Source organism: Pyrus communis, chromosome 9 (genome assembly GCF_963583255.1).
Source record: "Pyrus communis chromosome 9, drPyrComm1.1, whole genome shotgun sequence".
In the NCBI taxonomy this organism is placed as follows: domain Eukaryota; kingdom Viridiplantae; phylum Streptophyta; class Magnoliopsida; order Rosales; family Rosaceae; genus Pyrus; species Pyrus communis.
Genome location: NC_084811.1, coordinates 12,232,003 through 12,304,091, shown reverse-complemented (window position 1 = coordinate 12,304,091; position 72,089 = coordinate 12,232,003). Strand labels below are relative to the sequence as shown.

The 72,089-nt window shown below is 38.9% G+C and overlaps 4 protein-coding genes across 4 annotated transcripts; 2 read left to right on the top strand and 2 right to left on the bottom strand.

Moving 5' to 3' along the window:
• Positions 1-1,243: 1,243 nt before the first annotated feature.
• Positions 1,244-2,908, top strand: LOC137745581 (uncharacterized). Its single transcript, XM_068485554.1, has 2 exons — positions 1,244-1,571; positions 2,242-2,908. Exons 1-2 carry the CDS (start codon positions 1,312-1,314, stop codon positions 2,684-2,686), a joined length of 705 nt encoding a protein of 234 aa, XP_068341655.1. The 5' UTR covers positions 1,244-1,311; the 3' UTR covers positions 2,687-2,908.
• Positions 2,909-3,067: 159 nt separating this feature from the next.
• Positions 3,068-5,943, bottom strand: LOC137745580 (vacuolar protein-sorting-associated protein 37 homolog 1). The gene is made up of 7 exons (XM_068485553.1): positions 5,665-5,943; positions 5,144-5,371; positions 4,543-4,630; positions 3,854-3,893; positions 3,703-3,749; positions 3,492-3,612; positions 3,068-3,372 (listed from the first exon to the last, which is right to left on the bottom strand). The coding sequence occupies exons 1-7, from the start codon at positions 5,682-5,684 to the stop codon at positions 3,209-3,211; spliced, it is 708 nt and encodes a 235-aa protein (XP_068341654.1). The 5' UTR covers positions 5,685-5,943; the 3' UTR covers positions 3,068-3,208.
• A 29,362-nt stretch (positions 5,944-35,305) lies between these two features.
• On the bottom strand, positions 35,306-35,701 carry LOC137744398 (uncharacterized). The gene has a single exon (XM_068484222.1). It carries the CDS (start codon positions 35,699-35,701, stop codon positions 35,306-35,308), a length of 396 nt encoding a protein of 131 aa, XP_068340323.1.
• Positions 35,702-51,836: 16,135 nt separating this feature from the next.
• LOC137746023 (protein RGF1 INDUCIBLE TRANSCRIPTION FACTOR 1-like) lies at positions 51,837-53,757 on the top strand. The gene is made up of 4 exons (XM_068486070.1): positions 51,837-51,968; positions 52,078-52,260; positions 52,512-52,730; positions 53,172-53,757. The coding sequence occupies exons 1-4, from the start codon at positions 51,966-51,968 to the stop codon at positions 53,358-53,360; spliced, it is 594 nt and encodes a 197-aa protein (XP_068342171.1). The 5' UTR covers positions 51,837-51,965; the 3' UTR covers positions 53,361-53,757.
• The last annotated feature ends 18,332 nt before the right edge of the window (positions 53,758-72,089 follow it).

The following is a 72,089-nucleotide window of genomic DNA, read 5'->3' as shown; positions in this document are numbered from 1 at the left end:
CATCTTAAATTATTTTGATCATTTCATGAAAAATTTGTCAATATCCTCGTCAAATTATCATGAGGATATCCTTGTTAAATTATCACGAGAATAATTTGGTGGAGTTTCACCACCTTCACTTAACGAGAATATTTTGGTGGAGTTTCACCACCTTCACATTTTGACAAGTAAACACATCCAAAATGCTACTAGACCTCTAAGAATGAGTATTCAATAGTTCAAACGCTCATTGCATCTCATTTGTACACATTTTTTATATGATGAGTGTTCTAGCCACTTATTGGGTCATATTTTGTTGGAGTTTCTCCATCTTCTCCATCTTCACGGAATGACCAAAATGATTTATGGATATACTTAGAAAAGACTTTATAATTTTCATTGTTAGGGACAAAAGTGAGGTGTTATGCCAATCTCAGGGACCATTTGGCTAAAAAGTAGGGGTTGATTTGATAAAAATACCTTTAAAAATATGGTCACGTGATTGTTCACGTAATAATTTAACGATGATCTTGTAGATTTTTCTTTGAAGGACAAAAATAATTCCACTTGCATATTAATTAAGGGGTGCATAGCTTAGGGGCTACCCATTGAGTTAGGAAGGCCTCTAGGACTCAACACAAAATTCAAACGTACGGAACTTGTATGATACTCCTGGAACAACAGTGTGAAAAATAGTTGTATTTCGTCTCTTTGTTGGGCGGTAAAATCCAACTCCATATTCGACATTCGAAACAATAAAAATTTACCGTATTGTTGACGTTGGACGCGCATTCATATAAAAACAAATCTGATTTTTGTATAATATGAAACACATTATAACAAAATTCCAGAATCACACATTAAGCAACAAAGTGCTCCTAGTTTTAGGATGGAGATAACACATTACTGAATAGATATTCCTTGACCGCAAGTGATCTTTTACTAAAATGATGAAGTTGAATATTACCCTTACACCACGATATGAGTTCGAATTTTGTTGATTTCTTAATTTAATATCTAATTTAACAAACTATATTTTTACTAACGAAAAATAAATAAATAAATAAATAATTCGTTCACCGGTTGCAAGTTAAACCAAAGATTTCATCTCCTCCTTCCATTTTAATCTAACCGTGCTTATTGAAGTGTGTATTTAGTGATGTGAATAAGAGAAAACTTGGTAACACAAGGCCCACGTATTTGCGCGCCAGTTTCATCCGTTCCCACGTGGCAAACGCTGAGCCGCCCACCGCAACCGTCACTCAACAAAATCCCCGCTACCAAAACCAAGGAAGATGAGAACCTCCTCGGAGTCGAGGTTGCGCTGAAGCCATGGCGACCCGCCTTGGGCGACGAACGTTAGCTGCGTTGTCGTTTCAGATTCGGAGGTCAACGGCCCACGATTCGTCTCTGACCGCGATCAGCGTCGGCCATGGTGGGTCCCAACCGAGACTGTGGTCTTCATCGTCGTCTAGTAAATCTGATAAGGCGGAGAAGAAGAAGCCGGTAGGAGACCGCCTATCGGCGGTAATAGACGCCGTTAACGACAGTAAACTTCCTCCTGAGCTCCGTGGTCGGCGCAACAACATCAGGTTCAAATCCCCAGTTTTAATTTGACCATACTATGATTCTGTTTGCCCACTTTGATATGATTCGGTAGTTCAAGTTTAGTAGTTTACTCGGATGTTTGATAACCATTTTGTTTTCAGTTTTCAGATTTTGTTTTCACAATTTGTGTGTCCAAGAATTGAAAACTAACAATTGAGTACTACAGTATCATCTTCACTTGTACCTCTTCTAAGAGGTCTTAGGTTTGAATTTCGTGGATGATGAATTAAATATCAAATTAAGTTGCTCACACTGGGGCTTAGCCGAACTCTTCCTCTTTTTAGTGTAAAATATGTCATGTTCAAAAATAAAAACAACTGAAATGGTTATCAAACGGACACTAAACGTCTCATGACTTAATTTGTTACTGATTTAGCATTTGATAATTATGTGTATGGTGTTTCTTCAATTACAAGAACACCACTTACCCTATGTTACTTATGTGCTAATTTTATTGCCCTTAGATTACAAGCAGTTCATAAACTACATGACTTAAATTGCGACAATTGAAACTACACGTTTCAAAATTTAAAACTTGGCCGAAGCGCAGGCCTAAAACGATGATTTGGCTTTTCATTAGATTTGGGTTTTTGAATGTTGGATTATTATTGTTATTTAAATTATGATAATTTTGAATTTGGGATGCTGTGGCAGGTCAGAAACAGATATAATCAATGTGGTGGAGCAAAGAATATGGCATTCTATGGAAGAAGGGCAGTTTGAGAATTTGCCGGGAAAAGGGAAGCCCCTAAACCTAAGTTCAAATCCTCACGCGGACCCAGCTGAGGACACTTTGTACCGAATCCTCTCGAAGAATGGCTGCGCGCCACAGTGGGTTGAGCTCAACAAAGAGATAAGGAGCCAGGTTTCGGAATGGAGAATTGCTCTGAAGAAGGCTTGCGCAAGCAAAAATTGCAATGGGGGCGGGGACAGGGGTGATCAATCGAAATGGGTTGAAGCTTCAGAGGCTTTGAAATTGCAAGTGAAACAGATCAATAATAAGGTACTGCAGTACAATCTTATGGCTCCTTTCGGCCGTCAAATGTTTGGACTCAACTGGGACAAGGAGCTGGATCGTTTGAAACCGGAGGAACAATAATCCCTAATAGGGGTAGCCGAAATTGAAGATAAGATGAGGGAAATTCGGTAAGATGGTTGGACATGTGAAATGAATACCTATAGACGCTCCGGTAGTTGTATTTGTTTTGGTTCAGGTTAAGTAGCGTCATATATTGGTATTAGTAGCATTGGAAACCAGATGGTGCTGTAAAAGTTTAAATTGTGCTTAGTTTATCAAATGTTAAAATTCTAGATTTTGATTCGCGATCGCGTGTTTCTTTTGATTCAAATGTGGAATCTGATTCCGAATAATTTCAATACTCGATCTAGGTAAGTAAACATCGTACCAAGAATGGGACTCTAAAATGGTAATCTTCGATCGACGTTTAAAAGCCTTCATATCCAAATGAGAAAACAACAATGTTTATACATAAAATTACCATCAAAACTGAATATTAATGTTATACACGCATAAGCAACCAGCCAAAGTACTTTTTTCGACCATTTGAATTTTCAATTAAATTATCCACTAAAATGTATACATCACGTTATGGTAATATGTTCATCCTACTGAAGATGTTTTTGCTGCGAGATGAACAAGCGCTCGCTTGTGGTAAGTGGTACGAAGCTTCTTGTATTTCTCCACAAATGCCCCGAGATCAACCTCCTTGTCGACAAGCTGCTCGTGCAGAGCTTCTGATTCCTCCTCTGTCGTATTCATCGATTCTGCACGAACGAACAAATTTTTCATGCACCAACAAATTGATTGTGATTCATGTCATATATTGCTTGGCAAGAACGAATCCTGAGCTACTGTACAATTTCATATTATCATTACTTCATACCTTGAAGCCTTTGAAGAAGAGAAGACGGGGAACACAGCTTCAACGTTTCTTCTTTCTTTCTCTCGAGCTCATTTAGCCTCTCCTGAGCGGCAGCCAACTCTGTTGTTCTAATTATTCTGCACTGTGACCACAAAAGAAATGGGAAAGAGAGATCCACGATCACAACAATTTTGCAACAAGCGCGAGAAACAAGACAACGGTGAAAGCTTACCTGGTTTCTAAGTTCCACCATCTGTGGTTCTTTTTCCAAGTTTTCCCCTGTTTGATAAAAATAAATTTATACTTTGTCTTCCCATGTATAATAAAACAGCAGGAGACAGCTATTTAAAATAGTAGGTCAGAAAACGAAACAGAGAACTCACTGGATAACTGCAGAGTTTCCCTCCGTAGCTCCTCTCTTAGCTGATGAGGTCAGTAGAAGAAACAATAAAGAACAGAATAAAGACATGTCCTGAAACTGACAGCATTCGAACAAACTATGGAAGCCTTTAAGGAAAGGGACCCCTATTTTTTAATAAAAAAATGGAGATTAGTTGTGGGGTTCACACCACTTCGAACTTTAACAACCAAAACACCTATTTTTCAAGTTGCACCTCATAGATCATCCTTGCAAAATATTAGCCAAATCGCAAATATTTGGGGCATCTAATTGAGTTCCAAGAAATTGACGAACACTTTGTTCTAAGAAAACATTGAAATTTCATTGTCATAAGTAAATAGGCAACTGGTTTCGGATTGAATTGAAATTTTGTAAGGATGATCTATGAATCGAGACTTACAAAATAGACTGTTTGGATCGTTGACATTCGATGTGTAGTGGGTCCCACAACTAATCCCTATTTTTATTCAAAAAATGGGGATCCCTTCCTTAAAGGGCCTAATCTAAGTATGATTATCGCTTTGCCCAAATCAAGATAGCCATTACAGTTCATCAAGTGCTTTTCTAAATAAAAAGGTAAGTGTTGATTATACTGAGAACAATGGGGTGTGTGCAGAAGCATTTGAACCTTAAACAGAAAGGGTACAACACCAAAAGTTAACTAAAACTTACATTATTTTGAATTTTGACCTGATCGAGTGAAAGAAAAAATTGCTGGTATGCATTCTTGTCAGACAAAAGCTTCCGTAGGTCCTCAACACTGAACACATCAATAGGAAAACATAATAATTAGTTACTGATTACTCCACAAAGATGAGATAAGAATTAGATATGATCCGAGAGCGTTACATCCGTATTCGAGATTAAGCAAAACAAACTCACTCACTGAACAACATTTTTCATTTAACAATTATGGTCTTTCAAGGACTGATTAAAATAATGATTGTGTAAACAAATCCTATCATGATACATAAAACCTAATCTCTAAACTCCTTTTCAACATTCTTCAGTCCACCAAAACGTTCCAAGCTTTGTTTTTAAAAGAACAAGTTCAACAAAACTACCAACTACATTAGACAAACACTTAGTACAGTTAAATTTCACACAAAAACGTCTCCAGATATCAATGTACAATCTGAAACAAAAAAATTGACAAGTTGATATGCAACAACACATTAATTAGGTGAGCCAAGATCATTGTTGATCAGCTCCAAAACAGAAAAACCATAATTATTCTATAAACATCAGATTTTGGTAGCACCATGATCCATACCTCTTGTCCTTCAAAACGGAAATAACACCGGCAGCTTCGGCCGGCGAAACATGTAACGGAGATTGTGCCCTTTCTGTTGGCCTTTGGTAACTCATACTGCTAGATGAGGTGCTGCTCGGCGTCCCAGGGCGAGAAGAGGTCGGAGAGTTAACTACAGATGGAGGGTACCATGACTGTGAAGGAGTAACAACCTCCGGTCGCGGCTGAGTGGGCTCCTCCTGAGATCCCCTGTGGACGTACACACGCTTAGAAACTTAGACTTCAGCCTCTCCCGTAATTCACCCAAACTCCATAAAAATAATTTGCAGAAACAAAAATCAACCCAATTTCCACAAATGATTTCGCAAATCGATTCAATTAACAAAACCCATCAATTCGCAGAACAAATTGGACATTTTAACACCGACCCATTAAGGAAAACGACAAAAAATCAATCTCCAGAATCGGAATTCAACCCTAGGACCAACGGAGCTACGGTTCAAAATTAAAACCCTAAATTACACCCAGAAGAGAGAAATTACCAGAACTTGAACATGGACATGGCTTTGGGGGGGAGCTTGTGCAAGGAATCGAATCGACGGGAAGATTGAACTGTACGGACGACGGCGAAGTTGGGAATTTGGAAGCTTAAACTGTCCGGTTACGTACGAGAGCTAATTCAACGGTTTACGCCTCCGACGAGATTGTAGTACGCGCGTGGCTTTTGTGCAAGTGGTCGAAGACGTGTGAGAGCAAGAATCGCAGAAGATGCGAGGAAAACAACTTGGAGTCGGGATGGATGGATGGATGGATGGATGCGAATTTCATCATCGACTCTGCCGACATTGGGCCAAATTGGAGCCCAAAAGTTATGTGCTTGTTTGATAAAAAAACACTCAGAACATTTTCAAATAGGATGTCAAATTAAATTATTATGTTGGTTTTTTTAATTAGTATTTTATGTAATATTGAATAGAATTTAATATTAAATGAATAACTTGATATAAGTCTAATTTTTTTAGCCATTAGTAGGAATAGTTCAATTTATTAAAATAGGTCTAATTCCTTAAATTTAATTATTTAATTATTAATAATTATCTATTCAATGATAATATTTATTATAAAAATCAAATATCTTCATAATTATCTCTTTGATTTTTTATTTTTATTTTTATTTTTTATTATTTCTTGTTCTTCCTCATGCTTTAAACCCCATTTATAGATTTTATTTTTAATTTTTATAATTAACCTATATCACAGGTTAATTATTTTTATGTATCTATATGACAGATTCTTTTTTATAATCAACGTGTCACAAATTAATGTGTCTTGCTTATAAGTATATTATGTTTTTTTTCCTACCTTTTAGTTATGTTTCATATCTCGCTTATAGATATAAATATATATATATATATATATATATATATATATATATTTGTTACTTGAGTTAAGGTAGAATGTTTTGTAGTTAATTTATGTTAGTATATTAGTTTTTGTTGTTGTAAGATATTAATTAGATTTTTTGGAGTAGAAAAATGAATAATATTAGAAGATTTTTAATTGATTTTTAATATTTTAAAAAAATATAAAATGAGTATAAAAGAAATAAAAACTTGTAATTAGATAACTGGACTCATTCCTAAAAACCATTTATGTTTTTGGACCTAGATCTAAAAGCCCCTATATTTTAATATGCAATGACAATTTCGACCTTATAAGGTTTTTTTTAAAAAATGAAAAACTCTAAATACATCCCAAATCAGTTTGAACGTGCATATCCTAAGATTATTTATCTTCTCCAACTCTCAAAACCACTCTCACCTCCATTGTAGAACAAAACTATAACCAATGAAACTACAAACACTTTGATTGAGAAAAATTATTTATGATGAATGTAACATAAAATCGATGTTTCGAAAGTTTCACATAAGGTAAAACTTCATATTTTTCATTGTTTTAGTGATTTCAACGACATTGGCACATCTTGGAGGTCCACCAAGTAGACCTTAGTTGCGACTTCTTTCAACTATGTTGAGATTATCGCTATGCATGAAGCTACTTGTGAATGCTTTTGGTTGAGATGAGTAATGGAATATTTGAAGCATAAGGAGATGAGCATCTTCTATGTGACCAACTAGCAATCTCTGCGTATCCCTGGAAAACCTAAAGTCCCAGCTCATTTAACAAGCAACCTACGGTTTTTGGAAGATCCTTGGGAACCTAAAGTCGCTGCCAATTCAATGAGTAGCCTATGGTTTCTGGAAGACTGCGGTACACCCTTCGAGCAGTTAGTCGCATAAACCTATACAACCACACAATCTTGTGAAAGTTTAACAGGTTAACATGAACATGCACTGCCTAGCGTAGAACAACCCCTTGGGTTTACATTGATTTCTAAAGTGCTATGCTACTTGCTACGTAGCCTATGGAATTGGTTACATAAAGTGCAAAGAGTTCTTTCAAACCACTGCCCAAGAAATTCCATACAACCACGCATTTTTTATGTGAAAGTGTTTGGACCCAAATTAACATCATCGGCCCGTGCAATCAAGGTCATTGAGTGAGCAGAACTCTTAACCGTTGGATGGCAAAATGATTAAAATAATTATTATTGAAGGACATATTGTGGTTTTAATCATGATATTATCTTTTAATAATATATCAATTTATTTGGGCTGAATATGATCAATATCTTGGCGTTTGTTTAGAAATGGGTTTCTCTGCATAGGATAATATTAAATAAGAATGGTTATATAATAACCAATGGTCAAAAGAAGAAATGCAATTCTCTAGTCAACACATGCATATACGCGGAGGGTTGGGAGACTACTTCCCATGTATTATGTGCTGTAAGTTTGGTGATGATTATCTCCAAAAAAGTAACCAACCACGACAGTGCATGTGGATTGGTGGCTGTTTAGATAGACATTATTTGATCAAATCCAAGCATGCAGGCTATCTTGGGATTCGATATGATAAGGCTAAGCTCAAGGATTGAATTTGGTTGTATTTTTTACTAAGTTCAGAGTTCTGGGAGTAGTAAGACTTATCCAAGGCTTAAATCAGTGGAAGAGTTCTAATAGCATGGTAGAGCCTATATCAGCTTATCAACCAACGTACACTCGTCTTTATAAATATAAGAAACCGTGCATCATTCGGGCACCCTCTAACTCAACACACAAACTGCCATGCGCAAATTCTCACTCTACGCGAAACCTCTTAACAACCTTGAGATTTTTATTTTCTTCTTTCCGCCAACACATCTTCAGTTTGGATAAACAACACTGTGAAGGCAACCAGCAACATCTTCAGTTTTGATAAACAGCATTGGAGCTGTATAATCAGTCGATCAAGGAGCACCTTTAGTTTGGATAAACAACACTGCTTCTCGACCGATTGATTACCTATCCAAGTCTCGATCGACAAGGATTTTTGAGTCCTTGTTGGTAGAGGTCATCTCATTAGCCTTCTCGACGAAGTAAGGTGTTACTAGGTTACAACATTCGACACATTGAAAGCCGAATCTGATATTTAACTTCACAAAACTAGCAGCTTTATCTTCAGGCTCTAGAACCTGAAGGCCAAGACGTGTTCCTTCCTCGGCCGTAATTGTAAGATCAAGAAGTTAGCAGCGTGCTCAACACAACATATACACATTTCACTCCTCAACTGACGAGTTGGCACGCCCTGCACACAACCGAAGGACGTAGTTAGCTTATTAATTATTTGGCCGGTGTGCCGCATAAGCTTGATAGTTTTTAGGGTCAACATTTTGGCATGCCTGGTAGGACTTAGTGCTAAAACTACGAAGTTTATATGATATATCAAGATTTCGATCCGGCTCCACGTAGCCGATTGTATGAGCTACTAGAGCAATTGGAAAAACGCAATGATGAACGTAAAAGATCTTCGGAAGTGGAAAAAGTTCTTTGTGGATATAGAGAGATGCAAAAGTCATTCGCTTACATGTTGAGAATACAAGCTCCTGTTACCCTCAAAGACCAATGGGTAAATGACGACAGGGCTCGATTTAATGTCTGGCTAGATGGAGAACATTTTCCTTATGTTTTCGACTACAAATCAATTCCATTTGAGGAATGGTTGGTTGAAAAGACCGGAGGGGGGGGCAATTTTTCGCTTTAGCCACAATCAAAATTCAGCCTAAGAAAATTGTCAAGACTGTTGAAGAAAAACATAGGCCATCTGTTTGTTCTGTCAAGATTGAAAGTGTGGTAGGCCTAGAAGAACAAGTTCAAGTTTCTGAGCCAAAAATTGACTCAGAAAATGATTCGTCAGATGAGTGTTCAAATGACGAACAAGACCGATACACAACTTCAGACCATAAAACCACATCAATTGACATCGTAATTGGAGACATGGTCTTAGACACCGAAACTACGCCCATGGATATGATTATTGGTGATTAAGTCGATATGGAGAAATCCTATTTGGCTAAGTTATTTGAGTTAAAAGTCGAAATTAACGAAGTAATTATGCCTAGGGGGCATAATAATTGTCCAACACATTCAGCGGCCAATGGTAAAAAATCTTTCGTCAAGCCAAATATATTTGGGGATGAACTTTTATTCGGCTTTGGAAAAACTCAAGGTGAAAACTTTGATGTTAAAATATGTCGGCTCGGAATAAAACATCGTTGGCCTCCTCCTAATTAGGATATGCAATATTTTCTTAACCATTCGGCTTTCAAGCCGATACTTAAGAAAATAGGGGGGTAACGAGCGGTATACTCCAATTAATGGAATCAAAAGGAAAAAGGCCACCCTTATTAGATGGTAGGCCTTCACGTGGCTCTAATATTTCTATGGGGTGAATGGCATTTGCAGAAAGTTAAAAAAAAATTAGGCCAAAATTAGGCCATTTTTTGGTGGCCATTGGGTGCATACATACAACATCTTTCCTTGGTATAAAGGAAGCTGACCATAATGAATTAGCAAGTGAGACATATTATATCCATATTATTTTGTCTTCAATGGAGAATATGGGTTGTTTCTCGATTTTATGTGGAGTCTTCTTTCATTCCATTGATGGGAATTGCTTCCTTGTTACTCGGTGAGAGTTAACAGCAAAAAAGAGATGTGCTCAGAGTACAAACACAGTACCAAGCTGAGAGGACGACTGAGCGCTAGTCTCTGCAAATTAGATTTTGCGTCGGAAATTGACTCAAGATAGAAACAAGAAAAGAGAACATGGTTCTGCTAAGGCTAGAACGGTATGCCCACCGACAACATGATTGGATTATGAATGATACTGTCGAGCTCGACGACGATTCTTGACAATGACTTGGAGATTTCAAATGTCCTTAATGATAGCACACCTCGGTTTACAACTTGAGCTCGGTGGTATCAGTTCTTTTCTGAGTTTGGATGGGCTATGAGCCGAGTTCGGCGGTATCAACCCATTCGGCGGCATCAGTACCGATCTTAACGCTCGTCATGGATGGTGTTGATTCCAATGTATCCTTTGAGTACAATGAGAAGTGGTGGGCAAGAGACTCCAACTGGTGTCGCCAAATGTTTCCTCAGTGATGGAATTGTCGAGGGTGGCTTAGTCTTTTCATTTGGTTGAGTTACCAAGAATCAGGTTTTTCTCAGCCTTATGTGCTTTTAGGTTTTGACCGAATGAGATGAATGGTCGAAGTACTTACAGGGTTTAGCTACCAAGAATGGTTTTTCTCGGCTTGTTTTTTCTCGGCCTCTTTTTCAAGTCATTAATCTTGAGACCATATGGGTTGAATGGTTGAAGTGATTACGGTAGTTTTTTTTAAATCTAGCAATGGAGATCCAAGCTCGGTGATTTGAACAGTTTCGTCATGAAAATTGGTGATTCGAAGCTTAAGTCATTGAAAAGTTTCTAGATCCTATCTCAATATATTGTTCACTTCGTTGTGGTTTTCACATTCTGCTATATCAAGATTCATCAAGAGCTTCTTCTTCACCAAAGACTCTGTGAACTGCTGCAAGCTTCTCACTGACGTGTCCATTGTTTGTTTATATGTCGCAAATTGCTAAGCCTCTATGTTTGTGTTTCCAAGAAGAGCAGAAATCACCTAACCAAATTGAGCAGAAATCATATGTTGTCTTGAATTAAGGCCACGACATTTGGCAGGCTATGGCGAATTCTTGTGATGGTGGTCCCCCATATAATAAGCTTAACCATTTGAAAATTTTAGTCCAAGTGCGAACATGTGTTTCCGCTACAAGGACTCATTCGGTGGGGTTCTGATTACCAAGAACTATTTTCATTTTCGGCGATACGGAGAGTTATTCGACTATGCTGATTAAATAGAGACGATTTTAGAGTCGTTTTGGCTTGGTGTTTCTCGGCTTTGCTTTCTTTTTCTTTTGAATAAATAGAGTGGATAGCCAAATAACATGCCGAATGGTTGAGAGCTAGGCAAAAATGACTAATTTCCTTAACCATTCAGCTTACAAGCCAAAGCTTAAGGAAACTGAGGGGCAATGTTTCGTCCCAAATTTACACCATCGGCCCGTGCAATCAAGGCAATTGAGTGAACATATCTCTCAACCGTTGATGGCAGAATGATTAATATAATTATCATTGAAGGATATATTGTGGTTTTAAGCATGATATTATCTTTTAATAATATATCAATTTATCTGGGCTGCATATGATAAATATCCTGGCGTTTGTTTGGAAATAGGTTTCTTTGCATGGGATAATATTAAATAAGAATGGTTATATAATAACCAATGGTCAGAAGAAGAATTGCAATTCATTTGCAATTTTCTAGTCAACACATGTATATACGTGGAGGGTTAGGAGATTGCTTCCCATGTAATTATGTACCGCAAGTTTGGTGATGATTATCTCCAAAAAGTAACCAACCACTGCGGTGCATGTGGATTGGTGGCTGTTTAGATAGACATTATTTGATCAAATCCAATCATGCAGGCTATCTTAGGATTCGATGTGATAAGGCTAAGCACAAGGATTGAATTTGGTTGTATTTTTGACTAAGTTCAGAATCCTGGGAATAGTAAGACTTATCCAAGGCTTAAATCAGTGAAAGAGTTCTAATGGCATGGCAGAGCCTATATCAGCTTATCAACCGACGCACACTTATCTTTATAAATATAAGAAACCGTGCATCATTCGGGCACCCTCCAATTCAACACACAAACTGCCCTGCGTAAACTCTCGCTCTATGAGAAACCTCTCAACAACCTTGAGATTTTTACTTTCTTCTTTTCGCCGACACATCTTCAGTTTGGATAAACAGCAGTGTGAAGGCAACCAGCGACATCTTCAGTTTGGATAAATAACATTGGAGCCATAGAATCAGCCGATTAGGAGCACCTTCAATTTGGATAAACAACAGTGCTTTTCGACCGACTGATTACCTATCCAAGTCTCGATCGACAAGATTTTCGAGTCCTTGTTGGTAGAGGTCATCTCATCAGCCTTCTCGACGAAGTGAGGTGTTACTAGGTTACTACATTCGACACATTTAAAGCTGTATCTGATATTGAACTTCGCAAAACTAGCAGCCTTGTCTTCAGGCTCTAGAACCCGAAGGCCGCGAGACATGTTCTTTCCTCTGCCGAAGTCGCAAGATCAAGAAGTCAGCAGTGTGCTCAACGCAACATCATCACGTTTTACTCCCCGGCTGAGCTCAGCCAAACGAATTAGCACGCTTAGTACATAACTGAATGACGTAGTTAACTTATTAATTACTTGGCCTGCGCACAATGTAGGCTTGGTAGTTTTTAGGGTCAACAGAAAGGTTAGCAAATTTCGTGTCCTAGCAATCTTTAGTATGTTGTGATGCAGGCCACGCAACTCAAAGGATTGGAGAAATAACGACCAGCTAATCAGCCTATGGTTAAGGGGCAACAATGCGAGATAAAGCACAACGTTTCAATGCCCTAGAAGATCGAAGTTAACAACCAAACAGTCATGCAAACTCGCCTGTTTCTGTAAGTAAGGCGCTTGGCTGCTGGCTCTTTGGTTAACAGCTTTGCGGAGGTCCTAAGCTTAGATCGGCAGTCACATAGGTCATACAAGCCTATTTGCTTATTAAAAAGCATCGCACTTCGCTAACAACCTTGTGATTAAAGATCTAGTGGACTACTGATACGAAATATGCAACTACATAGGTCATTTAGCCCTGTAACTTAGAAGTTTCAAAAGATGCCTCAAGCAAGCGAAGATTCACACCCGACAACCCGAAGTTGGTGCCTAAAGCAATGAAGATGGGCTTAATGGTTTGTTCAAAGTAGCCTGCTCAATTTTTCATTCTACGGTAAAAGCTTGAAGCAAGGAAAAAAGACAAGGGTGAAGTAAAGCAAAGGAAACTAGTTTATTAATTTCTAGCAAATTAGTAAACTGGCACGAAGGCCAACAAAGTTCAAGCAAAGGAAAAAAAACAAAGCAGGAAAGAAAAAGAAAGTAAATCTTAAAGTTTATCTAAAAAGATTATCTTCAGCAGCTTGGACATCTTCAGCAGCTGTATCGCTCCCAGCAACATCAACCTCTCGTGCTTCACCTACGATTGCCCCATCTTGGGCAGCATTATCATCAGCCGCCCCTACCTGGGTGGCATTAACTTCGACCACACCTACATGGGCAGCCTGATCCTTAGTTGCTCCACCAATGACGCTTTTGAAGGAAAATTTAAGCAGATCATCTGGAAAAATAGCAAAAAGCTCTATATCTTTATCAGAAAATGCGTGGTTAAATGGCATGCCAAGGAAGTGATCTATATAGCCAAGCTTATAGAAGTTAGCTTGACCTTAAGCAAGGACAACCTCAAGACTGGACTTTTCACTTTTGAGCTGCTTATTCTCCTAAATCAGGTAAGTACGAGCACTCTGCAACTCATTTAGTTCCTTTTTCAGGTTCTTGTTGGCAGACAATGCTTCTTGCAGCTTCACCTCCTTGGACTCAGGTCTACTACCAGCCTTCTTGAGTCGAACCATGTCAAGCATGACGAGCAACTCCATATCCTTGGCATCACTAGCAAACTGAAATTCTGAAATGACAAGCTCAAGGTCGTGCACTAGCAATGCTTAGACTTTTAATCCCTTTCTCTACAACGCCATACTTTTCCTGAATTGCAGTAAGCTAAGCCGTCAAGTCACTGATCTCTTGATAAGCGGTCTTAAGTTGCTGAGCAATGGGGGTAGAGATATTAGATCCCTTCAAAAAGTTAAGTACAAACTCCAACTCTTTAATTTTACCAGCAGCCAAGTGAGTTTTTGTTACTATGGCTGCCGCTATTTCCGTAGCAACCATGGCGTCATCCTGCTCCATACACGTGTACTCAGCTACCAATATCACTGATTTCTGCATCATAGCAAGCAGGGAACCCCTTCGGGATTGAGCCTTACACTTCTCAAAGAATTTGAAGTCGACAACCTTGCTCACGCCATCAACAAACTTGGTGCATGGTTCCGTGTCTTCAAGTAGATTAGGCTTCAACAACATATGGATTTCAAAAAACTCCCCTAAGGCTGGTTTGGCAGGCCAATCACGGCTACTTATGCGGGCAAGCGTTTCCTTCTCAATAGGAGGGGCTGACTCTAGCACTGCCTTGGCAGCGGAATCACCATTCTCGATCTTCGCTGCTGCATGTACCTCCGGAATCGGATTAGACTTGGGCACGTAAGGCTATCTCGAAAAAAACCCAGGCACAAGAAGCATAACAGAACTCTTCCGTTGTATAATCCTGTTACTAATAGTTTTAGCAATCTTCGGAGTAGCAGGCTTCATAGGCTCAAATCCAGCAGCCTTTTTCTTCCTATTAGAAAAAGTCAAGTCAATCACGAGCCTCCCAGTAGTGGACGAACCCTCGTGAGCAGCAGAGGAAATCTTCAATTTTTTCTCCATTGACGACTCTCAAGTAGACGACGAAGATCTTTTTCTCTAACCTTCACTTGCAACAGGCTCTACAATGGCGATTAGATGAGCAAACGATTTACTCTTGATCCTCCTAATCTCCTCATACGGGGGCATTCCACCTTTCTCTCTACAAAAAAGATTGAGCAGCCAACGCCACTCTCGGTATTTATCAGGGATCCCCAAAGCGATGTCCACCTTCTCATGTCTAGAAAAGTCTTGGGAGTTGAACTGAATTCCAAATCTGCATAAACAGAGGAGGACAAATCAGAAGGCAGCTAAACAAAAAATGAAACAGCTTAGAGACCAAGCAGCCTACTTACCATCGATGAAAGTAATCGGAACACGTAGCCCAGGTGAGGAGCCGGATTCCCACTTTTTGCTGATCTCTAGGGTTTCTTTAGACCAATTATTATCCCCTTTACTCGAATGATTGAAGAGCCTATGACGGATCATCAGCTGCCCAATGCCATCGATGTGGCCTATGTTAAAGAAGTACCAAAACTCGTTAGCAATCAGGTTTAAGTTGAAGAACCTGCTTAAGTTGCGGAACCCTACCATCATGCAGATCGCATTCGAAGAACACTGAGTAGGAGCACACTTCATGGAGCAGATCATCTTTTAAAAGAATCGAGGCATAGGAAAGATGAACCCCAACACGAAGTAGTAAGGGTGAAACTTGATAGCTTTCCTAGACCTACAAGGCTTATGGCTGTAACCATCCTTGGCCCGCTTCTTGCGAACCCTAGACGGAATTATATGATTAAACATCTCAAAGAAGTCCCTGAACTGTTCATCTGAAAATACCTTGACGTGAGCAGCCTTGAAGTAGCCTAGCTTACTTGTAAATCTGCCATGGTGATACAATGGCGGAATAAATTCATCATTCTTGTGGCTCGAGGAAGACATGTTCTAAAATCCTACAACGGCGCAAGAAAAATTGTAAGAAGGCTGCTTGAAGAAGAAAGAAAAAAAAATAAATAAAAAGGAAAAATCTCATGGAGAAGTGCGCTAAGCTGTAGCCCAACTGGCTGCCCCACGGACCTAGTGCACCAGCCTAAGGCACTCCCCACCATGCCAGGCCCCTCATTTCTCTTGGCCTGGCTCCGTTTTCTTATCACCCTTGCGGCCCAACGACCTTGTGGCCTAATTCACTTGGAGGGGCGCTGGCATCCTCGCGCCTCCTTCTCTCTCTGGCATCTCTCAATGTTGCCCCGGTCAGAGCCTTCCAGCCCAAGACCCAAGCTAAGTAACTCATGGGCCCAAACCCAGTACAGGCCTTCCTCTTTGGCACTTAGCCCAATGCATCGAGCCGACTCAGCCGCGCTAGCCCAAGTGGAGCGCCAAGCTGACCCAGCTGCTATGGCAGCAACAGTACAGCAGGCCAAGGCTGCACTTTTTGCCATATTTTTGACCCCTGTCGAGCCAAAATTCAAGCCCCGAGGCTCCTAAAAATCAAGAAGAAAGGGAAAATTAATTTTTTTCTTACCTTGGAAAAGAAGAAAAGTAACGGAACACAATTCTCTGCGCGAGCAAGCAAAGAAGATTGCTAGGGGATGAGGAACAAATATCCTCTGACTTTCTCTTTTTCTTGTAGGGTTTTAATTGCACTCCAAATTATTTAACCCCCTGCTTGACGCAGACTTAAATAGATTTTGGTGGCAATTACATTCCCTTTCCTTGAAGAATTTAAATTCCAAGTCAAAGAAGAAATTAGATCAAATTGAGACACAAACTCCATTGCAGCTTTGGATTCCTACATCTCCTGCCCTTTCCTGTGAGCAGCCCAGCGGGTGTGGGGGCAGTTATGGAGCTAAAAATAATCCCAAAAATCATGGAGCTAACATGTGGATTATTTCCCGAGAAAGACAAGAATGCCCATATTAAATGAGCAAGGAGCAGTCTCATTTACCATGCACATCTAAGGTAGAGCAGGCAGAGATCAACGACTGCTCAAGGCACCTTTGCTCATAGGAAAAGTCAAAGGTATTTATGATAGAATAATCCCTTATTCTTATCATAAATACATTTCTAATCAGAGAAGATTTCTTTCACATAAGTTATCCTAATTCCATTTAAACAAATATCTTAGAATATTCCACCCCAAATTACCACCTAGGGGCGGCCACCCCTAAACCCTAAAAGGCCAGCCCATACTCCTCATCTCCTATAAATACACCCTTTATCTTCAAAATTCAATAAGCTTTAGCTACCCCTAAAGAGGCTTTTTGCTTCCCACAAACACTCAAACACTTCTTCTAATAATTCTAACTTTGGCATGAAGATTCTTTGGCCAAAGCACCCCTCCCCCCAACCCCCAATTCATTGTGGATGTGTGAGGCTTTTGGCCTTAATCTTAGGTGTTATTATTTTGTAAGTGCAAATTCGTCAATCAAGGAAAGGCATAAATTTGCATCCACATATACAATTGGGGAACATGACTTCAAGCGAGTTATTTGAATTTCTTGTGACTTTTTCTTGACGAACAAACTTCATGTCAAATTTAGATTATGTTAAAGTGGCACATTCCCGTTTTTTGTTCCATATATAGAGGGCTAAACTATTGAAAGGATTGTGGGAACCATAGACACTACATACATACATACATACATACATATATATACACACACATATATACATATATATATATACACACACATATATACATACACACACACACACACACACACACACACACACACATATATATATATATAAAAACCGGCGCTTTAACAAGAGGGATCATCATTTTTCTAAAAAAATGGGGACACGCTCTTGACCGTTGGATTTGACTTTAATGAAATTGTGTGGTTGAGATCGTGTGACTTCTGATTTAATCTCAACCACACAATTTCATTAAAGCCAATCCAACGATTAAGAGGGTGTCTCCATATTTAAAAAAAAAATTGGGATCCCTCTTATTAAAGGGCTTGTTTATATATATATATATGTATGTATGTTGTATAATTGTATTATATGAATTGAATATTATAAAGGTGAAAGGTTAAGTGCCCCTTTGGGGCTGCTTTTGCAAAAAGTTCTGAATTAATATGGGTGTTTGGTCAAGTTGTGGTTGGCGAAAACTGACTTAAACAATGCTGCTTTCATTTGTGCATTTGTGCTTCTGCGCAAATCAAAACGGAAGAATGTGTCTTGAGGCCTTTTATGAATTATTTCAATACCCACAGTGACCTTTATCCATTAATAAATGTACACATTATATCCAGATGCTTTTGTGCGTTAGTTTTTTACAGTACAACAATACCAAACTAATCCTTAAAGAAATTATCAGGGTAATAAATGTCACATGCTCTTCCATATAAGGTAGTGCCATTGACATACTTATTTTTACTTTTTAGACACTTTCTTAAATTTTTGATCACCAGATTGAATGAATTGGAGAAGAACAAATGCCAACAATTAACAAGGGTTGTGTAGAAGGTAAAAAGAGATCTCTAGATAACATCACCCTTTCATATAATCTTAAACTTTATAATTAGTAAACCGAGCTAAGTATAAACAAATACAATAATAATAAAAGCCTCATATATTTTATGTTTAAGCCTGAAATCCTAAACGTGGGTCGAGTTGGTTGACAGCCTAAACATAAGGCAACAAGACTCGGCCCAACGGTGAAGTGTTGATGGTTTGGGCGAGTCCCAGGTAAAGCAGGATTGTCTAAGGTTCAAGATGGGTTTCTAATAATATTTGAATTAATTAACCGACGTTAGAATTGGTTTTTGGTTAAGGCATGAATTTATTACATAATACGACTAGATTCAGAATCCTAATTTGAGTCGAAGAAGACAAGATCAGTGGTGATGGAGTTTCTGTGGGAGAAGGATTTGCAAAGACAATTTGGGTGTATTCAAATAGTATGCCGAGTTGAAGTACTATTAGAACTCTACAATTCGGCAACCTTGGGCATCAAGTAATTTGTTCCTACAAATATAAGAGTATTGGTGACATTGAGAGGACCTTCAAGTAAACACACAAATAAATGCTCTACGCAAAACCTTTCACACCTTTTTGTGAAGACTCACTGATTCAGTAACCCTCATCACAAAATCTGACTAGATAGATGGGTTTGGATTTGTAACTGATGGACGACGACCGACTAGATAGACGAGGATTTCAAGAAGCAACCAGTAAAGGCAACCAACAGGATAAATGGGGCCGAGTTGTAGAGTTACTTTGCTTTAAGAGTTTTGACTAACTAGATATATAGGGCTTCTCTCTAAGTTGGTGGTTGACTAGTTATCTCAAGTCTCAGCTAGCGAAGAGTATTTAATTCTTTCGCGGAAAATGGTCAAATCATCAGCCTTCTTAGCAACGTGAGATGTTTGATGATTGTTTTCTGATGAGTATATTTTATATTATATATTTAACCCTATTCTTAGTATATTTTGGTTAATAATTTGGAAGAATTTTGATACATTGAATTATATTTCCAATACAGGATTTTCGACTTCCTCTGGAGCAAAACATGGTCAAATGGACGAATTTTGGAGTAATTCCAATTGGAGGACGTTCGTGAGTCACTTAGCTTGATCCTATCAAAATATCAGTTTTTTCTACCAAGCGATGATTTTCTGGCAATAAAATAAAGGAGTCATGCGCAGTGCTGGAATAGTGACGTTTTGGGCTTAACTTGCGTTTTTGGAGCCCAAGATGACCTCGGATGGGTTTGTGGCCTTCTGGAGATGTGTTCAGAATGTTCTTATATTTAAAACAAGCTATCTTGGGCCGGATTTGGAGGAGATTTGAGGCTAAAACGTCGCTGAACAGTTTCTGTGCAGTTTTTCCTAGGTTAATTAGGAATTTATTTTCTATTTTATTTTATTATTATTTAGTTTCTTAGTGGGAATAAAATACTTGAGGGTTAGGGTTTGTGTGTTAGCTTTAGTGAGATATTAAAAGGCTTGGCCGTTCTCATTTTGGGGAGGCTTTCTTTTATGCAACTTTGGGGATACAGAGAACTTGACTAGGATTCTTGGAGATTTTCTACTTTAAGGTGTTTTCATTCCTTTTATTCTTAATAATATGTTCTATGATTTCAATTATGAATATGCGTAACTAATTCCTTTTGCTAGGGTGAAGCCGTAAGCCTTAGCATGAATATGTGATTTTTATTTAATTGCTTATGATTGATTGCATGCATACTTTGAATTATTGATCACCGTGATTAAAACTATCTAATTGTCTTAATGCCTGATCACCATTAGGATCTTTAGAAAAGTAATTTGATGCAATTTTGGTCGGAAGGTTCCCTGAAATTGATGCTGGCTTCTTGTGATTAATAATTGTAATTTCACTTAAGATGAACACCACATCTTAAGGGTTGCATGGTTTTTCAAAGGGTTTTCAGAAAACATAATGAGTCTCTCATGTTCAGATTTGATCCGAACGTCCGGACAGGTTGCATGTTAGATATACGTTCTATGTTGGAGGTTCCAAGTAGAATATAAATTAGGAAAACCTAACCTTCAAAGTGGCATGTATAGATCATAAGTAAGTGATAAAAATACATAGGATTGCTAGGTGATGGTGAAACCCTAGTGTTTTCTTAATTTGATTTTTCCAAAACAGTTTTCTTTTCCCTTCATCTTTAATATTGCAAATTAGTTTATTTTTATTAATTAAATTCGTTTTAATTTAAGTAGGTTATAAAACCAATCATCTCAACTTTCTGCTTTACAATAATTAATTGGAATTAGGTTTGGTTTGAATTATTTAATAATCCCTGTGGAGAACGACCTTGCGAGAACCGTTTATACTACAACAATCTTGTCATTCTTGCAAGTAATATAGGAATTTTTAACCCGTTTGCGTGTATGGTAAAATCTCTATCATTTTCTCTTAGGTCTCATTTAGAGTTTGGCACACAGATAGCGAAACCATTTTTACGGTTGTGGCACTCATCTCTTTTGATTATATTTGTCCATACAGTTTGATACTGATTTAGCGAGCCTATTTTCACTAATATAGTTGACATTGCCAAATTTGGTGCAAAAGATACAAAACTTCACAATGAATTCAAGGCTGAAAGTATTCTTTCCTTGGCCAAAGTTGCTTGATTCAAAAGTTAGTAAATCATTCCACCACATTTGTTATTCGTTTGGCCGAGTTTGGCGGCAAATTGGCATGCCCTCATCAACATTCTGCGAGTTATATATTAGTTAAAGTGTAAATAGTAGTTTGTTGTCCCACGTTAATGAATTGCATACGTAATACCAATATATACTCCACTTTGGAGATTAATGAATATACAAGAAATTCCCAAATATTGTCATATATATTTTTGGAATTTACCATATTTAATTTGACTTGGCATCAGAGCAGTTCGCTCTTCGTGACCTGTGTGCTTTAACTTGGTGCCCACTTTTGTTGTGATTTATTCATTCAAAAAAAAAAAAAAAAAAAAAAAAAGGTGAACAATGCTGTATTGTGTGAACAATGATATGCTACAATGCTGTGAACAATGATTTTGCTACAAATTTTTGGTAAATTGTCTTAATTCCACTACGTATCTTTTGGGCCTTTATTGTTCATGGTTTAGCTAAATGGCTCAATATAATCATAGTGTTGTTATGCATCTTGGTGGAACAAATATATAGTTAATTGATACTAGGGCCACTAATCATGTGACTAGTGACCCCAGAGTGTTTATGAGTTACGTGACTATGTTTGTGATCCATATATTACTAGTGCAAATGGAGCACTTTCCCTTGTGAAGGGTGAAGGCACTATCTCTCTTACTCTGACCTTATCACTGGTCCATCATTTACTTGTTCCTGATGTTAAGTGCAATCTTTTGTCAATAGGAAAACTACTTGATACCTTATATTGTTCCGCTCACTTCTACCCCACATATTATTATTTTCAAGACATTCAAACTCAGAAGATACTTGGTCGTGGTAAAAGAATTGGGGATTTATACGTCTTGATTATGAAGGATACTGTTGTTTTAGGTTCAAATAATCATCAAGTTCTAAGTGCTAAAGTGGATGACAAACATCAAATTTGGTTGTGGCATCGACATTTGGGGCATCCATCATTCAGTTATATGAAGAATTTGTCTCCTTCTTTGTTTCGCATTTGTAGTGATTCAGAGTTCAAGTGTGAAACATGTGGCATGGCTAAGAGTCATCGTGCTTCCTTTCCCATACATTATTCTAAAGCTACTTTGCCATATGATTTGATACATTCTGGTTTGTTACTTTTATTGATGACTGTACTCCATTAACTTGGGTGTTCTTGATGAAGAATAAGAGTGATGTCCCTGTTGAGCAAAAATTGTACACAATATGTAAACAAATAATTCACTCGACACAATTTCACCCTCGTTCATTTTTTGAAGAGGGTTTTATTAAATCGAGTTTGACCCATTCTAGGCTACGCGCCTATTAATTACAACCCTTATTTTAGGAAAGGAATACCCTTTGATTCTAATATGAATAAATTGTAACTTTGGGATTTTGGTGTTTATTTGATTTTGTAACTGCATCTAGGTAGAGCCCTAGATTGCCTACGTACCCTCGTTGAGGGGATCAAGTCACTCGTAGTTCCTTATGTATTTGTTGGGGTTTGATACCTTGTGTAATTTTAGCTCATGTGGGCGAGGACTTTAAGCCATTGGAGCGTTTGATGCCTTATGCAGTTTTAGCTCATGCGGGTGAGGACTTTAGGCCATTGGAGCGTTTGATGCCTTATGCAGTTTTAGCTTATGCGGGCGAGGACTTTAAGCCATTGAAGCATTTGATGCCTCGTACAGTGCAATTTTTAGCTCATGCGGGCGAGGACTTTAAGTCATTTGAGCAATACACAGCTTCGTGCCATTTGAGTCTTGTTGTGGCTTCGTACCATTTGATATTTGACTTTTCTTTGGCTTTGTGCCTTTTGGGATTTGATGTGGCTTTGTGCCATTTGAAATATGATAGGTTTCATGCCATTGAATCGGCTTGGTGCCATTTGAGGTGGCTTTGCGCCACTTGAGATTTTGTCGCGGCTTTGTGCCATTTGATATTTGACTTTTTCTCGGCTTCGTGCCATCTGATATTCTTTACGGCTTTATGTCATTTTGTATTGGCTTTGTGCTATTTATAGTAGCTTTGTGCCATTTGAGTCTTGTAAATTTAAAGGGAATATTTGTAATGAACCCATTATTATTTTCGTATTTGACTTTGTCTTGGTGCCGTGCATCTCAGACTTCATGAATAAATTTAACTTTGGTGGATACCATATAAGGCCTGCATGAGTAATATGGAAGAGCTGCTCTTTTTTCTCTGGGTTCCACGTGGCGTCAAAGTCCGAGCACAAAAAGGCTTTTGATGGAATTCTTTAAGAAGCAGCTTCCCTCTTTTTTATAATTTTCTTTTGAATTTTCAAACCCATTTGACATGGGACTTTGAACCATTTTGACCTAAGACCCAAGGTTTCTTCCAATCTGACAGCAAGCTTTGCTATCTTTTTTTTTATTTTTTTATTTTTTTTCATTTTTTTTATGTGGCTTTAAGGCTTTTAAGGGCTGGTTTGGTATTGCTGTGCTTTGAAAAAAAGCTAATTCTGCTGTGCTGTGAAAATAAGCGGCTGTGAAATAAAGCAGCAGAGTGTTTGGTAAACTTTTTTGTCAAAGTGCTTTTGAAAAAAAAAAACAGTATTATAGTGTTTGGTAAACTTTTATGTAAAACAGATGTAAAAAAAAGCCGATTTTTCAAAGCTGGGTTTTGCAGCTTCTTGTTTTTGGCTTTTTTTTCACCCAAAACTGTGAAAAAAAGCTGAAGCTGAATGTTTACCAAACACAAAAACAACTCCAAGTTTTTTTTGATACCAACTTTTTTTCAGAATCATCTCAGTACCAAACCAGGTCTAAGTCCAACAACTTCTCTTGTATTCCATGTGAGCAAGCTCTCACGTGAGGTGCAGCTTTATTCATCCCTCTTCCCCTTGCGAGAAGGCTTCACAAATCCTCTTTTTCCTTGGTTCTAACTTCTAACACACGATGCTCTTCCACCAGAAGCAAAAGGCGGTTCCACAATACTTGGGCTCCCGTGGATTGCGTTATATTTCAAACTTCTATTTCAATTGGGTATCTGTGGATTTCAGAGTGAGAATGGGTAAGGTTTGTTGGAGCTCAGATTCTTTGTTCAAATTACTTCAATTTACCACCATTTCCCCCCTCAAATCGCAAATCCCCTTTTTGCACAGGTCACGAAAACTTTCATCTTTTCTGCTGCATCATTCTTTTGCTCGTGAGCTTCCTTTGTGGATCGAAGGCTCAAAACGAAGAGGGGGAGAAATCAAGCAGGTTACCCATTTTCGTTTTCTTTACGTTCCGGGTTTGCTTACGTATTTGGATTAGAATGAAACTCTAACTGCGATGAACTCATCAATTCTTTCGTGCAAGAGTTTCTGGCAACAATATCTCTTCGATTTGTTGAACAAACTATTTTGCAGTACTTTGAAGACAAGTGTTGATTCATGGCTCCAAAGGTGAGAATTGCGCCCCCCCCCCCCCGCGGCGAATTTTGAAGTGACGCACTCCTCATGTCTGCCATACTTGAATGAGTCTTTGGGTGTTTAATGTAAAGGTTACCATGTGAGTAAGCTTCTCAACTACTTTCTGTGGAAATCAAAGACGTCTTCTTCTTTTTGTGGAAATCAAAGCTGTATTGAGGACTTTTCTTTATCAAAATTTTGGCTTCTTTTCCTTTGTTCATTTGTCAACATATGCACTTTTCCCTTGTTCCTGTGTCTCTTTTATCCAACATGATGGCCACGTGAATGGCTTTCATGTTATCTAAAAAAAAGAACTTTTCTTCTTCCTCCTTTTCTTGCGTGACCTTTCAGGTATAGAACACCAGTAACATGCCATCCTCTTGGATCATGTTGTTCTATTTTTGCCAACAAGCTTCTGCACCGTTGGTGAAGAATAGGTTACTGTCAATATTTGGGGTTGAACAAAACTTGCTCTTTCTTTGTTGAATCCATTGCTTGCCGTGACACTGATGGTTCCCTTCTTTCTCGGTGTGGACGACGAATGCGGATCTCTTTAGATTTGATCGGAATTTCACGGGGTGGTTTAGGCCACCCCAAAGAAATTCATGGGATTCTGGGGATTATTTCTGCTGCTGTCAGTGGGGAGTTAGAGCTCCTATGTGTTGGAACTTCACGGGGTGGTTTAGACCACCCTGAAGAAATTCATGGGATTTTGGCAGTTTATTTCTGCTGCTGTCGATGGGGAGTCCAGATCCTCTTCATTTCACTTTTAAACGTTGCAATTTTCTTGTATAAACTGGAGGTTACAGACTCTAGGTAGTTGATTACACCATCTTTTTTCACTTTTGTCTGCAACACAACTTTTAAACAAGAGAGATAAATAAATTGATAGAACTTTGTTTCATACCTGGTGATGAATGTTCTTCTTTGGATCTTGATTCGAAAGCACGAATGTTTGAACTCCTTGTTCTATTTTTTGGCAGCACTTCATGGCTTTTGGTATTTTCTCTCAAAGTTTCTCTATTTTTCTGCAGAGTATCCCCTTTTCTTTTCTTTTTTTTTTGTCTCCCTCTTGCTGCAACTGAGGCCTATTTATAGGAATCTTAGGAAGGCTCTAGAGTTTTTTACGTGGGGGAGATGGAGACCATGTTTTTCTGCCACTTTCCCTTAAACTTCTCCCATTGACTGTGCAGTTTTTTCCACGCCTTGCAGAAAAATAGGAAGCTCCTGTGTTGCACGTTTCTTCCCCCTTTTGTAGGAAGAAATTCTTATTTTATTTTCTATTTATTTATTTATGGATGTTGATTTGTATGTAAGGCCTATCCTCATCTTTTGGGCTGGATTACATTTTGTTTTGCCTTGTAGTTTGGCCCAATTTGTATGGACTCTATTTTTTATTTGTTATATATTTTTGTTGTTCAACAGTCCCTTTGCTTTTTCAAGAATTTTGTGCAATGGTGTCTACTTAGTTTCGAACCAAAGTTAAGGTCTTCAGGTTTGATAACGGAGGAGAATATGTGAATCACACTTTGGCATGCTTTTTTCATGATCAGGGTATTATTCACTAGATGACTACTCCATTTACACCCTAACAAAATGGTGTGTCTGAATGGAAGAATCATCAAATAATGGAGGTTGCTCGCTCTTTGATGCTGGATAAATGTGTTATTAATCATTTGTGGGGTCATGCTGTCTTGGCTGCTGTGTATTTGATAAATCGTGTTCTAAATAAGGTTCTTGATTTTCAGACACTGCTTGATGTGCTACAAAAACATGTTTCTCCTTTTTTTGTATCCAAACTTCCTTCAAAGGTGTTTGGGTGTATGGCGTATGTGCATGTCTACTCTCATCGGTAGAGTAAACTTGATGCATGTGCTATTCGATGTGTGTTTATTGGGTATGCTAACAATCAGAAAAGTTATAAGTGTTATCATCCTCTAACGCATAAAACTTATATTACCATGGATGTCACATTCCAGGAGGAAGTTCCGTATTTGTGAAGCCTTCTTCCAACTCTCCACTTTAAGGGGAGAATGAGAGTGAAGTGCAGATTCGAAGAGATGGTATGAGTGATGTGCTGCAGGCAGATTTGGGGACAAAACCTGTTATGCTACGTAAAACTGACCAGTTGACTATAGATAGTGATTAGTTAACTGTTATTCTCGAGACTATTTCTACCTACGATCAGTTAGATGTTTCCAACGAGTTGCCTGTTGTTGGTATGTTTGACGAATTGCCTTCTGATGACCAGTTGCCTGCTGCTGGTATGTCTAACAAGTTGCTTGATGATGGTTCATCGAGTGATGATTTTTCTAACGGTTTGGTACAAGATAGTGACACATATGAGGTAAATTTTGATGATTCTTCTACTTATCAGTTGCCTCTAAGAGTTAATCGTGGAAAACCTAAAGTACAATATGAGCCTAATATGCATTCCAAAGCCAAGTATCCTGTCAACAATTATGTGTCCACTCATCGTTTGTCCAAACCATATGCATATTACATATGTCAACTATCTAGTGTGTGAGTTCTAACAAAATTATAGGATGCTTTATCTGACCCTAAGTGGGTTAATGCCATGAATGTTGAGATGGAAGCTTTGGAAAAGAATTCCACTTTGGATTTGGTTCCTTTGCCAAATGGGAAGAAAGTTGTTGGATGTAGATGGGTGTTCACTATTAAGTATAAAGCATATGGTTTTATTGACTTGTACAAAACCAGATTAGTTGCTAAGGGCTATACTCAAACCTATGGGATGGACTATCAGGAGACTTTTGCTCATGTTGCCAAACTTAATAATGTGTGTGTTCTTCTGTCCTTGGCAACAAACCAGGATTGACCCTTATTGTAGTTTGATGTGAAGAATGCTTTCCTTCATGGTGATCTCAAGAAGGAAGTTTATATGGATCTCCCACTTGGTATCGAAGTATCTCTTGAAAAAAAGGTGTTATGTGTAGATTGCGAAAGGCTTTGTATGCTTTGAAACAATCTCCTAGAGCATGGTTTGGGACGTTTACAAGTTCAATGAAGAAGTTTGGGTATTTCCAGAGTCATTTAGATCATACTTTGTTCCTAAAGCGACAAAATGGTAAGCTAACTGCATTGATTATTCAAGTTGATGACATGATAGTGACTGGTGATGATTAGAAGAAGATACAACGCTTTCAAAAGTACCTAGCTACTGATTTTGAGATGAAAGAATTGGGTGTATTGAAGTATTTTCTTTGAATCAAGGTTGCACGATCCAAGCATGGTATTTATTTATTTATTTTTTTGTCTCAACGGAAGTATGTTCTTGATTTGTTAGCTGAAACAAGTATGTTAGATTGCAAACTTGTTGATACTCCGATTGAGTAAAATCATCATCTGGGCTTATTTCCGGATCAAGTTCCTACTCATAAGGAACTGTATCAAAGGCTTGTAGGGAGATTAATTTATTTGTCTCACACTCTCACTCACCCTGACATTGCTTATGTAGTTAGTGTGGTAAGTCAGTTTATGCACTCGTCTAGTGAAGCTCATATGGATGCAGTAATCCGTATTTTGAGGTACTTAAAGATGGCTCCTGGCAGAAGTTTGGTTTTCTCCAAGAATGCTCATTTGAATGTCGAAGGGTATACATATGTAGATTGGGCAGGTTCTATCACTGACCGATGATCTACATCTGGATACTTTACGTTTGTGGGTGGTAATCTAGTTACTTGGAGAAGTAAGAAACAAAAAGTGGTGGCTAGGTCAAGTGTTGAAGCTAAGTTTTGTGGTATGTCTCATGGTGTATGTGAGTTGTTGTGGTTGATAAAATTGTTGAAAGATCTTGGATTTAAACCCAAGGATGCTATGAAATTCCTTTGTGATAACAAGGCTGCTATTGAGATTGCTCATAATCCAGTGCAACATAATCAAACAAAACATGTGGAGATTGATCGACATTTCATCAAGGAACAATTGCATGCTGGAATTATTATGTTTTTGTTTGTGGGATCTGAAGATCAACTCGCTAATATGCTTACTAAGGTTGTGTCTAATAGTGTGTTTTCCAACTCGCTTGACAAGTTGGGCATGCGTGACACCTTTGCTCCAACTTGAGGGGGAGTGTTGCGAGTTATATATTAGTTAAAGTGTAAATAATAGTTTGTTGTCCCACATTGACGAAGTGGATATGTAATACCAATTGTAACTCCTATATATACTCCACTTTGAAGATTAATGAATATACAAGAAATTGCCAAATATTGTCATATATTTTTTATATTTACCATATTTAATTTGACTCATTTAAGCCACCGAAAAACGTAGTTAGTTCCTAATTACTCCAGCATGTGTGCCACGTAGGTTTTATAGTGTTTAGGTTCAACAATTTGACTTACCCTTTGAAGAGATAAGTTTTCCGAACAATGCAAGCAGAACGCCACATTAGCCACTAATTTTTTAAAGATGCTAGCGGCCTCATTAAATTAATCGGATGCCATTTGTATAGAATTATATTTGTTCCAGCAATCATGAAGTTATAAAGTTTTTTTTTGAAGTTTTAAGCCCAAGGGTGCGACCTAAGCACTACAATGAAAGCATCTTACAGATGGGGAAATAAAAAGAAGAATCTAGAAGATAAGATTGTTACTAATACAGATGCCAAACTTTGAAAACGAGTCTCTTTACAAGTCTTTTGGTTTGAGTGTCATCTCCCCGCAGAATATGCATTGGTAACACATCATTGTCCATGCCTAGCTAGCTTCCTTTTTCCTATCGCCTTTTTTCTTAATTTCATGGAAAGAAGACAAAACTTTGTCCATCTTTAACAGAAGTTCCATACTGTTTTACATAAAAGAGTACATTTCTTAAGAGCTAAGAAGCCAATAAAAAGACAAAAATATGTTAATGTGATTCACAGTCACTTAGGATATGTCGACGAAACACAAAGTCATATCTCTCTCAATTATTTTTTTCCAACCGTCTTCTACATGATCACACATCCATGATATTGTGGTGTAATTCTCAAATGGGATAGCTTAAAATTTGACGAGTCTTTCTCAACTTATACTGGTGGAGAGACGATTCCTTCTATCATACACCAATGCATATAGCACATTTAACTGTGATTATTATTTTCGTAATTTGCACGAACCAACATACACTATTGCTTAAAAAAAAAAAAGATGTTGAATATTAGTTCCACATCAGAAATGTAGAAAATAAAATACAAAATACGTGTATGATTCCACTCTTAATAACACCAATGTCTTTTGTGATAAAATCGAATATCAAGTAATAGGTTGTTAAGTTAGGACAATATTATTGATGATGGTGGTGACCTGCATGAGCCTAAAAAGTTTATCATGAGATGAGAGAGGGTTTAATTGTGGGTCTTATGGGTCCATGATGTGCTCAACTTACCGGTTTAATGTAACACCATGCTTCAGCGCTTACCGTCCAACATGCGACTGGTTATGTGGTGGTACCACGTGAGAAGGCGTGTTGAGTATAAGTCCACATCGAGGAATTGAGAAAATAAAACATAATATATAAGTGTTTAGTTCCACTCCTAATAACACCGATGACTTTTGTGATAAAACTCAATACATAACAATAGGTGGTTAAGTTGAGACAATATCAGTATGGTTAGGAGTGGGTTAATGGTCCGTCTCTATGAGTATTTGGCAAAAGACGTACAATATAAGTAAATTTTTAGAAAGTAGTACAAATATTATTAATTTCTATACCACGATAAATTGACATCCTTATTGTAAGAGCTTCATCTAAGACGATCAATTTTGGATTCCGAATCTCTAAATTTAGCATATGTTCATTTACACTTATCTAATAATATCTTAATTATTTGACCCTGGCCACCTAAGCATGTGATGTAACCCTAGTCATATCCCTCATAGTACTTCTGACCAGACGTCGTCTCAAATAGCACCTGAACATTCGCCACCTATGAAGCATTATCGTTCATGGCCTGCTGAAAAGTTTCAATATGCATCTCCTTTTTCTGGTTTACCTCTTGCTAGACTTCATTTAGTCTCGATTGAAGGAGTGCGCGATCGGCATCCCATAAGCTTCGCTCTGCCGTAAGTGTGTGTTCTTCATTGTCCTTAGCCTGCAAAGATTGTGTAGACTCGACCTCCAGAATGACAACATGTACGGCCAAGTTATTCGCTTTTCTCTCTTCACGACACATCTGCTCTGACATATCATCACGTTCAGTTAATAGTTTTCCAAGTCTACTCCTGTAATTGCCTCTCTGACAAAATCTGATGGCCTAGCTCGGCTTTGTAGACCATTTTTACCTTGAGGATTTTGGTCGTCTAACTCCGGAGCGCAAAATTGATAGGAGCATATTTATGCTACTTTCTTAGTTTATTTCTTTGCATTTATGTTGTTAGTTCCTAGTTATTTTAGTATTTAAAGCTATTTTCGTGTGTTTGCAGGTCCAAAGGGCTAAAGTAGCAAGAAAGTGCAATTTGGAGCAGTTTTGGGCTTGGAATGGATAGCACATGCATGGAGCAAGGTGATGGACAATATTGAAGACCAAGAGAGGCTAGGAATGTACTAAAGAGAGGGAAGAAATTAATTCAAGACCTGGAAGACAAGGAATCAGCTACAAAGAAGGAAACAAGAGCTAAACTACCTTATTTTGACTTAGTCAATCCTAATCTTTTCCTACTTAATTTCCAGCTGTTAAGGGGGGTTCCTAATTAATTTAGAACACTTCAATATAAGTTCTAGAAGCCCTAATCCCAGTCAAAGAGGGATGCCGCACCCTTTTCCTCCCTTTCTCTTCCTTGCTGTGCAAGGCTCTCCCTTTCCTTTTCCCAATTCCCTGCCATATATCCTTTCCCTTTATCCCTAGGATTCTGACATTTATTTCTCCTTTTCCTTGTGGATTGATGTGAAAATTAACTTAACACACAAATTAACTCTCTTTTGACAATTGTAGCATATAAATAAGTAGGGATCGTTCTTACACCAGGGATTAAGAGGGATTGCTAAACACTATAAACTGACTCAAATAAATAAATCTGACCTTTAAAACACTTAACTCACTTAAAAAGACTCAAACACATTCACAAGACTCAAAATAGGCTAAATACACTCAAAACTGCCTTAAAAACACAAACTGGGCAGTTTTGAGCCTAAACACAAACTTGGACGAAAATTTGTTCTAACTTGACTCAAAACTCTTAAAAACACAATCTAAAACATATTTGGACCAATTAGACACTCTAAGATAATTGGGGATTTGGTTTTGGACGAAAATTAAACAAACAAAACAATAATGTAAACTAGGCAGATTTGGGCGAAATTAATAGAATTAAGTGGATGGTGAGATGGCTAGGAGGTTTTTCTCCACACATGGCATACTTGCATACAACACAATCTTCAGTTGCTTATTCGATGAATTATGAACCTCAACACCCCAAGTTAATTACGTACGCTTAAATTAACTCTCAGATTTCCCTTAGGTCATTGAATTGAATGGAATTAGCGCATTGCAATCAAATTATTCCTTAAAAGTTTTCTATATGAAAACGCATATTAGAAAGACAATCAAAGATCATTAGGTTCTATGGAAATCATAATTGTTGACGAGGCATTCGTAACTATGAAAGCGCATGATACTTATGCCAAGAATTTACTTAACATAATTGTGACCAACAATCTTAACTACTCATGAATATAAGTTCCCAACGATTAGGTGAAGTTTCCTTATACCCTAGCATCATATCTATGCATGCAAATTAAGTGTGCACTCTCAATTCATATACATAAACAAGTTTTAATTAAAACAGATATGTAAATTGAATTCATCATTCATGAAATCACAACTGAAAGTAATCAAATCATCATGCAAATATAACCATGGTTTCGAAATTCCCCCTAGCCAAAAGGGGATTAGTTCCTCATGCTTGCACAACAAAAAGTATTGAATTTAAACATTGAAATAATAAGAAAGATTACACCTAAATGTTTCAGCAATTCCAAGATGGATTTAATGCACAGCTTGGCTAGTCTTCATCCTCTTTGTTGCGGCACAAGGTGTGTGTGGTGGAATTGGGGGTTTTGGATGGTGTTTTCTTGTTTAGAGGGATGGAGGATGGTTGATTATGGTAAGGGTGCGGCAGATGTGTATGGAGATGTATGGAGGTGTATGGAGGTTGAGAATGGAGGCTAGGGTGTTGCGGCAATAAGTTTATGAATAGCATAAGGGGGTGTACGAAATTTTGGCTGATTTTATGTTTATATGGTCCTAGGGTTAAGTAGATTAGGGTTAGGCTTAACAGATTTTATGGACTAGGGCCCTAGAATTCGGCCATAGGTGATCAAATCCACCTAGGAGGGGGTTTGGCCCAATTAGTTTCATACTAGGCTTGTGTAACCCAAATCCAAAAGGGATTAGGCCCTAGAAATCAGAATCCAAAGGGATTTAGGCCTAGGAAGGTGCGGCACAAGTGAGGGAAAGGGTGGCTTGGCTTGCAAGGCAAGGCAAGGCCTTCTAGAAAGGTTTGGTGCGCCACTTTTGTAGGGTTTCTAGAAAGAATGGGTTTTGTGGCTGATTTGGGCTTTCTAGAATATGATGCTTCTAGAAATAGGTTCTAGAATTATTTATTTAGGTCCCCTTGCAATTAGGATTAAGACATGATAAGGTTTGGATAGGATAAGATGAGATAAGGTTTGGATAATGTTTTGGATAATGTTGGATAAGGTTTTAGATAAGGTTTTGGATAGGGTTTCCTCTTTGAGCTACTTCCTTATCCACTTTGTCCTTAACTTAGTTCCTTCCTCTTCTTATCACATTTCTAGCCTCTTGAAGTCCAACTTCGTCCATCCATGTTGGCCCATATGCAAGCTAACCACATAGTGTCCAAAATTGCTCCAAATTGACCCCAAAATGAACTTCCTTGGTACTTTAACCCATAGGACCTACAAACACACGAAATTGAGTTGTAATACGACATTAACTAAGAAATAATAGCACAAATGCACAAGAATAAGCTAGTTAAGTCGCCTAAATATGCTCCTATCAAATTCCCCCACACTTATCTTTTGCTAGTCCTCGAGCAAAACAAACAAACAAAAGAAACAAAACATATAATCTAAACCTTCCAACGTTTGCCTCAGGGATTTCCAATGAACATAACATGTCAAAGATCACTCACATAGATTTAAGCAATCCTTACCCTCGAGCATACTTAATCATAGTCACCATTCCCTAGCTCGCATTTAATCCATTAAAACAACATTTTGAATATAGTAACATGCCTTAGAGAATTCTCTCAATTCCTTACTAGATGTACTCTCAATTTTCACACAGATTTTATGACTACACTCCCTGCACTAGGTATATGTGAGAAGATTGATGTAAACATGTAGACGAACACTCACATATGTTATAACAAGGAAAGCATTTTCTGGAATTATTAACATGTCTATATATGATCTCATGAATGGAATGCCACTACTTAGACGCGAGAACCAGGGATACCATATGCTCAAACCCATTTTAAACTCCACATATTGAAACACATAACAATCAAGATGGAAGTCAAAGGGTTGTAATGGGGCTAGGGTATTGGCTAACAACGAAAGGTAAAGGATAAACAAACATTCTTAAAGCAATAGTGAGCAAAGTATTGAATTAGGCACTTAGAATTCCCTTTAGAACGCAGAAGTCCACTTTGAACACCCAAGGGAAAGTCACACAACACTTAGGACCATATTCAAACTTTTTGGACCCTTTCTTCAACAATCAACAATTGTGAGTAATGTCACTCAAAAGGAATTCCTTCTAAGTTATGCTCCACTATACTTCAAGAACAAGGGTATGGAAAGTCCTATTCTAGGCTAGGTAAGGGTGATGTGGTTAACAAGAAAATAGGCTAAATGAGGCTCAAAGGGGTTTAAACCTACAATACAAATGACAAGGGTGGATTCGGCTATTTGGCTATGGTGGTGACTACTACACAACTTCATCTCGTTATTTGTTATGCTAATCAATTTCATGCTTTGAATAAAACGGGTATGAGTTCTAGTATTTGGAACTATAGTGATGAAACGCATTCTAAGTAGCAACCAAGCAAAGAATAATGAGATCATGCAACGACTTTAGAAAACAAGAATGCACAGATTAATAACTCTCCAAATAAACGTTTAGGCTCAAGTCTCTCAGGGATGTAGTGTTTGTTTGAGTTCCTTCCTTCAAGCATGTTACAAAAACTGATTTTATTCTTTGTGATTACATGTGAATTCGTAAACTATAACTACAACTAAGCATAAACCAAGGAGCAAATCAAACTTCCATCATTGTTTGTAACTCTCTTTAACAGTCATGCATTAAAAACCAAATCCTCATCATTGTGTTGGAAGGTACCCTAAGACACAAACAAACACACAAAAACAACTCTTTTTGGCTTTTTCAAAACACTTTTTTCGATTTTTTTTTCAAATTTTCGGATTTTTACTTCAAAACACACCAAAACAGCTTAAAACGCACTAAAAACACTTAAAAACAGTGAGAAACAACATTAGAAGTGATAGGTGATAGAATCCCATGAATTTTGCATAAAAACACTTGTTTACCCCCCCACACTTAAATCAAACATTGTCCTCAATGTTTCACACAAAGACTCACATAAAAGCAAACAAATAATAAACAACTAAGCATGATAAAATAAACAGCAAGGAGAAGGGTTTAGAAACGCAAATCTGGGTTTGGAGTGGAAGTTCCATCTTCTCTTTGTCGAATACATGGGTTGCCTCCCAAGAAGCGCTTGCTTTAACGTCTTCCAGCTAGACGAGTAAGCCATGCTAAGCTTCATTAGTAGTACCCACGGCATGGAGGGGTCCATCATCCACAACATGCTCCTCGAAATTCTCGTAGTAAGGCTTTAATCGATGGCCATTCACCTTGAACTCTTGTCCTGTTTTCAAGCTTTGAACTTGGATTGCCCCATAAGGAAAGACGTTAGTAATAACAAACGGGCTAACCCACTTAGAACGCAACCTACCAGGAAACAAGCGAAGGCGAGAATTAAAGAGTAGCACTTTCTGCCCAATGGAGAATGATTTGCCTCGAATCATCTTATCATGGAAAGCTTTTGTCTTTTCCTTGTAAATTCGAGCGTTGTCATACGCCTCGTTCCTAATCTCTTCCAGCTCATTCAATTGGAGCTTCCTATGAATTCCAGCAGCATCAATGTCCATGTTGAATGTCTTGATGGCCCAATGCGCCTTGTGCTCCAATTCCACGGGAAGATGGCATGGTTTGCCATAAATGAGCCGAAATGGGGACATGCCCAGAGGGGTCTTATATGCCGTGCGATATGCCCACAACGCATCCTCCAACCGTACACTCCAATCATTCCTTGTAGGGCCCACGGTTTTTTCTAGAATTTGCTTAATCTCCCTATTTGAAACCTCGGCTTGCCCATTGGTCTGAGGATGATAAGGTGTTGAAACCTTATGCGTGACGTTGTACTTCTTGAGCAAAAGTGAGACCCTCCATCACTTATGATCACACGTGGCATTCCAAACCTTGCAAATAGGTTAGTTCTAATGAAATCTGCAACTACTCGAGAATTATTAGTTCGGGTGGCTTTTGCTTCCACCCATTTCGATACATAATCCACAGCAAGTAAAATATAAAGGAAACCATGTGAGGAGGGAAAAGGACCCATAAAATCAATGCCCCAAACATCAAAAATTTCAACAGGAAGTATGACATTTTGCGGCATTTGATCCTTTGCACTAATGTTACCCATTCTTTGACAACGATCACAAGACATACAAAAGGTTCTAGCATCCTTAAATAAAGTTGGCCAATAGAATCCACATTCTAAAACCTTAAGGGCTGTGCGTTGTGTCCCAAAGTGTCCCCCACATGCATAAGTGTGACAGAATGTTAAAATAGAATTGAATTCCATGTCATGCACACACTTACGTATAATCTAATCCGAGCAATATTTCCACAGGTATGGATCATCCCAAACATAAAACCTAGCATCTTTTTTCAATTTATCACGTTGGTTTCTATTTAGAGTGTTAGGAACTTGTTTAGTCACCAAATAATTTACCAAATCCGCATACCAAGGCTCACTTACCTTAATGGATAGCAATTGCTCATCGGGGAAGGTTTCTGCAATAGAGTACAGTTCATCCTCATGTATCATACGGCTTAGGTGGTCAGCCACCACATTTTCACTTCCCTTTTTGTCCTTGATTTCGATGCCAAACTCTTGAGGAAGTAGCATCCATCGAATGAGCTGTGGTTTGGCTTCCTTCTTGGTGAACAAGTACTTTAAAGCTATATGATCAGTGAAAATAATAACCTTAGTACCAAGTAAATATGATCGAAACTTATCTAAAGCAAAGACAATGGCAAGAAGTTCTTTTTCAGTGGTCGAATAGTTCAATTGAGCGTCATTCAACGTCCGGGATGCGTAGTAGATAACATGCGGCTTCTTGTCCTTCCTTTGGCCTAAAACAGCCCCTAACGCTTAGTCGGATGCATCACACATTAGCTCGAATGGAAGGCTCCAATCTGGTGGCACAATGATGGGTGCTGTGGTTAGTATGTCCTTGAGGAGTTGGAAAGCTGCCGTGCACTCCTTGGTGAAGTCGAAAGGTGCATCTTTTTGTAGGAGGTGGCATAGAGGTTGGGAGACCTTCGAGAAATCCTTGATGAACCTTCTATAAAAACCTGCATGTCCAAGGAACAAACGAACCTCTTTAACCGAAGTAGGAGAGGGTAAGTGACGCATAAGATCTATCTTTGACTTATCTACCTTAATACCTTTTTCAGAAATAATATGACCTAAAACTATGCCTTGTTTAACCATGAAATGGCATTTTTCCCAATTTAACACAAGGTTAGTTTTAATGCATCGTTTTAAAATCAAACTAAGATTATTCAAACAACCATCAAATGAATCACCAAAAACGCTGAAATCATCCATAAAAACCGCAATAATTTTCTCAACATAATATGAAAATATGCTCATCATGCATCCCTGAAATGTGGCAGGTGCATTACATAAACCAAATGGCATGCGACGATAAGCAAATGTACCAAAGGGGCATGTGAAAGTGGTTTTCTCTTGATCTTCCGGAGCTATCACAATTTGATTATAACCTGAATATCCATCAAGAAAACAATAAAAAGCATAACCCGCTAACTTTTCAAGCATTTGATCAATGAATGGCAAGGGAAAATGATCATTCCTTGTAGTGGCATTGAGTTTCCTATAGTCAATATAAACCCTCCAACCTGTTTAGATTCGAGTAGGAACAAGCTCATTTTCGGCATTTGTCACCACAATTACTCCGGATTTCTTTGGAACACATTGAACTGGAGACACCCACCGACTATCTGAAATTGGATAGATCACTCCACAATCCAATAGCTTGATTATCTCCTTCTTCACAACTTCCATCATTGGAGGGTTGAGTCGGCGTTGAGCCTCTCGAGATGCTTTAGACCCCTCCTCCAAAAGTATACGATGCATGCATGTGGTCAGGCTTATTCCCTTGATGTCGGCCAAGGTCCAACCAATTGCAGTTTTGTACTCCTTTAACACCCTCACTAACTTACCTTCTTCTTGTGCCGTGAGTGAGGAGGATATGATGACGGGCAAGGTCTCTTGGTCTCCCAAGAACACATACTTTAAATGGCTTGGCAATGGTTTAAGTTCAAGGGTAGGTGGCTGCATAACTGAAGGAATGGGCTTATTAGTCGAAATTGGAATTGAAATTGGGTCCGAAGACTTACCAGATTGTAGTGGTAATGACTCAAGGGCAGCCACTATCTCAATCATATCAACACTAGGGGGCACGACATGGTGCTCTCCATGCATGCCGTGGGTAGGCAATGGCCCTACTTCCTTGTCTTTGAGTTCCATTCCTCTTGTAATGACCAATTCAAGTGCATCTTCGTTCAATTGTTCAAAATGGTCATGCGCCAACGAATCAATTACATCAATAGCAAAACATGAATGATCATCAATAGGGTACTTGATAGATTCAGAAAGATTGAAATTAATAACTTCCCCATCAAATTCCATTGTCAAAGTCCCATTAAACACATTAATCTTCGTGCGGGCGGTTTTCATAAAGGGGCGGCCAAGAAAAATTGGCAATGACGGGGCATGGTTTGATTCTTCCATTTCCAACACGTAGAAATCTGCCAGAAAGATTAGACCTGCACTAAAACATCTTCCAAAACACCATTTGGATAGGCATTAGATCTATCGGCCAATTGAATAATCACACCATCATTTTTTAACTCACCTAGGTTCATAGATGCATAAATTGAGTAAGGCATAACATTAATAGATGCACCTAAGTCTAGCATGGCATGTTTAAAACGATTATTGCCAATAACACAAGGAATTGTAAAACTACCCGGATACTTTGCATTTAGGGGGCAATTTACTTTGCAAGATGGCTGAGACATTTTCACTTACCTTTACAACCTCTTTGTTCGAAATTCTCTTCCTAGTAGTGCAAAGTTCTTTTAAAAACTTAGCATACCTTGGAACTTGCTTAATTGCATCCAAAAGTGGTATATTGACTTGTACTTTTCTAAACGTCTCTAAAATGTCCTTTTCAGCCCCCTCCTTCTTTGTTTGCATGAATCTACGAGGGAATGGTACATTTGGAGGAATAACATTAGAAATAATCGAATTTGGAACATCCTTACCCTTGGAAGCCGAATGGTGTAGTTTGGGTGGCTACGACATGATGTTTTCTACCCTTGCCGTGGCTTGTTCTTGCTCCCCCTCCTCAAATTGCAACTTTTCGTCCTCCGTTGGGGCTGATTTAGAGGGTTGTGAGGCCGTTCCAACTTGTTTTCCACTTCGCAACATGATTGCTTTGGCAGATTCGAATCCTCCTTTTGGGTTGACAACGGTTGAACTAGGCAACTTGCCTTGCTCTCTAAATTGGCCCATGAACTCCGTAATCTGCCCTACTTGCTTTTCTAATTCATCAACCTTTTTGTCCCTATTTTGCATTCCCTGTGCCATAGAAGTTAGTAATTGAAAAATTTGATCATTATCTATGGACGAACCTGATTTGGGTTGTGTAGGTTGTGCTTGGGGTGGTGTGGGTGCATACGGCCTTTGGTAAAATCCAGGAGGTTGCTGCCTAAATGTGCTTTGTTGTTGGGGTTGTTGTGGCTCCCTCCATTTGAAATTTGGAAGATCTCTCCAACCGGGATTGTATGTGTTAGAGAAAGGATCACTCCTTGGTTGGTTTTGGCTTCCATAACCCACGACATTGGCAGATTCCCACCCTCTGTTCTCAATCAATTGAGGGCACTTGTCCGTGAGATGTCCATTCATGGAGCACACACCACAAACAGCCACATTTTGTACCTTTGGTATTTCAACCAACTGCGAAAGAAGAGAAGTAAGATTAGCCATTTGATTTTGAAGTTCGGAAATAGCACTTACCTCATTAACTTGTTGCTGCCGTGGCATGTCTCTTTGACCAACGCCTTCGTATTGTTGAGCATTCAAAGCACAGTTGGCAATGAGAGTCTTGGCGGCCATAGGTGTTTTGTCCACTAAAGCTCCACCCGCTGAGGCATCTAGTATTTGACGTTCAATTGGTAGAAGCCCTTCGTAGAAATATTGAAGAAGAAGCTCCTCCTTCATTTGGGGCTGTGGACATGAAGCAACAAGGGTTTTAAAACGTTCATAATAAGTTGGAAATGATTCACCTTGATTTTGCTGAATGCCACTAATTCTTTTACGCAAAAGAATGACTCGAGAAGTTGGGAAAAACTTCTCCAAAAACACCATTTTCATACTCTCCCATGATGTGACAGTTCCGGGAGCTAGTTCATACAACCAATCTTTGGCCTTTTCCAAGAGAGAAAAGGGAAAAGCCTTCATCTTCAAAATGCTCATCTCAACATTCACCGGGGTCATACTTGAGCAAACAACCTCGAACTCCTTCAAGTGTTTATTAGGATCTTCCATGGACAACCCATGGAACTTAGGAATATGGTGCAATAAACTGGACTTGAGTTCGAACTCGTCAGTCTTGTCGGGGGTTGCCCTTAGATATTGAATGCATAGAGGCATGGCATTATCCAATCCCGAAGCGGAAAGCTCCTTGATTGTTCGGTTGTCGACTGCCATAACTTGTTCTTCCTAAAAAATCCTTGTCGTGGCCTCCTCTTCCGCTTGTGTTTCGTCCTCTTCAAGCTTAGGTGCAGGTTGAGGTGGTTGAGGCTCTTGTTGATTTTTCTTTCTTCTCAAGGCACGCTCAAAATCGTCGTCAAAGTCTAAGATATGCGCATGAACCGGTTGAGAACTCCGAGTCATAAACTAGTGCCTAAAACAAGAAAACAAACAAGTCAGAAACTAAAACCAATAACAAACCAATAACACACGAAAATAACTAAAAAGAAATAACAAGGGATTAGCAAAGTTGCTAATCCCCGGCAACGGCGCCAAAATTTGATGCGAAAATTAACTTAACACACAAATTAACCCTCTTTTGACAATTGTAACATATAAATAAGTAGGGATCGTTCTTACACCGGGGATTAGGAGGGATTGCTAAACACTATAAACTAACTCAAATAAATAAATCTGACCTTTGAAACACTTAACTCACGTAAAAAGACTCAAACACGTTCACAAGACTCAAAATAGGCTAAATACACTCAAAACTGCCTTAAAAACACAAACTGGGCAGTTTTGAGCCTAATCACAAACTTGGACGAAAATTTGTTCTAACTTGACTCAAAACTCTTAAAAACACAATCTAAAACATATTTGGACCAATTAGACACTCTAAGACAATTGGGGATTTGGTTTTGGACGAAAATCAAACAAACAAAACAATAATGTAAACTAGGCAGATTTGGGCGAAATTAATAGAATTACGTGGATGGTGAGATGGCTAGGAGGTTTTTCTCCACACATGGCATACTTGCATACAACACAATCTTCAGTTGCTTATTCGATGAATTATGAACCTCAACACCCCAAGTTAATTAGGTACGCTTAAATTAACTCTCAGATTTCCCTTAGGTCATTGAATTGAATGGAATTAGCGCATTGCAATAAATTATTCCTTAAAAGTTTTCTATATGAAAGCGCATATTAGAAAGACAATCAAAGATCATTAGGTTCTATGGAAATCATAGGTGTTGACGAGGCATTCGTAACTATGAAAGCGCATGATACTTATGCCAAGAATTTACTTAACATAATTGTGACCAACAATCTTAACTACTCATGAATATAAGTTCCCAACGATTAGGTGAAGTTTCCTTATACCCTAGCATCATATTTATGCATGCAAATTAAGTGTGCACTCTCAATTCATATACATAAACAAGTTTTAATTAAAACAAATAAGTAAATTGAATTCATCATTCATGAAATCACAATTGAAAGTAATCAAATCATCATGCAAATATAACCATGGTTTTGAAATTCCCCCCTAGCCAAAAGGGGATTAGTTCCCCATGCTTGCACAACAAAAAGTATTGAATTTAAACATTGAAATCATAAGAAAGATTACACCTAAACGTTTCAGCAATTCCAAGATGGATTTGATGCACGGCTTGGCTAGTCTTCCTCCTCGTTGCTACGGCACAAGGTGTGTGTGGTGGAATTGGGGGTTTTGGATGGTGTTTTCTTGTTTAGAGGGATGGAGGATGGTTGATTATGGTGGTAAGGGTGCGGCAGATGTGTATGGAGATGTCTGGAGGTGTATGGAGGTGTATGGAGGTTGAGAATGGAGGCTAGGGTGTTGCGGCAATAGGTTTCTGAATAGCATAAGGGGGTGTACGAAATTTTGGCTGATTTTATGTTTATATTGTCCTAGGGTTAAGTAGATTAGGGTTAGACTTAACAGATTTTATTGACTAGGGCCCTAGAATTCGGCCATAGGTGATCAAATCCACCTAGGAGGGGGTTTAGCCCAATTAGTTTCATACTAGGCTTGTGTAACCTAAATCCAAAAGGGATTAGGCCCTAGAAATCAGAATCCAAAGGGATTTAGGCCTAGGAAGGTGCGACACAAGTGAAGGAAAGGGTGGCTTGGCTTGCAAGGCAAGACAAGGCAGAAAGGTTTGGCGCGCCACTTTTGTAGGGTTTCTAGAAAGAATAGGTTTTGTGGTTGATTTGGGCCTTTTAGAATAGGATGCTTCTAGAAATAGGTTCTAGAATTATCTATTTAGGTCCCCTTGCAATTAGGATTAAGACATGATAAGGTTTGGATAGGATAAGATGAGATAAGGTTTGGATAATGTTTTGGATAATGTTGGATAAGGTTTTAGATAAGGTTTTGGATAGGGTTTCCTCTTTGAGCTACTTCCTTATCCACTTTGTCCTTAACTTAGTTCTTTCCTCTTCTTATCACATTTCTAGCCTCTTGAAGTCCAACTTCGTCCATCCATGTTGGCCCATATGCAAGCTATCCACATAGTGTCCAAAATTGCTCCAAATTGCCCAAAATGCACTTCCTTGGTACTTTAATCCATAGGACCTACAAACACACAAAATTGAGTTGTAATACGACATTAACTAAGAAATAATAGCACAAATGCACAAGAATAAGCTAGTTAAGTCACCTAAATATGCTCCTATCATGGATTTGGGATCAAAATTGTTTACCAAATTAAGTTAGGCCTTGTTTTTCTTATACCTATAAATAAAGGCCCTTGACGCAGCCTTTGAGGAGCCATTCACTATAATTCACACTTTCAGCCATTCTTTCATAAAAATCATCCCTCAAACCTTCACCCACACCTTGTGCCGCAGCAAAGAAGAAGAAGGAGGACCTTGGGACGTGCTCGCCATTCAAGATTGGATTGTTGGAGCATTCTTAGGTGTAATCCATCTTTTTGTTTTCAATGTTTAATTTAAGTTTTCTTTGTTTTGCTGTGAACATGAGGAATTAATTTCGTTTTGGCTAGAGGAGACTTTGAAACCATGATTATATTTGCAATATGAATTCATTAATTCCAGTTGTGATTTCATAAATCGTGAACGCAATTTACTTAACTGTTGGATTAAGAACTTATTCTTGTATGTTGATTAGGGAGGCCTACTTAGTTTGCATGCATGAATTTGATGCTAGAATATAAGGGAGTTTCACATAATAGTTACAAACTTATATTCACAAGTAGTGAAGGTCGCTGGTCACGATCGTGTTAAGTTGAATTCCTGGCATAAGTATCATGATGTCATAGTTACGAATGCCTTGTCAATGCTTATGATTTTCACAAAGCTTAATGATCTTTGCTTGTGTCTCTATTATGCAGTTCATGTAGGGAACTTGGGAAGAATAATTTGGTTGCCGATGCGTTGTCTGTCCAATTCAATGACTTAAGGAAAATCTGAGGGTTAATTAATGATGTCACGGTTAATCTGGGGTGTTGAGGTTCATGGTTTATTGAAAAAGCAACCGGAAATCAATTTGTATGCAAGTGTGTCATGTGTGGAGAAGGACCCCCTAGCTAGCTTATCACCCATTAATTCACCAAATTCGTATTCCTTTAGTTTGCTATTCAAATATGTTTGTTTAAACTTTAAATTCTTCGAAAACCCAATCCCCCTTACTTTGTTGTATCAAATTAGTTAGAATATGTCCTAATTTGTGTTTTTAAGTGTTTTGAGTAAAAACCAATTCAATTTTCGTCCAAAGTAAGTCCTAGAGTCTGTTTTGAGTCTTTTTTATTGTTTTGTGCTGTTTTGAGTCTTTTTAGTTTGTTTTGAGTACTTTGAGTCTATTTAAGTGTTTTTAAGCCTAGTTTTGTATTTTTGAGTCAGTTTTAAGTAGATTAGCAATCTTCCTAATCCCCGGCCTAGAATGATCCTTACTTACATCTTTACTACAATTGTCAATAAGAAGGTTTAATTTGTGTGCTAGTTTATATCACATCAAACATCTCTTCAAACATTGGCCTAGGAATAAGAATTCAGGACATATCAAGAACGGGAACTAGTAGAGGAATCAAAGATTAAAAGAAAGCAAAGGGAATTTACCGCACAACGGCTCAAATAAGAGTTCCTTTCAGACTTAAAGATCACTTTCTCAAAGTCAATTGGGAAAATAGTTAAACAAACTAAGGCTTGAGCATATTTTGCGTTATGAAATTGTTGGCGTTAGAAGAGAGTGCCTCAAGTCCAAACACATGTTTTATTACCAAAAATGGATACTCTGCATCCACATAATGCAATGTCCTGGTGAGGCATGGACGTGCTCGATAGGATCAATCGTGGCCATCTGTGCGTCGGAGTCAAGGGAAGTAGGATGACCATAAGTTGTTTCTGGATGAGGAATGATGAAGGGATCATCCAAAGGTTGCTCTTGTTGTTGTTGCTACTGTTTACGTTGCTTCTGTTATTGTTTTTGTTATTGTTGTTGATGATGTTGCTCATGTTGTTCTTCTTGTTATTTTTGTTGGTGCTTTTGTTTCACATCAATGAAACCCTCATCTTTAGCGAATTCTGGAACTACTTTATCCCTAATTGTCAAAGTCTGCTAGTGTCACGTCTCAATTAGCCCTAGTACAAAGGGGTAACATCTTAATCACCAACGCGTTATGGCTTGGAGGAGCGCTGGAGATCCCCAAAGCAACAGTTCACTTTTTGGAAGGTTTACTGCTAGTGAATTTCTTTGTCGTGTCTCAGAGCATCTTCTTTTCTTCTTATTCAGCCCTGGGGTTTCCAAGACCTTTATTTGGTCATTCCCATCTTTGGCATTTACCGCATAAGTTGGTAATGGCATCTTGCCTATGCTCTCTAGTTCTCTCTAGAGTTATGAGCCACCTGTAGTTTTGATGTTCAAGATGAATAATTTTGAAGGCCCTATCGATTAGTTGGGGATGTTTGCGACTTTGTTATTGTAGTTGAGGCCGGTAGAGTAAGTGTTTTGAACTTTGGTTCTAAAGATATCCCATTTTCCAATTTTCATCTACGACCTAAATATCTTTGTACTAGTCCTTGTTGTGGCCTGGTCAGACAGTGATGTAGGTGGCCTACCTGGTGTTAGGTCGCGATTGAAATAAGTAATAAGGATTGGAGCCCTTGTGCATGGTATGAAGAATGCGAAATTCCTGAATACCCAGCTTTGGACCAATCGTTCAAGAGCTCAAAGCAGGTAAGAATGCAAAACGACATAGGAGTTAAATTGCAAAGAGTGACATCGTAGCATAATACTTGCTTCAAGAAAGGAGACAGTGGAAATTTCAATCCTAGGTCCATATACCAAGGGTGGATCCTGGTTCGTGGATGTTCAGAGTCGGTAAGCGTTGGAAAAGGATTTTGGACATTATGGTTGGACTTCCATTTTGCAATACAACCGTAGAGGAGGTGTTGGTGGAGGCTAACAAAAACTTTTGCTTTCTCCTTGCTATGTACCCTTATAATTGAGGGTTCAAACTGATCATTGTAGTTTCCAGTAGAGGCAAAAAACTCATTTGAAGGGGCAGCAATTAGTTTTAGATTGAAAAAAACTAAAGAAATCAAGCAAGGCAGTGTGAAAACGGCGGAAATCTCAAACTTGGGTTGTAGAGAGAAAGTTTAATATCTTTGAAAAGATTTGGGGATTTTTGAAAAATTGAAAGAAAAGATTCGATGATATTTAAGAAAGGTACTTCAGAATCACCCAACCGTTAAATATAGATCGTCACATCTTGAGATCCGAAAATCCAACAACTGCATTTAATTTGAGAAGGCAATGAACAGAACTTCGTTTTCTGCGCACATGCTACTGTAACAGTCATCATCATTGCAATATTGAAGGCACAATCCACGAGGTAGTGCGCTCAAAATTACAGAACACCTCAATGTTCAAGAAGTTTGCAAAGAACGAAGCCAAGGTGCCACGTGTCTGAAGGAAGAAAACGGTAAGTATTCTAACTTACTTTGAAGGACATGGTCTTTGGGTAACCATCCATCCTCAAGGGCAATAAGTCCGTTTAGATACATAGTTAGGGGAAATTGTGGGACCACGATTTTTCTAGGGCTGGAATAGGGTGGATTAGAATATGCATACCTCAGAAGTCTAGTCATGGATTTAATAACCTTTGTTGCAAAGCTAACTAAATAAATCACCAATGCCACTATCATCATGTTCCAGAATCGGTGGGTGAAGTCGAACGACTTCGCTGGGATTAACCATGCTTGTTTTGCAAGATTCGGGAACCTAATCCAGCAAGGAATCAACATGTTTTCTATAGTTTAGAGTCCTTACAATCTAAGGATTGACGTGCACCCCAAGTACTCACACTCCTAAAAGGATGCAATATCTACAGCCTACATATCATTTGGATTCTTCTGGTTTAATAAGGATTCTATTATCCTAAACGATTTTCTCTTCGACTAGTATATATACACCCTTCTAAAGTTCATCTCTGGTAACGCAATCTCTGTACACTTATTCACTTGCCCACCACTTGAGTCTTAAATTACTTACTAACTTGACCATCGGAGAGCCTTTGACCGGATCACCCTCCACTGGTCTTTGGCTTGCTTACGACATTTTTTTTACAGGTAACTTGGATTTGTGCATCTCCACCTTCTACGGTGGTGCACGAATTTGGTTCTAACACCTATCTAACAAGGTCGAGGAACGACGAATGAGTGGTGACATTTCCTGGAAGTGCAGGTTTGGGGGGGAAACGCATGCCAATTATGGCAACCAGGTCGCGAACAACATTTATGTAAGTATTTCATTTTATGTTTTAAATTTAAATTTCATTACAATAATTAAAAAAAAAGGTTTAAATTATGTTCGATAATTTTAATTGGTTTCTCTTGTTTTATTTTATTTTATTTTTTTATTTGTAGACTTCTATGGCGTAGAAGAAGAACAATTACCTCACTAACCTTTCTTAGCAACAATCGAACGTGTCTATGGAGGAGTTGACACCTGATTCATAGGTGTTTTTACAGTTGTTGATGGATAACCTTAGAGGGTGTTGTTCTTCATCAAGCTCTCTTCCTTCGACCAAGATGTCTTCCAAACTGTATTAGGTGGAGATGGAACTAGTGTGCCAAAAAGAAGAAGCTAAGCGCCAAAAAGTAAAAGCGGCAGACCTGAGAGAAGAAGCTGTTCATGAGTGAGAAGTTGTCACACGCGAGCGAGAAGAAGTGCACATGTACATTGCTGGGATAGCCCAAGCAATATTAGCTTATGGCATTTGCATTCTTGAGCCCCCGAGCGACCTTCAGGGGGCCACTCCCTCAGTCACCTCAGTAACCGCCCGAATAGTTTAGGTTAATTAGTTTTGAAATAATTTAAATAAATTTTTGCATAATTTATTTATTTATTAATTTTTGCATAATTGTTCGAACAATTTATTTTGAAAGTAATTTAAATAAATTTTAAATTAAAGTTATCATTAATTTAGCTTTTTAAATTCATATAATTGGAATTACATAAATGATTTATATTAAATATTGTTTTAATACCGAATATTCTTAAAAAGTATACCTGACGAATTATTTCGTCGAGCAGACTTTATATTATTTTTTTTATGTTTGGTTTTAAACAATTGTCTGGCGAACATTTCATCAGGTCACATTTTTAATAGTATTTACAAACATGTGGGGCAACACAACGTTGTTGTTAGGTAAAATATTTTCGTCAGGTAAAGGCGGTAAACACACCTTTACCCGATGACGTCTTTCATTGGGCAAACTCAGCTTTGACTGACAGCTAACTTTATTTCGTCAGGTAAGACTTCGAGCGACGGGTTTTGAGTAACCAACTTTTCCCTATAAACTTCCGTCAGCTAAAGTTTTAGTGATGTATTGTCTGGCAATGCCTTTTTTGTAGTGATGTATTGTCGATATAAACGGCCGCGATAATTTTACTAACCAAAATCAACTTGTAGAGGCTTGAAGTTTAAGGGTTCTCTTCTTTGCATACCAAGTCATGCGTCTAATTCTCTTCACTTTTGACTCTATCTTCTGTTTTAATATTGCTTGTATTACAAAATTACTATAAAATTAAAGCCTACTTAAGGCCTTCCATAGTAGGCCATAAAAAGTGAGTGTGATACCAATTTATTGCTCATGAGTCCAATCACGAGTTCAATATATCAAACTCATGAGTGTGGTACCAAGATATTGAACTCACACTAGTGTAGCAATAGTATTATAGAGATGAAACTCAAGATACCTGATCCTTATATATAGGTATCACACTCACCTAAACCACTGTGGAAGACTAAGATCTATATCTTAGTTGTTATGCGCCTAACACTAAGACCATCTACAATGTTAGGATAAAGCTTAAAATTTAAGCTTTAAACCCCACCAAAACATCTCTAACCATTGGTCCAAAATAAGTCTTGGGGAGAAAATAAATTTTTGGACTAGATTTCCCCCGTTCTTTCTAGACCTACCAAACCATTTGTAGCATGCGTGGGTTGCGCGACTGAAGCTCAAAGCACAGACCAACTAGCCACACTCATGCCATATGCCAGATATAACATGGCAGGGTCCATGTGGACAAAGTTTGTGTGCCACTAGATGTTGGATGTTGGATCATAATCCAACGACTAATAGGTCTACATAGTTAATTCAAGGATTGCTTGAAATATAAATAGGATTAGGATTTAGTTAATAGCTATAGCTTGTACCCCAAGTAAAGTTAATATATTCCGGATTTCCTTGGGGAATAAAGGCTCCTAATTCTATCCTATTTGGAATGAGATTTGGTGTATCAATTATCCTTGGACTGCAAGGAATCCTAATGACATTATTATGGGAAGATTCATTAAGGTTAAATCCATATAATTACAAGGTTAAGGTCCATGCTGACAATACACAGAAACTCATATGAACGTTCCATTAGTTCGAGTATAAAGGAGTGTTGAGTGTACAGAAGGCTGTGGTCAACTAACATATTATTTTGTAGGATTCCAATACGATTTCCCAAATGAGAAGTCCATGGTTGAGCATATTCCACAAGGTTCTGTCAAAGATGATTCATCTTTCCTACATGCCATGTTGATTTTGAGTACTTTATCAATTGAGCATAATTTATGGATTCTTTCAGGTTAGTATTTTTAGTTGTTTATGAAATATATAAAGTCTAACACTAGCAACAACTCTTTATGAGCTGATGGGGCTGGAAACCAACAATCATATTTCAAACTTTTTTTTACTTATAATCCAACGATTGTGATAAGATGAGATCAAATTTAACAGTAAAAAAAAGATTTGACGGTCCAAAATTAAATCCATTGGCTAAAATTTAAGCATTAACTATTGGAGGAGAAAAGCAATTTCTAGTTTTGGCTTAAAATTTTTTGGCTTAAATTTTTAAACTTTATCCTCAATCATTAGAGTTGTTCTAAAGGAATTAAATTTGTAGGATGTAGTCTACGTAGTTATGTCTGGCATTGATATATCAATAAACACCTGGTGGAGCAATTGCTAAGCAAGATGTTACGTCTTAAAACTGTTCTAATATATCTAATTGTTTGATCACTAGGATATGATTTTAAAAATCTTCTCTTGTGTGTGTGTGTGTGTGTGTGTGTGTGTGTGTGGGTGGGTGTTATATTGAGGCTAGTAATATGGACTCTTGTTTATTAATTCTTCTCAGTGCTGGAATCCATATGTATGCCGGCTTAATAATCGTACTTTTATATAAGTTAATTTTTTTTTAAATATTATAAAAAAAAATATAAACAAGATTTGAAATAACTCATTCTTGGTTTAATCAACGTATTATTAAAATCCCTTTCGACGTGACATGCTGCCTAAAATTATGCATGTAATTGTAATGAGCTTTCCTTCCGTGACCATCCAAAACGTCAGCAAACTAAGCTTGTTTATTACATATTGAGAATGGTCAACAAGCCATGGCTATAAACCGAATTAGATTCTCTCTGGATTCTCTAGTTTTCTTCATCAAAGATTGTGCGGTTACAATTGTTTTCTTTTTTAATATATTTCACGTAAAACGAAATTACTTTACTTTTAAAAATATAATAAGCATTTAATTGTAGTCGTACAATCTTTGATGATTGATCCCCTGGATCCCCAATGAGGAGATTCGGAGAGGATCTAATTCCCTTATAAACCACTATGGGATGGTCTAATGGTTAGGGACGAATTTCAGATCCATATTTCACACAACACGTTATGAATTCAATTCTTGATACTAGTGAATCACACGATGTTGCTCAAGAGGAGGCTGAAATGTCTATATAAGTTTTCCTAGCTCCCGAAAAAGTGAAAACTATGGTGAAACCATCAACTGGTCTCCTTTTTTTAAAAAAAAAAAAAAACGAAAAAAAGAAGAAGAAAGAATAGAAAAAATAAAGCAAGCCATGGCTATAAATTTTATTTGGCAATATCAATGACTATCAAGATATCATTCTAATAGTGCTCCTCCTTTTGTGCTTTATCTTAATATGATACTCAAGTTCCACACATGCGTTCCCTTTTAAATAAATCAACATGTTCCTAAATTGTAACATGTTTTTTTCTTTGATACTTGTGTTCTTTAAGAACATCAGCGATATGAGCAAAACTTCATTAATTTAGAAGTTTCAGAATGCGAGGGACATAAAACTTGACTCCGACTACAATCAGCAATTAAGAAAGCGTTTTGAACAATATAAGACGCATCTCAAACCATTTAATAGAGCATGACATAAAACAAACATTGCTAATCTATCCCACGCCGTTCCATTACCTACAGTTTTCATGAAATATCGCCTCCATTAACACTCACTACATCTTGTTCAAATACTACGTGACTAACAACAAATTGATTGTTGGACAACATAATATGTTCAACTAACTTTTAAAGAAGATTATTATGAAAATAAATAAAACGTATTTTTAGAAGTGAGAAATTTCAATGGTACAATTACGTTGCACCCTTTTGAAAACAAATTCAAAATGTTAAAACCATCAATTTCTTCGCTATTTACCCTCTTAAACCTCATCAATTAATTGGTAATTCCTATGATTATTGACCGACCTTGTTGAGCCACGTGGAAAACATGACACGTGGAGTGAAATAAGGGCCGTAAGATACTTTGATGCACAACTAATTAGCTTATGCGTAGCCAAGTGGGCGACCTCGAGACTACGTAGAGACGCAAAGAAGATCCAAAGTAGCGTAAGCGCCAAACCTACCCATCTCTCTCAAACTCATCCGACAGCTATCCCTTCACTTCAGCCACCACGCCCAATCGCAACCGTCCAATCTCTAATCGCTCTTTCACATTAGTTTATGAGCCTTGTCCCCTCGTCTAAGCGTTGTTTTGTTGTTGAAGTCTAAAGTTGCAGGTCGTTTAGGCTCTCCCCTCTCTCTCTCTCTCTCTCTCTCTCTCCCCCCCCCCCCTTCTCTCTCTCTCTGCATTTTCCCCCTGCAAGTCCTCTGAGCCTGCAAATTTCACCGCTTCCGCCATTGAAGGTCCAGTCGAAGCAAAGGCATCACATTCTTCCAGATACTCGTTTGCACACAAATGGTAACGTTCTTGTCTTTCTTTCTGAAAAAAGGCACCCCATTTTGTCCTTATTTTCTAATTTCGCCCATTTTTCATCCGTTTTGACTTTTGGGTTTCGTAAATTTAACAGGACAGGACAATGCTGGTGCCTCCATGGCTAGAACAATTGCTCACCACATCATTCTTCAGAGTCTGCCGTACACATGGAGACGCCACCAGAAGTGAGTCCAACATGTTCTGCTTAGATTGCAGTGGAGATGCTTTCTGCTTTTATTGCCGGTCCTCCAGACACAAAGATCACCAAGTGATTCAGGTAAAATCCCAAGTTTTCCACCAACTCTCTTCCTCTAACTCACCAAATTTTTTTCGAGTTAGGTTAGTTGGTCAGAACAGTGCCTTTATCCCTGACACCAAGTTTCAAGTTCGAATCCCTCTTCCCTCTTCTCCGTTAGAGTACTTTAATGTATCGCATTGTCGAAACGAAAACCCAAAAGATTCCCCATATTTTTCTTAGCATTGTTGTTTTTTGGACAAATTTCTTAAATTTTTTGGTGGATTTTACAGATAAGGAGATCTTCGTACCATGATGTGGTGAGGGTTTCAGAAGTTCAGAAGGTACTGGACATAACCGGAGTTCAGACATATGTCATAAACAGCGCCAGAGTTATGTTTCTGAATGAGAGGCCTCAGCCTAAGGCTGGGAGTAAAGGAGCTTCCCACATTTGTGAAACCTGTGGCAGAAGCCTCTTGGACCCTGTTCGTTTCTGCTCACTCGGCTGTAAGGTCAGTATTTCATTCACTTTGCTTTATTTTATTTTTTATGAAAAATGAAATTCAAATAACCCCCTTTGGCTTGCTTGTTTTGCTTCACATTGTGCTCATAAATATATTCCCACATTTCTCTAATTTCCATCATCATCACCATCATTTACCCACCATTGACAATGATCATTATCATGAGCCACCACATTTTCTCACTTTCATTAAATTGGGTTTTCTCAATAAGAAGTGATTTTTGCACTTCCATTTTTCCTACAGCTCAAGTTTTTCTTAGCCATTAGATTGAATAAATCTGAGAAAAATCAAGGAACTGGAACAAACGGTGGAAACAATAAACGGGAATGTGAAGATCATGACCCCTTTAGATTGGTGATGGAATGTAATTTTATAAATAAAAGTTAGCATCTTTCTTAATTTTTGTTGTTGCTTTTGGCAATGTTGAAGCTTGCGGGAATAAATAGAAATGGGGATGCAAACTTTACCTTAGAGGCAAAGAATGAGGAGGCAATGGGGGGAAGAGAAGAGTTGCGTGAAGGCTCACAACAAGACATATGCCCGCCCACGCCGCCTCCACCTCCTTCCACAACAAGAAGAAGAAAAGGCATTCCTCATAGGGCACCCTTTGGCTCCTAATTTGCACAAATGCCCTCCCTTCCAACTTCAACCATATTATTGTCAACAAAAATGTTATTCTTACCATCTAGTTGTAACATTATTTGTATTATCTCTCTAATAGAAATGAGATCCGCATATGTTGACGGGCTCTACCTCTGTTAAAGAGATAGTGCAAATGATGATACAAATAGATGATAAGTGTAACGTTACTTTGTTTCCAGCCCAGTATTGCAGTCCCTTTGTCCAAGAAAGTGAAGGGTGCAAACTAGAAAGCCATTGGAATTTGGGGGACATGGATGTCAAATGAATATAAATGGGGTATATTGGTATTGGGGTATAGGAAGAAGATAAAAAGATGTTCCTTTTGGGTTTTGGGTCCCAAAAAAAAGAAAATAAAAACTATAAATTCTCTCAATTGTGAAGAAAGATGCAATAATGCATAATTGTTATTGATAGTCGGAAGGTGTACATGTCAATTAAGAAATTGAAAGCAAGTCTTTTGGAATCCAATTTTATAGTTTTCGTGGGTCCACCCACCACATGGGCCGTTTACGTAAGGAAGCATCTTTGTATTGTTTAATTCAAGTAATGGTGATGGGGCTAATCAGCTTTATATGTGATCATTTACCAAGTTTAGGATTAGACCTAGCATTCGTGTCGTGTTTTTCGCGTTCATATTATTTTCGTGTCATACCCGATAGCTTAACGGATTGTGTCGTGTAATACCCGTTAAAGTAAACAGGTAATATGACTCGATCCGAAATCAACCCGTTAATATTATCAGATAATATGACCCGACATGTTACCCGTTAACAAACATATATTTTAAATCAATAAAAATGAATATAACAAACATAATTTGACCAAAAAAAAATGTAAAACACAATACTAAATTAGTATATACATACTAAATTTCGGAGTTGACCCCTTTATGAAAGTTGTAAAGCTTTTTATTATGAGTGATTGCATTTTTCATACTTCTACAATAATTATTATTAATTTTATTAATTTTGCACTCAAATAAAAAACAATGTTCATGAGATTTGGAGGGTTTTAAAAATCTAAACGGTCATGTAACCATCGTCTAAACGTTGAAGATGCAATTATGAACGTTTATTATGTTTTCACATCTTTCACACTTGTACATTATGATTATGAATTTTGTTTATTTTTGAACTTTTTAAAAATACTATTCATGAGAGTTTGTATGGTTTTGAAAATTCAAATGATCATATACCCATCCTCAAAGAGTACAGGATGCGACTACAAGCATTTGCATATTTTTTTTCATATTTTTCGCACATTTAAATTAATTATTATAATTTTTTAATGTGTTTGGTATTTTTAAATTACTTGATATTTTTATTTTTAATGTGTTTTATAATTTTTAATCTCAATCTTTAACTATAATATATTATAAAATAAATAAATAAATAAAACTTAAATTTTATATTTTATATAGAATAATAATTAATAAACAATATATACATATTCATTATATATATATTGTATATTATAGTAAGTTTCTTTTAGTAGTTTAAAAAATTAAAATCATCAAAATAACTTTTTTTTTATCGTGTCAAAACAGGTTACTCGCGTATCACTCTCGTGTAAACCTGTTAAAGACCCGTTATTAACGGGTTATTATTGTGTGACCCGATAATGACCCGATTAGTTATCGTGTTGACCTGAAACCTATTATTTTCGTGTCGTTTACATGTCGTGTTAACGGATCGTGTAAGAAATTGCCAAGTCTATTTGGGATAAACCAATGAGTGTGAAACGAATTGTAAACTTGATAGTTAATGTAGAATTAATACATAATTTGTTTTATGTCAGCGTAAACAAGGTTTGGATTATATTTCGATCAACTCGTCAAAACATTCTTTGAAAAAGCTAGATCGAGTCAATTGACTGACTAGTGACGGAACTAGGGTGACAAAGTACCTTGGTCTGACAAATTGACTCGAGCTGTTGGAATGACGATTTACGCTAAGCTAAGGTTAAAATAGGTAAATTCAGATAAAATTGATGTCGATCTAGCTTTTTGCAATTTTTTGCCGTACCATAATAAAAGATCATATAGATCCTTTTACATGTGTCAAATAGTTTACCTTAAACTTAAAAATAACGTACCAAAGTGACTAAAGAAAGTATTGCAGTGGCAAAGAGAGTGACCAATATTGGTTTTGTGGCGCCATTAATGAGCTTGTCAAGAGGGGAGTGCAAGTGTAGGTGGGGTGGATGGAGATTGATGGGTACTAGGGATCACATGGTGCCTCTTCACTATTTAACTAAGATGGTAGGTGTGGTATTACCATTTAAGATATAATTAATTAGTATGATCATTGACCTTTTTCTATACATCATGATTGAAGGTGGACCCACCCTTCACTGTTTTTCTACTTTTTAGCAGATTACAATTTCAATATAAATGTTTTTGGTGAAACATATAAAGTCCATCACATTCCACATGAATTTTTAGAACCAGCAGTAGTAGAACTTATTTGTCCAAAAAAGAACATTTAGTTATTGGTGCTGACTAAAAATGTCAAAGTAGAATATCAGACTCTGGCAATGTACTCTTATAGACATTGATCAACTCCACCTCTTTGCATAATGAAGGTTTTGACAAAGAAATTGTCCATTTAATTAAGGGCCAAATCGGATCAATGGATCTCGTTGTCCTATAAAGTATTTGGAAGATAACACTAATGGTAATAAAATTTAGAACTAAACATTTGTGGTGAAGTTTTTTAGGATTCATGACTAGAATTAAAGCATCAATCAAAAGCCAAAACAAAAAACCCCATACCTTAGATTTCTAGCAATGAATCCTAACACAGTTGATTGTAGTTTCGTCATTTCATTGTATGACTCTGTGATTTCAGTTGAAGAATTCAGTTCCTGCACCTATATTCGATTTCAGTTCGGGATTTCTTTGGTTTGGAATGGGGAGCAACTATGAATGAGAGTTTTGGTTATGAACACTGAATGGAAGAGATGAAATGACCATCTTAACCTCACACGTGAGGCTTGTGCAATCTATTATGGGAAAAAAGCTTAAAAGTTTCGATTTTAGGTATGAATCCTAATAAATTTCACCATAAGGTTTAATTCCAATCCTTTTTTTTTTTTACTACAGAGACCATCTTCTAAGTACCTTATGATTACAGGGCCATTTATCCGACTTGGTCTTAAATTGAGAGGTCCATGATAAACAGAGATGCAAGCAAGGGTTGGGTCGTTTATGCACCATTAGAATATCTAAGGTCTAATGCTAGTTCTCATCACACTTTCCTTCTTTTAACTACGGTAAGGATTCCGACTTTCAATTTTGAGAAGTATCACAAAATTAATACATAATTGATTGGTTAATTTAATTACTTGTAAGTAAAGCATTACAACTATTTATTAAAATAAAATTACTTCACAAACTTCTAATCTAAAATTGGTACCAGGTTGACTGCTCTACAATAAACTTAAAAACCATTGTACTGACTAGCCAACCTACTAGTCAATTGAGTATAGATTGTAATTGTTAGAATCCCATAAGCATATAAATCAAACAAACTTAAAAGGTTAAAACTTAACAATGTGAACTTCAGTTAAATTTTAGTCTTAGTACTTAAGTTAAGTTCACTTGATTAATAAAGTGTCAATACTAGCAAACCCTTCAATGTTCAGTTCCAACAAGGTTATAAATAAGGCTTCGTAAAGTATTGAACACAAGGAAGTTTTTGGCTGGAAAAACCCACCTCTGGGTTAAAAAACCCACCTCTAGGTTAAAAAACCGGAGATTGTCCATTGAGTCCAATCCACTAGTGTAAACAAAGGTTCATACAAAGATCCACACAAAGCTCAATTCCTAGAACCCTATCTAAGGAGCAGCTTTACCTTTGTGCAACCTTGTCTAACACGAGACGAACTCCTTCGGTCTTCATGAAGTGGCAGCTCCTCCTGAGCTCGTCACCTTGTGGCACCGAGACCAACACAATCAATGATGTGATATGATTTTATGATATGCGCAAGAGATTGAGATTCAACTGACCATTCAGGTTCTTCAGTCAAACAATTGAAGAAGAACCTAACATGAATATGAGAGTATGAAGGATATGAAAAACTTAGGTTTAGACCAAAAAGTCAATGCAAAACCATTAAAACAATGCAACCCTAATATGCAATGATTGGTTGTTTGGGCATTAGATGGTTTTGTGGCTAGGGTATCGGTTTGGAAGCTTAAGAGGTAGCTCTAGGCTAAATGCACTCTTTTCTTGAAAATGTGAAAATCCTAACCAAGGAACAAATGAAACCCTTAAAACCCTTATAATGGAGGAGATGAATGTTTTAGACAAGAGGAACAAAGAGACACGTGTCATGAGCCAAAAAGGCCTTCCCAGATCAAGGGTAAAAGATCCACGCACATGAAAAGGTGTCTAGATGGCTTATGTGGGCTGTCTTATTTTACGTGCCTAAACAGTTGGAAGACAGATGAAAATTCTGACTAGACAACTACACTAGACAAAAGGATTATGAAAAAAAAGAAGCTTAACATGCATATGCAAATGTATGATTCAAACCTCAGCATTGAACCCTTACTCTAAACTATGAGCATGTGTGGTACCAAATACAAGATTTGACAAAGGAAGCCAAACAATAAAACTAGTATTTAACAATCTCCCCCTTTGGCTTTCCTTGACAAAATAACCCCAAACCTATAACTAACGCACACATCACCCTTACTCAAGAAACCAAGCTGAGACAAGAGGGGAGCAAGTAACAACTCCTACAACAACACATATTTCTTAACAAGTGACAAGTGAGGTTCATCATGGGTTATGAGATTAAAACAACATAGTAAGCTCAAGTGATACCAACATGTGTATATTCCAAAACAAAATTGAAAAAGATGCATTTTTACAAATTTTAAATTGGTTGATATTTTTCTCCCCCATTTTGTCATGGTAAGACAAAGGAAGAAAGTGACAAACAGAAAAGCACAGGTGAGGAATAACAATGAAGAGACAATGCAACTTCGAACACAAAAAAAATTTAAACAGGTACAATTCTCGATACCAAATAAGGCAAATATTTAGCAAGTTAAGCTTAGAAGTTCTAAGTAGGCATAAAAGAACAACAACAAAAACAAGTGTAGAAAGGATAATTACATTAAACACCCAAATAAAAAGAAGTTTCAACTTCAGCAACACTGTTCAAGATTCAACAGATAAGAAACTCCCCCACAACACTTGCATATTAAACCCATATAGGTGCTCCCCCATAAACCTATAACTCATCTGATTGTGATGAGTCATCTGAGCCGACATGAGATCCAGCAACAATGGCATCTTCAACAGGAACATTTCCAAGGTATAGACCATGACCAAGGCATTCTTCATCTTCATTTTCATCAGGAATATGTGAACCTGATGTGCTTGCCCTTTGAGGTAAAAGTGGAAGAGAAATGTTGGTGGACATTGATGGATACTCTCTTTCCTTTAGCAGCCATCTTGGCAACAATTGCACTAGAATGGCTGGAGGAAGCAACAATGTGATAGGATATAGATGAAAGATCCACAGGGCGATGAGGGACAATCTTTAGAGGTTGCAGAGAAGGCTTGGGGGCAAATGAAAAAGGATTCAGGGAGGTTTGACTCAGAGATGGTGAAAAGAATGAGTTACTGACAAGTGGTGAAGACGCTGATTGACTGAAATCAACAAATTGTTTCCTAAGAGAGTTGATCTTGGACTCAAGATATGCTATTTTCTTTTCCTGGGAAACATTTGGTGGTAGGACTGGTCTCAGCTGACCCTGAGCAACAACACTCATGACATTGCTTAAGCCTATAAAATTTTTGTCAAGATCTTTAGTAGTTCTAGAACAATTATTACTGGACATTTTTTGGACTCCAGCACACTCTGATTAGACAAAGATGAATTGTAGAGCCTCTCTGGTAGATTCCAGAGTGTTTCGAGTTAGAAAAAAATGACTTAAATATCAGAAACCCGAAAGGAACATCACAACTAGTCAACATAGCAAACAACACTTTGGCAGACACTAGGGTAGGATTACCATTGTTGGAAGACTCTAAGACATTTCTACATAGAAAATTTGACCAACTCTTATAGAAGAGTTTGAGATGAGACTTGGACACTTGACCTTTAACTAGCGGAGTGAACGAGTCAACATAAGCCTCACGATGGTAGGCTTTCATGTCATACTGACAAGTAGATCAGTTATAGCTTGGCAAAACAGAGGCAGAAGAAGGGTCAAGCTCTAAGATCGTACAAATGACGGATAGGTCAAAAGGTACTACAATACCACAGACATATACAACCCCACCAAAATCAGGAAAATTGGATGGAATATTAGAATAAAATTCTTGAACCAAGGTTAGCTTAAAAGTGGGAGGAGGAGAGTTTACCCTATGAAGCTTGTACTTTTCGATGAGGTCATAAGATCGGATAGCACCAGTCATTGGAAGATTATCCCATACGATTCTTCATTCAAGCACGACCTTCCAGCCACTATAGAAAAGAAATTCTCATCTTGAGTGGACAAAAGATGGGAACTTGATTATCAGTTGCACTTCTTGAGGAATTTCTCACAGTTTGAGATCAAGTAGAGCGATCAGCGGGCTGAGCACGGGTAGAAACAGAGTTGTTGGCCATTGGTAAGGAAATTTTCTGACGAAAATGATTGAGAACCTGAGAAAGGAAGGAAATGGATCTCAAGGCAAACGACACAAAATGAAGTAAGGTAAAAACCTAGAGGGGCAAGAAAAGGTTAAAACCTAGGACACTATGAAGAAATCTAAGCCGTGCGATGAAAAACCAATGGATGAGGTGCACTAGTTAAAAACAAACGTTAAAAAGACAAGGCTGCCCTTAATGAACCTCAAAATTTTTATTAGACCACGTGACTAATCAGAATGTTGAAAATAATTGCAACATAACTAGTTAAGTGCAATAAAATGTAACCAAGGGAGACTACAACACAAACAACAAGAGAAATCACACTATAGTTACAAACCTAGTACCATTTTGAGCTACAAACAACTAGGAAAAATTCACAAAGAAAATCCAAGTACGAATAGATTCAATAACCAAGCTTCCAAGACAAATTTAACTTTTATTTTCTAACAAAGTAAGTACATTTGAAAAGAGACATGCAATGCAATACATCAAGAACAAATCTTTAGAGTCACACAAGTATGGCACAACATAGATTAACGCGCATACCCCAGCCACGATGTGTCAAGGTATGGGAAATGGATTAGTGATAGCCAACTTAAAATCAAAGTTTTATGTAACTAAGCAAAGAATTAATTCAAAGTCTAACCAAACTTTTAATAACCCTTTGAGAATAAGACATAATCCTTGCAACATAAATTGAGCCAATATCTAAACACAAGACTACTGACAATGAAGACCCCAACCCAATAGAACTTTTAAGTTGGCAAAGTTGATATGGATCACATGATCATTGATAGGATTGATTGGAATTGCATTTGGACAATCTAAGACATATTTTGAGTCCTTGAGATAGGGAAAAAAGAATTGAATATTCATGACATTGCATGAGATAACACTTTTGAGAATTTTGGAAATTTCCCTTTTCCTTTTTTATGAATTTTTAGAGCTTTACTCATGAATGTAGAGATTGAAACTCAGATATATGATTTTACTTTTGAGATGGTTTGAGCATGAAAAACATAGGTGGTGTTTCGCATTGGAAAAGACACTTAGCCCAATTTATAGAGAAGAATTATCACTATACCTCAATCTAGACCAAAGTAAGCCTAACCCATAAATCAACAAGAGCTTTTGTCAAATGAGACAAAGATTTTTCAGAAACTATTAGCCATAAAAGGGAGAACCTTTGACATCATAGAGGAAGAATTAATTAAGGTTAATCTACAAAATGTCAACAAGTGAGACAGTTGAGAAATGCACAAAGTGACAAATAGACTTAACTGATGAGTTGATTGACAAGACAGACATAAGAACAAGAAATGAAACACACAGAAGAATAACAAAATGGAAGCAAGGCTACTCAACCTATTTAGTCAAAGGCACAGAAGTCAATAGACCATCAAAGATTTTTGCGTCTTCAATTTTCCAAAAGACTTATGAAATACATAGCCAATTGTTCCTCAGTTGGCACCAAGTTTATATCAACAACATTTCTTTGCAAGAATCTCCTAAGAGACATGTTTATTCCCAAGCCACTTGGAGGTTAAATATTTGACAATGATTATCCAAACAACTAATGCATAATCTTGATCAGGATGCATATCATAAATCAAATTAAGATCATCAAATAGAAAAACAAACCACAATGCTTAGATGCAATCAAACAAGGTATATGGAGAGTTTGCATTCAATGAAGAGAATGAAACATACCTTGGTGTTGCAATACCTCCAGCAGTCAAAATGAGAGGCACTTCACCATGAATCAACACTGGAGATTGAGTGATTAAAATTTCCTTCTTTGGACAGTAGTCTTTGGCAAGTTTAAAGCAATACCCCTTTGTGTGAGATATAATAGGATGCCTTCCCAAAATGCAAGGTTCCCACAAGTAGCTATTAGAAATAAAGACTTATAATTGTTCACATTGGACCGTTTGATGAAGAGAATTAGTGTTCCAACTTGAGCAATCATCATACCCAGAGGCAACAGTTAAATAGCAATCTTCCTTGAATCTTGGAACCACCAATATGTTCTTCCCATGTTTATCAACAATTCTGTAACTTGTCTTGGAAAAACAAACTTCCTTGGCTACTGTGTCACAGAGTTGACCAATATTAAGAAGACTAGTTGACAACATAGTCATTTAGTAAACATCTTAAAGCATAGAAAGTCCTGGAATTTCCACCACTCATTTTCCAACAATCTCGGCCTTTTCTCCTCCACCAAACTCAATCATACCACTTTTAAATGATATAGGAGACCTGAAAGCATCTTTGTCACCAGTCATGTGATGAGAACACCCATTGTCAAGGTGCCAGGTGTCAGTCTTATAGAATGATGTTGAATTTTGAGCAATCAAGCATTTCCCAGAACCATGTTGAAAACCACTTGAACTCGACTTTACATTTCTTGAGCTTTAAGAATTAACAATTTTGGACATTCTGTTGACCTTTATGGTTAAGCAATCCACTTGTTCCTTTAGATCATTTTTCCTTTCTAGATGTAGTTTTCTACACCTAGGTCTAATATGGCCAAGATCCCTACAATGATGACATTTGGGGACGAATCTAGACCCATAAGTGGAGTCAGCTAAATGAGATATAACAAGAAGTTTCTTAGAAGCATGCAAGTTGACACCCATGGAACTTGAACTACTTTTATCACAAGCTACCACATCTTCACCATCAAACTGATTTTCAATAGTGAATACTCTTTCTGATGAGTCAACACCCATAAATAGATAGTTTAACTTGCATGTATACTCCTTCAATTCAGAAGACATCTTCAAATGAGCTTCCCGATACAATGCATTGTTTTCTTGTAGCAAATGGATTTGTTAAGCAAACTTTCGTGTGATATCATTAAACTCTGAACAAGATATTCAAGAGAGGCGATTTAAGTCATCATTTTCATCATTATCACCATAGAAGGAGCCTCTTTCATTTAGCTTATGAAGTTCTTCCTCTAAGCGTATGATTTTATCACTCAGTTCTGATCTGCCTAGTCGGAGAGACACAACATCTTATTACAACACAGATACCATTTTGGTAAGCTCAACATTATCTAATGCTGAAACACGCATCTCATCAAACAAAGATTCATATAAGCTTGACAACTCATGAGATGATGACACATTAGTATCATCCGCCAACACATCATTTTCACTAGAACATGATCCATCAACAGATGCAACGAATGCAACAATCTCTTCTTCATTATCTGATGACTTGTCTGATGACACAGAAGCTTAAAAGGTTAAAACTTAACAATGTGAACTTCAGTTAAGTTTTAGTCTTAGTACATGAGTTAAGTTCACTTGATTACTAAAGTGTCAATACTAGCAAACCCTACAATGTTTAGTTCCAACAAGGTTATAAATAAGGCTTTGTAAAGTATTGAACACAATGAAGTTTTTGGCCGGAAAAACTTATATCTGGGTTAAAAAACTAGGGACTCTCCGCCGAGTCCAATCCACTAGTGTAAACAAAGGTTCATACAAAGATCCACACAAAGCTCAATTCCTAGAACCCTATCTAAGGAGCAACTTTACCTTTGTGCAACCTTGTCTTACATGAGACAGACTCCTTTGGTCTTCATGAAGTAGCAGCTCCTCTTGAGCTCATCACCTTGTGGCACCGAGATCAACACGATCAATGATGTGATATGATTTTATGATATGCATAAGAGATTTGGATTCAACTAACCAATTAGGTTCTTTAGTCAAATAGTTGAAGAAGAACCTAACATAAATCTGAGAGATTGGTCTATGAAAGATACGAAAAACTCAAATTTAGACCAAAAACTCAATGCAAAGCCATTAAAACAATGCAACCCTAACATGAAATGATTGGATGTTTGTGCATAAGATGGTTTGTGGATAGGGTTTTGGTTTAGAAGCTTAAGAGTTAGCTCTAGGCTAAATAGTCATTTTCTTGAAAATGTGAAAATCCTAACCAATGATCAAATGAAACCTTGAAAACCCTTATAATCGAGGAGATGAATGTTTCAAACAAGGGGAACAAAGAGACATGTGTCACGAGTCAAAGAGACCTTCCCAAATCAAGGGTGAGAGATCCACACATAGAAAAATGTGTTAGATGGCCCATGTGGGCTATCTTATTTTGCATGCCTAGACAGCTGGAAAATAGATGAAAAGTCTGACCAGACAACTACACTAGACAAAAGGATTTTGGAAAAATGATAAGCTTAACATGCATATACAAATGTATGATTCAAACCTTTTGTAGTGAAGATGGCTGGTGCTTTGACGATTTAATTCCAGCAAAAATCCCAGATCAGCATTGAACCCTAACTCTAAATTATAAGCATGTGTGGTACCAAATTCAACATTTGACAAGGGAAGCCAAACAATAAAACTAGTATTTAACATAGTCATTTATTTATTTTTCTTTAATATAGGAGGTATCCCCACCTATTAATGATGACATTTTTTTTTTTTGAACAAACGATACTATCTACACAAACGGGGAAAGAAACCACGAAAAGCCAAAGGAAGATCGAGAAGCTCAAGGCCCAAGGGGATTAAAAGATGAAACTCTTGAACACCAAAGCCTACCGCCCATAAGTTCAGCTCGACCAGGATATGCGAAGAGTTTTCCAACCACCAAAGGCACGTGGGCAAATTAACAGCTTTATGGCACAAGTCATTCAAGCCACATGGCGACTCGCAATCTGAAGTAGAGACCTAGGATATGACGTAAAGTTGGTCGGAATAGCGCTCAGAGAGACAAGGTTGGATAACCAAGGTCGAGCAGGATGATCGGCCTGCATCATTCTGGAAATGCGCACCATTTTGATTGAATGCATGTCATTTCATTAATGAATGTCTGGTTGATAGGTGAAAAGGTGTCCGCATACTAGTCTACGTACGTGGCGCATTAAATGCCAAGTTGGGAAGACCCAAGGCTGGGGGCTTTATTGGGCCCTATATAAGGGAATGGGAACCTCTTGTATTAGGGTCGAACGACTGAAACAAGAGAAAGTTCATGTATTAGCCAAGCACTATTTTTAATTTTGAAATCAATATAATTTGCGTAACATAGTGGATATAACCCAGTCTTAAGGGGTAAACCACTTAAATCTTTAAGCCCATATATTTCAGTCCATATTCTAAGCCCACCAAAGGTTTATTGTTTTAATTTGTTAACCTATAAATTTTGAGCGTCAACAGTTTGGTCGCGTTTGTGGGACACGCACACAATTTGGTTGCGTTTTCTACTTAAATGTCTTAGGATATTTCCATGTTTGTGCTTAAATAAGTGAGATGAATAGCAGAATAATGAAAGATAAAGCCTTTTTGGGCAGACCCGAGATGACCATCCGAAGAAGGAGATGAGAAGATAGGGCCATACTTGTCAACTTAGATGAGAATATGAATGGTATACTTGTCTGCGTCAGAGAGATGAATGAGGTAGAAAACCTTATCCATGCCCAAAATACCCTGCTCCAGGAGAGGCATGCAACCTCTTAGAACAGATTAACCAAATCAATGAGAAAATCAACAGCATGTCCCATAAGGGGGCTAATCTTCATCATCCTTTTCCCTTAGACGACTGTTGACCCTAAAAATTACAAAACCTACATGGCGCGCAGGCCGAGTAACTAATAAGCTAACTACGTCCTTCGGTCGAATGCGGGGCGTGCCAACTCGTCGGCCGAGTCTGGCCGAGGAGTAAAATTTGTTGATGTAGCTTTGAGCGCGTCGCTGACTTCTTTAACTTGCGATTGCGACCGAGGAAGGAACACTCTCGGTCTCTGGGTTCTACAGCCTGAAGACAAGGCTGCTAATTCTGCGGAGTTCACAAATCGTCCGAGCCCGATTCGGTCACTGTGATTATATTCGTGAGAGTATAAGCACGTCGAATCGAGACCAAGGTGTATGGGCACAAGTACTCGAACGTGATGTATGTCTTGATGGTAAACGTAGTTCGGCCGTCGGAATGCCGAACCCTGAAACTCACTTGTGAGTATCCAATCATAAAACCACTCGGCGACCAGTACGCCGAGCAATGTAATTCGTAACACCTAACTATGCCGAGAAGACTAGCAAGGTGACCTCTGCCAACAAAGGTTCGAAAACCTTTCTCGACCGAGACTTGGATAGATAATCGGCCGACCTCGACGCAGTGCTGTTTATCCAAACTGAAGATGCTTCTCGGTCGGCTGATTCTGCGGCAGCAGTGCTGTTTATCCAAACTGAAGGTGCTCGCCGGGCGCTTCCACAGTGCTGTTTATCCAAACTGAAGGTGTGTCGGCAGGAAAAGAAAAGGAAAAAAATCTCAAGGTGTTGAGAGGTTTTGCGCAGGGCAATTGTATGCTGATTTCAAGGTCCCCTTTCTGTTGCATGATTTCTTGTATTTATAGTGCCCCATTCCTTGAAAACCGACTCCGATTTGGATTGGGAGTCCTTGTCCCATTTCGCTTCTTCTTCGAACAAACCTACTCATACTGGGATTCTGAATTTTCCTTCTTTTCGGGACTTCATTCCTTGCTGGTCGAGAATCCTAGTTGTACCAGGACTTCCTCGACCTTTTTATTTATCTGGACCGCTTATGATAGGATTTGGCCGACCCTGTTAGCTGGCCCGGGCCCTATTATTCGACCCATAGTATTTATCATCTCCTTGGGCCGAGCACATCCTGCTGCTCGGCCCAGCAATAATATTTTGGGCCTAAACATTGCCCCCTCGCTTCTGAGGTCGCCGATCGTTAATTCTTGGTCGGGCCTCGACCTTGAAGAAGCGAAAACGTTTATTTCTTTTTGAACTTTTTAACTTAAAGACCGTTATTCCTGCGCATTTATGAGGCATGATTGCACTTTCCTCGTTGCCCCCAATGCGTGGCCACGTGTCGATTCTCTGCTGCTCTTAAAACTTTCAATCGTGGGCCTCGAAACCGTGCACTAACTGGAACGTCTTATCCTCATTAATGCCTTAAAACTGGCGTCGCACGCAATCGTGCACCCTGGATTTTCGACTCCTCGATCCCTTCTTCGCAGGTTCCCAAAATATTCGAAATGATTGGGAACTTTTCCCGGTTAAATTTTCTCCCGATTTCGAATTCCAGTCGTTTGATATTCATTCTGAAAAGCCTATAAATACCCACATTTCTGCCATTCACATCTTACGCTTTCAGAAACTCCAAAATCCCAATTTACTCACACTTGTTTTAAGCAAAAAACCTTTCCAGTTCTTCCTTCTGCGATTTCTTCCCCAGTTTCTTCTGCAATTTCTTCTTCTTCCAATGGCCTCCTTTATCTCGAAACTCTCCAATGAAATCAACAAGTGCAAAGACTTCATCGATCGGAGCGCAATCAAAACCCTACGCTTCGAGAATGACATGGCCACGACTCATCAGATTCTAGGCCCCCTCTTCAGAGATGCAGTGCCGACGTGCATCACCACCCTTCTCAAGGAGCAGTGCCTAGCACCCCTGCTTCAAAGGTTTGACTGGTCGAAATGGTGCGTGGCTCGGCCTCAGGGAGCGTGGCCCTCGACCACCACGGCCTGGGCCGTCTGGGTAGACCGAATGAAATCCTTCTTCGGCAAGGAGTGGAAAGCCCTTGGCATCTATGATGCCATCCTGCTCTCGTCCATGGAGATCACCATGGACAAGGAGCTTCTTATGGCGGCCTTGACCCTATGGTGTTCGGCCACCAACACCATGGTCCTTCCATTCGGCCCTCTCGGCCCTACAATCCTTGACATCTCGGCCATTCTTGGGACTCCACCATCCGGCCTCCCAATTGATGCCGCTCTTTCTGGATGCCCTTCCCTCCTCGACCTGAAGGCGCTTTTCGACGAACGGGCTATCGAAACGCTCAGCCGAGGCGGTCGGGAGCCTTCAAGAGAAGAAGTTCAGAAGCTTCATAAGAACTTCTTCAACTACAACACTCTGATTCTCCATTTTGCCGGCCGAGGCGATGAGAGTCTCAGGAAGGGAGAACATGAAGCCTTCCTCTTCTATTGGTACAACAAATTTATTTGTTGTACCAGGTCGAACAAGTGCTTGGTCGAGAATATGCCGGTGGCCCAGGCCCTGGCTAGTGGTCACTCTCTGGCGCTCAGCCCGGCTATTTTTGCCAACCTCTTTCGTTGCTTGGCCGAGACGACCATCAACAAGATTGACCCGCACCAGAATGGGCCCCTCTGGGTTTTCCAACTCTGGCTGCAGGTCTATTTCTCCACTCTTCGGCCTGAGGTCCCCGCCTTCCAGCGCTCGGCCCCCAACTTGCCTCTCGACCGGCTCCTCCTCACCGGGCTAACGAGGTCCTCAAGCACTTTTTTAGCCTCAACGTTCTTTCGGACGACGAGTTCTTGGTGTGTCGGCGCCAGGAGTACCCTGTTTCAATCGGGCTTCCGACGGCAACTTGGGCCGCGGTCGAAGACGCGGGCCTTCGTCAGTCATGGGGCTCAATCGTACTGGCTCGCGACCTTCCCCTTGGTTGCGATGCCCGCCGAGCCAGTTGGGAGGTCTACCAGCCCCATTTTGTCGCCCGGCAGCTCGGCTACCTCCAAGGTTGCCCCGTACCCCTGATCGTCTCTCGTTCCCTCCTGAGCCGGGGACGTCTTTCTGGTTCGTCCGAGAGGGAGTGCCGGACGACGGAGCAGGAGTTTCAGGACCGGTGCAAGAAGTTTCGTCTTCGGCCAACCGTCCCGGAATCCTTGGGCACTGACACTTTTGGGGATTGGTGGGATGAGTACACCGGTGACTTCTTCAGCGCCACGACCGAGGACGTGGTGAGCAAAGTGTTTGGTGACCGGCCCAGACCAGCGCTCTCGACCCAACCTAAGGAGTCGGTCCAAGGTATATTGTTGACTAATTGCTTTGCCACTTCAGAAAAAACTCACTTGTCCTTGTTTACTAATTGCTTTGCTATTTCAGGGGGTCGCAGGTCGAAAACTGTCGAGGTGGTCGCCGCGGTGGCAAGGACGAAGAAGTTGGTGCCCAAGAAGGGGATCCTTGTCACCGAGCAGTCGGTCCTGGCCAAACGCCCCCACCGAGAGGCCGAGCCGGCAGAAAAGGCCCCTCGCCCTTCTAAACGCGTCAAGAAATTGGCGAAGAAGGGCGACCGGGAAATTCATGTCGTCCCTAGTGATACTACTGGGACGCCTGCTTCTGCCGGCTCTCCAACTGTGCCGGCTACCCCGGCATCTCCAACCTCGAACCCTCCAGCCGTTTCCCCGGCCGATCCAATCGTCGCACCCACTCCAGCTTCGGAGCTGGTCGTGGTACCTGAAGTGGGGAAGCCGGCTGCGCCTGCCGAAGCACCCTTGTCTCCAACGGTCGTTTTGGAGGTATAATTCTGCTTCCACTTGCTTCTTTAGGTTTTTGGTCGTAATGCTAACTGTTTTCTCTTTTTGTTCAGGATATCGAGAGCGAGAGTGACGAAGTCCCGCTGCAACGCCGCCGTCGACCAATCAACTCTCCCCCTGTCCATCCTCCTCCTGTAGTCGAGGTGACCGCTCGACCACGTCCTACTGCGGCGGATCGTGGCAAGAGACCCATGGTCGATCCTGAGGCCACGGCCGAGTCACCGATCCACCCGCAGGACGAAGACCCTCCCATTCCTCCACAGGAAGTCTCTTCGGCCTTTGTAAGTATTGTTTCTTTTGTGTTTTTGAGTTTTTTGTGACACATGTTTTTTAAAAGATATTAAATGTCAGGTGCCTGATCATTCATTTCACCGGCAAATTTACGCGCCGAGGGGCGTTGTCTATATTTCCTGGCCGCCGTCGTGGCCATCAAATGTAGATAACCTCCATCGGTCGCGTGAATTGCGTAGCGGTCTAAGGCACTGGGCTCGGCCATTAAGCTCCCTGGGTTCGAGCAATGACCCAGAGGGCATGGCCGAAGTCTCCTCTCAGCAGGTCTAAAACAATCCCCTTTTTCTTTATGCACTATATCACGTCTTACTTTCCCTCACAGTTTTCCTTTTATGTGCATAGCCATCGTGGGAAGTGGAACTTGACGCTCTGCTTCAAAGCACGACCGGTGAGGTCGGCTCCTCTGCAGCTCCGGCCGAATCGGCAGGAGCCACGCCCGCCGAAGTCTTCGTGAAGCTGCACGAAGTCCTGTCTCTGACTGCTTCTCAAGGTCTCCGGTGCAAGGGCCTTGACTTTGTTGGAGAGTGTTTCAATGACCTCGCCAGCGGTGGTCACCTGAGCTCGGAGGGCATCTCTTTCCTAACCGACCTCCTGGAGCGGACTCGGCAACACTTTCTTATCTTTGAGCGTGCCCTACAGGCCGAGGACGATTTGAAGGTGGCCAAGGTCGCGCATGAGGCTGGCCGAGTAGAGATGGAGGCTTTCAAGGCAAAGAAAGCAAAGCTGACCGAGTTTGATCTCCAGATCTCTGACCTCCAGCGTCAGATTTCTGACCTTCAACGCCAAAGGTCGGCTGCTGCTTCCGAGCTTGAGAAGGATTTTGAGGCTAACAAGGCTCGGCTGACGGCCTTCGCTGCCGGCGCACGGCGTATCCAGCAACTGCAGTGCAACAAGAAGACGCGGCAGGCTGAGATAATTTTGAGCGAGGCGAAGTGGCTGGAGCTGAAAGCTGCCCTTGAGACTTTCCTCCCTTCGACCCCTTAGGAATTTAATCATTGTATTTGTTCTCTTGTAATGAATCTTTTGTTATCAATACAATGGTTATTTTGCTATTAGTTCAATGGTCTTACTCTTGCATTTCCCATGTAATTGGGTAGTACTTCTTTAAAAACTTTCCATTAATCGGCAATTTGTGAACCGAACCCGTCCGATCTCGTAAATGATATGCCCCATTGCCGAGTATTTTGTGAACGATGAATGGCCCTTCCCAATTTGGCGACCATTTACCAAATCTGGGATCTTTAATCCCAACAGGCAACACAGTTTGCCAAACCAATTCTCCTTCGCCGAACGTTTTTTGTCTTACACGCTGATTATACGCTCGCTCGGCAATTTTCTTTTGTGCTACTAACAAGTTAACTGCATCGATTCGACTTTCTTCTAAGTCTTCTAACTCTTGTCGCATCGCTTGACTATATTCAATACTGTACAAATCACTTTGCTCGATTACTCGCAACAAACTTATACTCAATTCGACCGGTAACATGGCGTCGTGTCCATAAGTTAACGCGTAAGGAGTGGTTCCAGTGGCCGTCCGAGGTGAAGTTCGGTATGCCCATAATGCTTCACTTAACTTCAAATGCCACAAACCAGGTTTTTCTTTTACCATTTTTTCAAGGATGCCGATCAACACTTTGTTGCTTGCCTCGGCCTGTCCGTTTGCCTGTGGGTAGTACGGCGTAGATTGCTCGAGTCGGATATTCAAACTTGCCGCGTATTCCCTAAACCTATCGGCCGTAAATATAGTGCCATTATCAGTTATGATCGTTTCTGGCACGCCGAATCTGGTCACAATATTCTCCTCTACGAAGTTGCATACCTCTTTAGCCGTTAATTCGGCGTATGACCTCGCCTCGACCCACTTAGTAAAATAGTCAGTTGCTACAATTATCCATGCGTGTTTCGCTGCCCCCGATGATGGCGTAATTTTGCCAATTACATCCATTGCCCAACCCCTGAACGGCCACGGTTTAGTAACCGAGTGTAGCAATTCGGCCGGGGCTCTCTGAACGGGTCCATGAATCTGGCATGATATGCATCTCCGCGCATATTCGATGCAATCCTTTAATATATTGGGCCAAAAATAACCGTGTCGTCGGAGCAACCAACGCATCTTCCGTCCAGATTGGTGCGCTCCGCAAATTCCTTCATGTACCTCGGCCATTACTTGAGCAGCCTCGTGTGGGCCGAGGCACAATAGTAGTAAACCATCTTCGCCCTTGCGATATAATTCATTTTGATACGACACGTAATTCGTCGCGAGCACCTTCGTTCTTCGGTCGTGTTTCCCATTGGGGTTATTGAGGTACCGTAACATCGTCTTTCTCCAATCATCTGGTTCTACTTCGACGACACATACTTCTATGGGATCTCCTCGTTCCAATAGGGATGGGAGCGACATCACCCTTGTACGTATTACGTGCGCGCG

Coding starts and splice junctions, on each gene's coding strand:
- LOC137745581 (XM_068485554.1), top strand. CDS start 1,312: ATGGCGACCCGCCTTGGGCGACGAACGTTAGCTGCGTTGTCGTTTCAG. Junction 1,572..2,241: donor GGTCGGCGCAACAACATCAG/GTTCAAATCCCC, acceptor ATGCTGTGGCAG/GTCAGAAACAGATATAATCA.
- LOC137745580 (XM_068485553.1), bottom strand. CDS start 5,684: ATGTCCATGTTCAAGTTCTG. Junction 3,894..4,542: donor AGGTCAAAATTCAAAATAAT/GTAAGTTTTAGT, acceptor TGACCTCATCAG/CTAAGAGAGGAGCTACGGAG. Junction 3,613..3,702: donor TGGTGGAACTTAGAAACCAG/GTAAGCTTTCAC, acceptor TTGTGGTCACAG/TGCAGAATAATTAGAACAAC.
- LOC137744398 (XM_068484222.1), bottom strand. CDS start 35,701: ATGGACATTGATGCTGCTGGAATTCATAGGAAGCTCCAATTGAATGAG.
- LOC137746023 (XM_068486070.1), top strand. Junction 52,261..52,511: donor AAGATCACCAAGTGATTCAG/GTAAAATCCCAA, acceptor TGGATTTTACAG/ATAAGGAGATCTTCGTACCA. Junction 52,731..53,171: donor TCTGCTCACTCGGCTGTAAG/GTCAGTATTTCA, acceptor GCAATGTTGAAG/CTTGCGGGAATAAATAGAAA.